At 39.9% G+C, this 66,398-nt stretch overlaps 3 protein-coding genes across 5 annotated transcripts; 1 reads left to right on the forward strand and 2 right to left on the reverse strand.

Annotated features, from left to right (window-relative positions):
* Nucleotides 1-12,497: 12,497 nt before the first annotated feature.
* Nucleotides 12,498-22,361, forward strand: chgb (chromogranin B). Its single transcript, XM_061901021.1, has 7 exons — nucleotides 12,498-12,691; nucleotides 12,792-12,838; nucleotides 17,353-17,443; nucleotides 17,512-18,916; nucleotides 19,000-19,057; nucleotides 19,138-19,239; nucleotides 22,024-22,361. Exons 1-7 carry the CDS (start codon nucleotides 12,634-12,636, stop codon nucleotides 22,102-22,104), a joined length of 1,842 nt encoding a protein of 613 aa, XP_061757005.1. The 5' UTR covers nucleotides 12,498-12,633; the 3' UTR covers nucleotides 22,105-22,361.
* Nucleotides 22,362-24,258: 1,897 nt separating this feature from the next.
* Nucleotides 24,259-37,929, reverse strand: trmt6 (tRNA methyltransferase 6 non-catalytic subunit). Of its 2 annotated transcripts, none has more exons than XM_061901023.1 (12): nucleotides 37,616-37,929; nucleotides 37,244-37,374; nucleotides 37,053-37,162; nucleotides 28,808-28,899; nucleotides 28,648-28,731; nucleotides 28,442-28,566; nucleotides 28,205-28,339; nucleotides 27,439-27,587; nucleotides 27,273-27,358; nucleotides 26,843-26,945; nucleotides 24,802-24,888; nucleotides 24,259-24,720 (listed from the first exon to the last, which is right to left on the reverse strand). In XM_061901023.1, exons 1-12 carry the CDS (start codon nucleotides 37,726-37,728, stop codon nucleotides 24,559-24,561), a joined length of 1,377 nt encoding a protein of 458 aa, XP_061757007.1. In that variant the 5' UTR covers nucleotides 37,729-37,929; the 3' UTR covers nucleotides 24,259-24,558. The 2 variants fall into 2 exon arrangements, with proteins under 2 accessions (XP_061757007.1, XP_061757006.1); XM_061901022.1 differs by having other exon boundaries at nucleotides 28,169-28,339; nucleotides 37,616-37,927.
* A 1,882-nt stretch (nucleotides 37,930-39,811) lies between these two features.
* On the reverse strand, nucleotides 39,812-60,288 carry fermt1 (FERM domain containing kindlin 1). 2 transcript variants are annotated; one of them, XM_061901025.1, is made up of 16 exons: nucleotides 60,192-60,288; nucleotides 57,641-57,795; nucleotides 57,194-57,291; nucleotides 54,660-54,795; nucleotides 54,451-54,588; nucleotides 52,010-52,193; nucleotides 51,790-51,892; nucleotides 51,611-51,718; nucleotides 46,837-46,968; nucleotides 46,592-46,641; nucleotides 45,454-45,578; nucleotides 45,246-45,352; nucleotides 43,068-43,292; nucleotides 42,873-42,997; nucleotides 42,659-42,800; nucleotides 39,812-40,110 (listed from the first exon to the last, which is right to left on the reverse strand). In XM_061901025.1, exons 2-16 carry the CDS (start codon nucleotides 57,789-57,791, stop codon nucleotides 39,937-39,939), a joined length of 1,998 nt encoding a protein of 665 aa, XP_061757009.1. In that variant the 5' UTR covers nucleotides 57,792-57,795; nucleotides 60,192-60,288; the 3' UTR covers nucleotides 39,812-39,936. The 2 variants fall into 2 exon arrangements, with proteins under 2 accessions (XP_061757009.1, XP_061757008.1); XM_061901024.1 differs by lacking the exon at nucleotides 60,192-60,288 and adding an exon at nucleotides 60,044-60,166.
* Nucleotides 60,289-66,398: the final 6,110 nt, after the last annotated feature.

A 66,398-nucleotide genomic window follows, 5' to 3' on the forward strand; every position in this document is an offset into this window, starting at 1 on the left:
AGCGTGGCTGAGGCTCCTCCCCCTCAACCCAAATCTGCCGTTTTACATCTTCTCTCTGAACATATCGTGCTTTGGCGCCTCCATTTTCCCAAAATGTCTTCATCAAAAAAGAAAAGTGTACGCAGAGTAAAACTCAACCTTTTAAAATAGGTTCTACCTCCGTTTGTATGGTTTGTTTAGTGAGCAGAGTATTAATATGTGGGAATGACAAATGAGGTATTAGATAACCAGAAGAATGTTATTCCATCCATCCATTTTCTACCGCTTGTCCCTTTTGGGGTCGCTGGATTCGGGCGGAAGGCGGTGTACACCCTGGACAAGTCACCAACTCATCGCAGGGCCAACACAGATAGACAGACAACCTTCACACTCACATTCACACACTAAGGACCATTTATTGTTGCCAATCAACCTATCCCCAGGTGCATGTCTTTGGAGGTGGGAGGAAGCCGGAGTACCTGGAGGGAACCCACGCAGTCATGGGGAGGACATGCAAACTCCACACAGAAAGATCCTGAGGAATCCGGAACTACTCAGGACCTTCGTATTGTGAGGCAGATGCACTAACCCCTCTTTCACCGTGCTGCCCAAGAGTGTTATTCATTTATATATTTAATATTTTGTTCAATCCCAGACAGGCTGTAAATTAAAGTTTAATGGCTTTGTAGATACCTTGGGACAACGTCTAAGTTCATTGAGTTCTTCATGGTGTTTTTGAAACTGTGCCAATGTTTCCTCAGAATTTTTATGTTTTGCCAAGAGGATTATTTTTAATATGTACATTTTCCAGAATGTGGTTGTTCTATGTTTGGCCAAAGTAAGACAAAGAAAACAATATGTAGTTGTCTTTATTAAGTTATTACGCCATGACTTTGCAAGTCTGGCCCACTTGGGTACAGATTTTTCTTCATGCGGCCCCTGAGCTAAAATGAATATGAACACCCAGATAGGAACAGTTTAGAACCCAACATAAACCACATCAAGTGCCATCTGTCTATCTGAACAGTTCATGATGCAAAACATACCACATCAGGTATCACTTAGCCATCTGTAGGAATCTTTAATGGTCTACAACTGGCATATTTTAACAGGTCAGCATCCAAAGCATACCACATCCTAGGAACGTTTTGTAATCAATGCATACCACAACGAATGGTACTGACCTCTCTGAACTGCTCACCGTCCAAAGCACACCACATAACATATCGTCAATCAATACAAACAATTTATGATCCAACATATACCACATCATGTTTGTTTTATTCATAAAAAAGTTCACCATCCAAACATACCACATCTTGTATCATTGAACCATCTAAAGAAGCATTTAATGATCTACACATCAAGTACTGTATATCTATCTGAACAGCTCATAATCCAAATTATTCCACATTACATATACAATATACACAAATAAAAATGTTGTAAAACAACAACAACAATAAAAACATTTATGGAAAAAGTAACTAATTTAAAGAATATATGTAAAGACAAACACGTATTTAAAGAATGAAAGACATATAGTTTGGAAAACGTAACAAAGTCAAAAATAAAAAAGTACATATTTTGGGAATAAGTAACTAATTAAAAAAGTAAGAAAAATATATTTTAAACTAAGAACTTTAAGTATGCTACTTCAGATCTTGTTATTGTCAATGGAGTGATTCTGTGTGTGTGTGTGTGTGTGTGTGTGCGTGTGTGTGTGTTTTAAGCTGGTGTAAAGCAATTTGTGTCGCCTGTGTATGAAAAGTGCTTTATAAAGTTGTATATAGTGTTGATTAAACATGTTTTCATATAAATTTAAAAACCAATAATAGTCACACATACTAGGTGTGGTGAAATTACTCTCTGCATTTGTTCCACACCCTGGGAGGTGAGGGGAGCAGGGAGCAGCATCAGTGGCCGCACTCAGAAATCATTTTCGTGATTTAACCCCCAATTCCAACCCTTGATGCTGAGGTAATGGGCCCCATTTTTATAGTCTTTGGTATTTATTTATTATTTATGTATATATATATATATATATATATATATATATATATATATTTTTTTTTAATCAATCCAACAAAACAATACACAACAACACCATAATAATCCAATTCCAAAAACAAACCCGATCCAGCAACATTCAAAATAGCAATAAACAAAGCAATTGAGAGGACACACAAACATGACACAAAACAATCTATTCAAACACAAATGAATATTATCAACAACAGTACCAAGAGTAGTAACAATTTCAACATAGCAGTGATTAAAAATCCCTCATTGACATTATCATTACAGACATTTGTAAAAAAAATTAAAAAAAATAAAATAAAATAACAGTGTCACCGTAGCTTACACTTGCATCACATCTCATAAATTTGACAACACACTGTGTCCAATATTTTCACAAAGATAAAATAGGTCATCTTTTTGGTTCATTTAATTGTTAAAACAAATCTAAATGATAATATATGACTCATTATTATCTAAAATAAATGCATTATTTTCTACTGATATCATTTCCTTGTGTATACCAGTCAGTAAGAGTTGGACTATGAACATCTATCCATCTACCAGTCGGGGTTTGAACTCACGACCTACCGATCTCAGGGCGGACACACCACAAGGCTACTGAGCAGGTTATTTACTGTATAAATATATATATATATATATATATATATATATATATATATATATATATATATACACACATCTATATATATATATATATATATATATATATATATATATATACAGTATATATATATATATATATATATAATGTGTTTTTCCTGCAGTGTGGTCTAGGGGGAGTGACCCCAGGATGCAGAGACGGGAGACAAGGTGGATTTACAAAAATTAAAAATTTTAATTTGACAAAAGGGATAACTATGAGCGATGGGGCAGAAATGGACACCATGTAACCTGGACAAAAAGAGGTTCCTCAGAGGTCGGCCGGAGAAAAGGCCAGGACGCACTGAGCAGGGCAAGAGTCCAACAAAAGAATCCCCTTTAACTCAGAGAGGCTGGGTAACAAACAGAGAAGAGGTTAGGGAATTCAGGACTAAATAGCGACAACACACCAGGTCTGGTGAGGTGAAGCAGGTTTATACACAAGAGTGGTTCAGGATACATTAACCGGCAAGGCCAAACTGTCAGTGACGAGCCTAAATACTGGCGGGCTAATTGCTAGCAGGTAGGCCACAAGGTTCTCCCCTCGCCGAGGACGAATCAATGATTACATAGGTGCAGAAAAAGGAGAATCCAGGATAAAACTAAAACACCACACAGGCCAAAGCCAAGGCCCGGGGGCTAGATTTGGCTTGGCATTGTTTAACGAGGCCCGTCAATAAAGCACTTATGTTTTCTATCTTTAAACTTTAATATCTGATCATACAATGGTATGTTACATATATTCCACCCTTGAGTCTGCCTTTACCAATACGCAGACATTTTTTGCATTTTTTATTTGGTCTATCTTTGACGAATTAGTTACATTTAAAGGTTAATGGGCTGAAATTTCGCCACATAGTTTTGAGCAAGTTTTTCTTTAAAATATCATCATGGCATTTTTTGCAAAGTTATTCCAAGTAGGAGATATTAATATACTCTTAGCCCGTCTGCCCCTTTGGACATGTTGTCATGCTTTCCCCACAAATACTGAATGGATTCAAGCATCTCCTTTCGAAATACAAGGACATTTGTTTTGGGTGTAATGACACTTCTCAAACACTAGTTAATACCAGAGACATAGCATTCACTCATAGACTATATCTTGCCAACAATCATTTTGGTGGGTTATTTTTTTGCTACAGAGAGGTGTGTAAATGGGGTTTTCAAGACATTTTGTGTCAAAGTCAATGTATAAATGTGCAATAGCACCATTAAACCATGCACAAGATTACAAATTGGGAGGTTATGTCATTTCAAATGCATTGTGTCCAACGTTATTGATGTTAAAACAAATATTCACTTACACCAAATATACTGATGCTATTATTTATTTGTTTATGCATTCATTTCTTATTTACTTTTGTGTGCAAAAGTGAATATATTTTGTGTGCGTGTATGTAATATTTACTAAAACTTTGAAAGAGCTGCAGGCTTTTAGCGGACTACATCAGAGAGAACACCCTGCAAGTGGGAACAAAGCACGCTTTCTCACAGCCAATGTCTGATTAGCCCATCTTTTCATACATTCGACCTTTATTGGACATTTCATCCAAGGTAATGTTTGAAGCAAGATACATTTCAGAGATGGATCTGCTCAATCATGGACTACAATAAGGGGCTGCAGAACACTGCATAAATAATTTGGTGTTTTATTTCATATTAGTAAAAATAGTAGTGTATAGTGTTTATTTACATTTTGGTTGATTGGGTGATGGGTGTTAATCCTTACATACAAGAGGAGAGGAAGCAGGAATCACTACTATATCACTGTATGGTGTATGATTATTTGACATAAAGCAGACTGTTTTTGCATCCAAGCAATGAAAGGATGTTTGTCATCTGATGTAATTTCATGTTTTTTGCAGGTCTGTGCCACTTACTCCTGCCCCCGTAGTTTACATAGGTGGCCCCTGTTCCCTTGTTACACATGCCATGCGACAATGCATACATGCTTCTCACGTCCGTGAATCTTGCATGGAACAGCACCAGGTGCTACACGCGCCATCTATTTATGGAGAATGTAGAAATAGCGCTTATTGCCACAGCAGTGGCAAGTAGACTATGTCTCCCAAGGGAACAATGTTTGTTCCAGTGCTTCTTGTGCACCCAAAGGAGTGGCAAAGCAATGCACCAAATAATAATAATGGATTGGATTTACATAGCGCTTTTCAATCAACCACATACTCAAAGCGCTCACATTCACTCAATGGTGGTGGTAAGCTACATTTGTAGCCCCGCCTGCCCTAGAGTAGACTGACGGATTTGCGCCTGCAGCCCCTCTGACAACCACTTATCATTCATTCACCAAAAAACCCTATAAATATTTACAACTTTATATCTATGGATATATACAAATATGGTTGAAAAATCTAAAACGTTAAAAATGTAAAATAAAATATATGACTTACTTATGATACTTTCTTGAGCCTATCTGTTTTTCCACTTAGCAAAAAACTGTCTTCGTTCCAAAATTAATAAGGCATCTAAATCAGCGTTGTTGTGAATTATTGTCCTTTTGGAGGCTTTAATTACCTCACCCAAAGTATTCCACTTTGCAGCTCCTTTTGGGGAATAATTGCATATTTTGCACTTTTGCAAAGGTAACCTAACACAAAAAAATCCGTTGCAGATATATAACAACTTCATATCTATGGATAGGTCTGAGGCTGTTGAAGAATTCAAAGCGTATACATTTATCGTCGCTTAGGAGGCTTGACATAGCTTTAAATGAAGTAGACTCAAGGAATATTGCAATCATTCTGTTTGAATGAAAATAAATGCTTAAATATCCGACTTGTGATTTCAAAGCAAGTTATCCTTCAATTTGTATGTAAACAAGTATACTAATCAAATGCATAGGAAATTGTGTAACAATATCATGTGATGATTATACATTAGTATCAAGAATTAGGAATCTTTGGCCACCTCCTGATTCGATTATGATTAAGGGGCTATGATTCCATTATAAATTGATTATTTGTACATTCATAAATAATATATTGCAAATTATTATCCATCCATCCCTTTTCTGCCGCTTGTCCCTTATGGGGTCGCGGTGGGTGTTGGAGCCTATCTCAGCTGCACACGGGCGGAAGGCGGGATACACCCTGGACAATTCACTCCCTCATCACAGAGCCAAAACAGATAGACAGACAACTCACATTCACACACTAGGGCCAATTTAGTGTTGCCAATCAACCTATCCCCAGGTGCATGTCTTTGGAGGTGGGAGGAAGGCGTAGTACCCGGAGGGAACCGACGCAGTCACGGGGAGAACATGTAAACTCCACACAGTCTACCTGTGTTGGCCCTGCGATGAGGTGGCGACTTGTCCAGCGTGTACGCCACCTTCCGCCAGATTGTAGCTGAGATAGGCACCAGCGCCCCCCGTGACCTCAAAGGGAATAAGCGGTAGAAAATGGATGGATGGATTAGATGTAGTGGGCACAGCATAAATACATACGGAAGACCAGATACATAAGAATGGTAGTAGCCTGCTCAGTGAAGAAAACAAATAAACGTAAGAACTTGATGAGCAGGCATCCTTGAACAATTTTTTTGTGGCTTTTAAAACCACAACATTTTCAGACACTTTGGCCCCAATTTCCATAAACATGCGGCTCATAGACGTGTATCGTCTATATATGGCTGCTGGCCGGACTGTACTGTTATTATTGTCTTTCCTGACTTATTAATCCACTTACTTATTTCCCCACCTATGCTGGTTACTCTCTGCTGTAACACAGTTCCTATTGGCCTTCTGCTGAAATGTACAATGAATTTATTCTTTTCTTGTTTCACTACTTCACATTCAAGCTAGCTTAGCATCGCTAAGAACAACACTTCTAAACCAGCAATTGCAAGGATTTAGGGATTTTATCATGCACGGTCCGTAATATTATCAAAAGTTTCAGGGAATCTGGAGAAATCACTGCATGTAAGCAGCAAGGCCTAAAAACCAAAGTGACCCTTGATCCCTCGACGGTACTGCATCAAAAAGCGACATCAGTGTGTAAAAAATATCACCACATGGGCTGAGGAATACTTCAGAAAAACACGGTCAGTAGCTACAGTTCGTCGCTACATTTGTAAGTGCAAGTTAAAACTGTACAATGCAAAGCAATAGCCATTTATCAACAACACCCAGAAACGCTGCCGGCTTTGTTGGGCCCAAGCTCATCTAACATGGACTAATGCAAAGTGTAAAAGTGTTCTGTGGTCTGACGAGCCCACATTTTAAATTGTTTTTAGAAACTGTGGATGTTGTGTCCTCCGGAACAAAAAGGAAAAGAACCATCCGGATTGTTATAGGCGCGAAGTTCAAAAGCCAGCATTTGTGATGGTATGGGGGTGTATTAGTGTCCAAGGCATGGGTAACTTACACATCTGTGAAGACACCATTAATGCTGAAAGGTACATTTAGGTTTTGGAGCAACAAATGTTGCCATCCAAGCAACGTAATCATGGATGCCCCTGCTTATTTCAGCAAGACAATGCCAAGCCACGTGTTACAACAGCAAAGTAAAAGAGTGCAGGTACTAGACTGACCTGCCTGTAGTGTAGACCTGTCTCCCATTGAAAATGTGTGGCACAATATGAAGCCTAAAATACCACAACTGAGACCCCAGACTATTGAACAACTGAAGCTGTACATCAAGCAAGAATGGGAAAGACTTTCACCTGAGAAGCTTCAAAAATTGGTCTCCTCAGTTCCCTAACGTTTACTGAGGGTTGTTAAAAGGAAAGGCCACTTAACACAGTGGTAAAAATACCCTTGTGCCAACTTTTGTGCAAAGTGTTGCTGCCATTAAATTGTAAGTTAATGATTATTTGCAAAAAAAAAACAGCTCAAACATTAAATATCTTGTCTTTGCTGTCTATTCAATTGAACATAAGTTGAAAAGGATTTGCAAATTGTATCCTGTTATTTTAAATTTACAAAACGTGCCAACTTCACTGGTTTTCGGTTTTTTATATTACATTACCCAGAATGCTTGGAGCACAGCAGACAGCATACAAGGCAGGTATCAAATTTAGATCTTGCTATTTCAGTAGCTGAAATACATGATGCTCTCAACAGATGCCAGACAATAAAGCCTGATGGGTTCCCTATGGAGTTCTACGAAACATTATGGTCATTGCTATCTTCAATATTTACCAAAATGGCTTTAGAGATTAAAGAAAACTCATTCCTTCCTCCGAATATGAACTCTGCTATAATCAGTCTCTTGCTAAAACCTGATAAAGACCCCACACTTCCCGGCCAATCTCCCTGATATACAGTATGTTAAACTTAAAATGATCTGCAAAGTATTAGCTCAAAGATTAGAACAAGACACTCCATATATAGTACATCCTAATCAAACAGGTTACATCAAAGGGAGACAATCGTCCAAAAATCTTATAGACTATTCTGTTAATTACAATCTAAAAACCGCTGTTGCTTCATTAGATGCTGAAAAAGCGTTTGATAGAGTGAATTGGAATTTTCTTCTGGCTACTCATTTACAGCATGGATCAAGGTTCTATTTAGTGTCCCTATAGCTTCAGTTACAACTAACAGCCAAATCTCTCCAAGGTGTCATCCTATGAGGGGCACTAGGCAATATTTTCTCCACATTGTCAGATCTGAATCACTTGAATTATTCCCAAATCTTGAAATCGATAGAGGATGATCTGGCGTGTTGGAAGACACTGCCCATCTCACTTATGCTAAGGGTTTCTACCGTGGAAATGATGGTCTTGCCTATGGTTAATTATTCATTTTCAATTATTCCAATCAAACCTTCTCAAATTTGGTTTAAATCACAAGACTCACATATCAACCAGTTTATTTGGAAAAGTAAACCAGCACAAATAAGCCTTAAAACATTACAAAAGCCCAAGGAATAAGGGGGTATACAACTCCCGAATGTTTTAATTTCTTTTTTGCAAATATACTACAATACATATTCAAATGGATCAATCCCAACTTATTAGATCATTTATGGTTGGATACTGAACAATCATCAGTCAGGAAATACAGTATAATAAATAAAAATAACTGGGTCTCCGCTCACTCCCCTGCTGATTGGAATAATCCTGATTTTCTGCTTAACAAGAAACCATTGAACTTTCCAGCATGGTATGATAAGGGAGTCAGATGCCTTGGAGATATCATCAATGGAAAAAGTTGTATCTCTTTTAACAGTTTTATAACACAGTATGCAATAAATCCTAACAAATTCCTAGAATATATACTTTACAAATAAAATCTGGGGGCGGTCGCCTTGGGTTAGGTGGTGGACTGTCCCTCTCGTGGTTGGGCAGGGGGCTTCCTGCTGCCCATGCCCCTCTGGCTTTGGGTTTCCCTGGGCTTCCTCCTTCCCCTGGGGGGTGGGGCGGGGTCCGTATTGGGCCGCCCTGGGCTGCGGCCGTGCAGGACCGTCCGGTGCCGGGATAGAAGGCTGCTTTCCCCCCTTGTTGGAGCCAGGATGGTGCAGCCCAACTGCCTTGGGATAGTCCTGATTCTGTATTGTTTTTAAATGTATATATTTATTATTTTATCTATTTATTTATGTGTTTAAAAAAATATATTTTATTTTGCACCCCATTTTTTCTCTCTTTAATATTTATTTTAAAAAAGTGAACATCAACAATATGATTTGCCTGAGTAGCAGGACAGGACAATAAATAAATAAAGCATTGTTTGTCCTCAACTTCCTCCTCTGTGCGTCCAGACTAACCCAGCTAACACATAACATATAATATTAGCTAATGATTCTCCCTTGGTTAATTAGAACCAAACCTATGGACCTAAAATTTAAAGAACATTAGCGTCATTGCCCTGCGATGAGGTGGCAACTTGTCCAGGGTGTACCCCGTCTTCAGCGCGATTGTAGCTGATAGACACCAGCGCCCTCTGCGACCCCAAAGGGAATAAGTGGTAGAAAATGGATGAATGGATAGCATTATTGCCACATTTTTAGAACCATCTATTACTTTATTTAACATAGGTAAAAAAAAATCGATGTTTGGACATTTGTCCATCAATTCATGATTCATGAATTTCCCACGTTGTAACCATGATGCATCGGATAATCCATCATTTTCCTATCTCTAGTTAGTATTCAACTATTCATGTAACCAAGTAGCCCTCTGGATGCAGCCATAACTGCATTAATGTGACCCTGAGTGAAATGAGTTTGACACTCGTGATCTAGGTGTTTTTTTTGCAGCAGCATGTTCTTCTATTAAAAGAAAGACAGAACATAATCACACAGCGTCACAAGTGAGTGCACACCAACTGGTGAGAGAGAGAGTGTGTGTGTGTGTGTGTGTGTGTGTGTGTGTGTGTGTGTGTGTGTGTGTGTGTGTGTGTGTGTGTGTGTGTGTGATTGAATGCCTCCGAACAGGAATTGACCCCCTCCCGCCACCCCAACCATTCTCCCACAACAATAAAATGCACCGAGGGTCAGCGGCGTGTAACAGTTGCACAATTGACTGCGTGGCGATGATGTGAGCTGCCTTGACAAAGACGGACGTCGGCGAGCGCTCATGCGGGCTGCCCGCCAAAAGAAGCACATTCATCTTGCACCCGGTGGCCATTTTCCTTGTGCCCTCGTTGATTTTCCAGAACGTGATTGAATGTGAATGCGCCGTAGATAAAAGGTCACGACGTGAAACTCGTTTGGCAACATCTTTACGGCTCCCATGAGGCTCGTTTGGACGTTAGGTCATATCGGTCTCTCGTTGCGTCGAAAGGGACCTAAACATTGAGAGTAGTCATTGTGTTGTGTAACACAAGAAAACCGGAGCGGAGAGAAGTTATTATTTAGTGTTCTCATTTAGGTGGACGAGACTATTGATTCCGGCTTTTACAAACCAATTTGTCCCAACGCGGTGCTGAAGAGACACCAGTCTCCCCATGAGGAGCAAACATGTGATGTAGTGAAAGATGGATGAATTATTGAGGAGGCAATAGGATGGAATTTTGCAGTAGAAAACAGTGACAAAATCTTATGGGATACAAAGTGTTTACAATGATAAGCATTTTCACTCTGATGCTTGTATTGTTTGAATAAAATTTTTTGATTTGCTTGTAGTTTGTTTCCCATGAAATCTTTCCAAAATTGTCACAAAACAAACAGATGTGTGGCGACATGTTTTTACAAAACGCAAAACAAGTGAAGTTGGCACGTTGCGTGAATCGTAAATAAAAATAGAATTCAATGATTTGCAAATCCTTTTCAACCTATATTCAATTGAAAAGACTGCAAATACAAGATACTTAATGTCTGAACAGGTAAACTTCGCTATTTTTTTTCAAAAATTAGCTCATTTGGAATTTGATGCCTGAAACATGTTTAAATAAAAGCTGGAACAAGTGGCAAAAAATACTGAGAAAGTTGAGGAATGCTCATCAAACACTTATTTGGAACATCCCACAGGTGATCAGGCTAATTGGTAACAGGTGGGTGCCATGATTGGGTATTAAAGCAGCATCCATTAAATGCTCAGTCATTCACAAACAAGGATGGGGCGAGGGTCACCACTTTATGAACAAATGCGTGAGCGAGTTTAAGAACAAGATTTCTCAACCAGCTTTTGCAAGGAATTTAAGGATTTCACCATGTACGGTCCGTAATATCATCAAAAGGTTCAGAGAATATGGAGAAATCACTGCATGTAAGCAGCAAGGCCTGAAAACCAAAGTGACCTTCGATCCCTCAACGGTACTGCATCAAACAAACGACATCAGTGTGTAAAGGATATCATCACATGGGCTGAGGAATACTTCAGAAAACCACTGTCAGTAACTACAGTTTGTCGCTACATCTGTAAGTGCAAGTAAAAACTCTACTATGTAAAGGAAAAGCCATTTATCAACAACACCCAGAAACGCTGCCGGCTTCGTGGAGCCTGAGCCCATCTAAGATGGGTTCTGTGGTCTGACGAGTCCACATTTCACATTGTTTTTGGAAATTGTGGACGTCATGTCCTCAAGAACAAAAAGGAAAATAATTATCCGGATTGTTATAATCGCAAAGTTCAAAAGCCAGCATCTGTGATGGTATGAGGGTATATTAGTGCCCAAGGCATGGGTAACTTACACATCTGTGAAGACACCATTAATGCTGAAAGGTAAATAAAAGTTTTGGAGAAACTTATGTTGCCATCCAAGCAACGTTATCATAGACGCCCCTGTTTACTTCAACAAGACAAAGCCAAGTAACGTGTTACAACTACGTGGCTTCAGAGTAAAAGAGTGCGGGTATTAGACTGGCCTGCCTGTAGTCCAGACCTGTCTCCCATTGAAAATGTGTGGCGCATTATGAAGCGTAAAATACCACAACAGAGACCCCGGACTGTTAAACAACTTAAGCTATACATCAGGCAAGAATGGGAAATAATTCCCATTCTCATGTTGCTGACATAAGATTTAACATTACCCTAATAATAAAAATGACGATAAATGCCATCAAACTAGGAGAAGGGGGCTGACAGCAGGGGGCTGATAATCAAGTTTGCAGGTCGTGCAGCAATTTGTGGGAATGCCTTCATTTGCCTTTAGGCTCCTAGTGGCATTAAACAGCAACTTGTCTAAAACATCACCTGTTTGAGTTAATTTGGCCCAGACAGTGACATGCAGAGAGAGAGAGAGAGAGAGAGAGAGAGAGAGAGAGAGAGAGAGAGAGAGAGAGAGAGAGAGAGAGAGAGAGAGAGAGAGAGAGACAGAGACAGAGAGAGAGAGAGAGAGAGAGAGAGAGAGAGAGAGAGAGAGAGAGAGAGCACAGCATCTTCCCCCAGGTCTAATGAGTCATGACACGAGCATCCCCTCCCACACTCCATCCCACCTCATCCTCCACTCCGAGCGCCTTTTTATTGGAGGCGCTTCTCCTCTTCCTCCTGCATCCACCACAGGATCGAGGAGAAGCAGGCCAGGAGCACTCCTCCCGCCGCATTTAATGGCAACTGAACTCTGAGAAGAAGATGACTTCGACTACTTTTCGTCTTCTGCTGCTGCTGCTGCTTGTGAGCGGGCTGACAGGTGAGTGATGACTTCAGCACCCCGGACAGAGACACTCACTTTTTGCGAAGGAACTTTTAGAAAGGAACATTACTCTTATGTCTACTCTACCCCAATGCAGGGAATCAAGCCTTTCCAACAGGGATTGATGGGCAGAGGGAGGATGTGGTAAGTCTTCTCTTTGCGTTGCAAGCAGAACTTACATGCATGAAAAACACACGCAAGCATTGATGCTCATTTAAATTAGTGATGACTGCCTGTGCCTGCAGGGCGTCTTACTGTATGCAATCCTCCACGCAGGACATCGACATGTGCAGCAAGCAACATGATACAAGCCTCTTCCCCTTCAGGGATTCAAACGAGTAATTGAAAAATAATGAAAACATGAATTCAGATCATTTAAATAGACAGCAAACCCCTCAAAAATCAAACAGCCCCGATTGAACGGCTGCTGATTCTTTCTGCTTTACAAACTACTTTCACAAATGAAATAACAGAACTAGAAATAAATCTCTTGCATCCTAACACATTTTTACTGAACAAACAATGTTTCAGTTTAAATTGCATGCCCTTCTTAATTGATTAATTGATTGAAACTTTCATTAGTAGATTGCACAGTACAGTACATATTTCGTACAATTGACCACTAAATGGTAGCACCCGAATAAGTTTAAGTCGGGGTCCACGTTAATCAATTCATGGTAACTGCCATACACGTGCCAAAAAAAGTAAACTATCACAATTTTGAGTTCAACTCTACGGAAGATTTTTGGGGGTTATTTTTGGAGCATATTCTACGTATTTTGCAGCCAAAAATAAGGGGTCTGTTTGCAACATGTTAACAGATGTCGAGGGAGCACTAGCTTTCTAGTGTATTTTACTCAGTACATCCCAAACTCTTTCAGCTTCTAAGATCTAATGACGTAACTATGTACGTTTGGGTGTTGTTAGCATATTAATTGCAATTCGGATAGCTAATAATAGTTGTCAAGGAATAATATATATATATATATATATATATATATATATATATATATATATATATATATATATATATATATATATACTATACAGGCAAAACATTTGAACACACCTTCTCATTCAATGTGTTTTCTTTATTTTCACGACTATTTCCATTGCAGGATGTCACTGAAAGCATCAAAACTATGAATGAACACGTGTGGTGTTATGTACTTAACAAAAAAAGCTGAAATAACTGAAAACTTGTTTTATTATTCTAGTTTCTTCAAAATAGCCACCCTTTGCTCTGATTACTCCTTTGCACACTCTTGGCATTCTCTCCATGAGCTTCAAGAGGTAAGGCACCTGAAATGGTTTCTACCTAACAGGTGTGCCTTATCAGGGTTGATTAGTGAAATGTATTGCTTTATCAATGATGTTAGGACCATAATTTGAGCTGTGAGTGACAAGGTGTGTTCAAATTTTTGGCCTCTACTGTGTGTGAATACATACAGTATATTCAGTCGTGGTAAAAGTTTACATACACTTGTAAAGAACATAATGTCATGGCTGTCTTGAGTTTCCAATAATTTCTATAACTCTTTTTTTTGTGATAGAGTGATTGGAGCACACACTTGTTGGTCACAAAAAACATTCATGAAGTTTTTGTTTAATGAATTTATTATGGGTCTACTGAAAATGTGACCAAAATCTGCTGTGTCAAAAGTATACATACAGCAATGTTAATATTTTGATACATGTCTCTTGGCAAGTTTCACTGCAATAAGGCGCTTTTGGTAGCCATCCACAAACTTCTGGAAAACTTCAGGTTAAATTTTTGACCACTCCTCTTGACAAAATTGCTGCAGTTCAGCTACATTTGTTGATTTTCTGACATGGACTTGTTTCTTCAGCATTCTCCACACCAGGGGTCACCAACACGGCCACTCTACCAACAGTATAGCTCGGTCGGTAGAGTGGCCGTGGCAGCAACTTGAGGGTTGCAGGTTCGATTCCCGCTTCTGCCATCCTAGTCACTGCCGTTGTGTCCTTGGGCAAGACACTTTACCCACGTGCTCACAGTGCCACCCACACTGGTTTAAATGTAACTTAGATATTGGGTTTCACTATGTAAAGCGCTTTGAGTCACTAGAGAAAAGCGCTATATAAATATAATTCACTTCACTTCAAGAGCTACTTCTTGGGTACTGATTAATGCAAAGGGCTACCAGTTTGATACACACTTAAATAAATTGCCAGAAGTAGCCAATTTGCTCAATTTACATTTAATAAATACATCTATACACACACATACATATATATATATATAAGAATGGGTATTTCTGTCTGTCATTCCATCGTACATTTTTTTTTCTTTTTACAGGTTTTTTGTAGAGAATGATGGAGAAAAACACTTAATTGAACGGTTTAAAAGAGAAAACAGGAAAAAAATGAAGATAATGTTTTGAAACATAGTTTATCTTCAATTTCGAATCCTTAAAAATCTAAATTCAACCTAAAAAAAAAGAAGAGAAAAACTAGCTAATTCGAATCTTTTCGAAAAAATAAAAAAAAATAATTTATGGAACATCATTAGTAATTTTTTCTGATTGAGATTAATTTTGGAATTTTGATGACATGTTTTAAATAGGTTAAAATCCAATCTGCATTTTGTTAGAATATATAACAAATTGGACCAAGCTATATTTCTAACAAAGACAAATCATTATCTCTTCTAGATTTTCCAGAACAAAAATTTTAAAAGAAATTCAAAAGACATTGAAATAAGATTTAAATTTGATTCTAAAGACTTTCTAGATTTGCCAGAATATTTTTTGGGAATTTTAATCATAAGTTTGAAGAAATATTTCACAAATATTCTTTGTCAAAAAAACAGAAGCTAAAATGAAGAATTAAATTAAAATGCATGTATTATTCTTTACAATAAAAAATAAAATACTTGAACATTGATTAAAATTGTCAGGAAAGAAGAGGAAGGAATTTAAAAGTAAAAAAGGTATATGTGTTTAAAAATCCTAAAATCATTTTTAAGGTTGTATTTTTCTCAAATTGTCTTTCTGAAATTTATAAGAAGCAAAGTAAAAAAATAAATGAATTTATTTAAACAAGTGAAGACCAAGTCTTTAAAATATTTTCTTGGATTTTCAAATTCTATTTGAGATTTGTCTCCCTTAGAATTAAAAATGTCAAGCAAAGCGAGACCAGCTTGCTAGTAAATAAATAACATTTAAAAAACAGAGGCAGCTCACTAGTAAAATAGCTCACTATTTGAGCTATTTTTAGAACAGGCCAGCGGGCTACTCATTTGGTCCTTACGGGCCACCTGGTGCCCACGGGCACCGCGTTGGTGACCCCTGCTCCACACGTTTAAGTCGGGAATTTGTGAAGGCCATTCTAAAACCTTAATTCTAACCTGGTTTAAACATTAATTTACCACTTTTCACGTGTGTTTGGGGTCATTGTGCTGTTGGAACACCCAACTGTGCCTAAGACCTAACTTCCGGGCTGAAGAATTTAGGTTGTCCTGAAGAATTTGGAGGTAATCTTCCTTTTTCATTGTCCCATTTACTCTCTGTAAATCACCAATTCCATTGGCAGCATAACAGGCCCAGATAATAATACTACCACCACCATGCTTCACAGTAGGAATTGTGCTTCTGGGATTAAAGATCTCACCTTTTCTCCTCCAAACATTTTGCTGGGTATTGTGGGCAAATAGCTAAATTTGTTACATCTGACATCACATGGACAAAGATAAAACCTTCTGAAAGAAAGTTCTGTGGTGAGATGGAACACAAATTGAGCTGTTTGGCCACATTACCAAGCAATATGTTTGGAGGAGAAAAAGTGAGGCCTTTAATACCACTATACCTACCGTCAAGCAAGGTGGTGGTAGTATTATGTTCCGGGGATGTTTTGTTACCAGTGGAACTGGTGCTTTACAGATAGTTAATGGGACAATGAAAAAGGAGGATTACCTCCAAATTCTTCAGAACAACCTAAAATCATCAGCCTGGAGGTTGGGTCTTGGGCGCAGTTGGGTGTTCCAACAGGACAATGACCCCAAACACACGTCAAAAATGGTAAAGGAATGTCTGAATCAGTCTAGAATTAAGGTTTTAGAATTACCTTCACAAAGTCCTGACTTAGATGTGTGATCAACGCTGAAGAAACCAGTCCATGTCAGAAAATCAACAAATTTCGCAATTTTGTCAAGAAAAATCAAGCGAAAGCTTGCAAGAAGCTGGTGGATGGCTACCAAAAGCGCCTTATTGCAGTGAAACTTGCCAAGGGACATGTAACCAATTATTAACAAGTATGTGCTCCAATTAAGCTATTTTACAAGTATGTAAACTTTTGACCAGGACTGTAATATATATGTATATATATATATATATATATATATATACAGTATATATATATATATATATGGAAAAACATGTGCATGTTTGTCTCACATAAGGATTGTGAACGATAGAATAGACTTATTCATCCCACAATGTGCAAATAATGTTGTTGCAGTGTAGGTTTTTACATACAGTAACAGAAGTAAAGCATAATGAAAATTAAAAAAATATGACTAAACACTAATTCTAAAATGTACAGATAGAAGATGAAATACAGCCCAAAAAACCAGTACTGCAAACCACGAAGAAGAAAAAGTGCAAGTTTTCCTTTAATTCTTCTATATTTCCAATCAGGTGACAAGATGTTTGATGGAAGTTCTTTCCAAAGCTCTCTCCAAACCGGACGCTCAGCTGGATGAGGAATGCAAGGATATCCTGCAAGCAGGTTAGTGGAAGGTTCTGGTTTGTTTGGTAACAAACTACAACTAAAAAAAATGTCCCATTTGTCCACAGGGGTTAAAAATGCTCCATTGGACAAGAAAAGCATTGAAGCCACCAATGAAGAAGAGATCAAAGATCACAGAGAGGAGCCTGAGGCAAAGGGCACAGCTATCCAAGCCCTCCTGAAGTCCGTGGAACCAAAAAGAGAGAACCTGGAGGACGAGCGCAGTCAGGAATCTTGGAGTCTAGAGAAGAGACACCAGGAAGGCAACGGAGAACATGAGGAGCAGCGGGAAAAAAGGAGCGACTGGAGGCCAGGAAGATATCACCAGAAGAAGCCCAAAAGAGATGAGGAGGCAGAAGAGGAGTTGGAGGAAGACGGGCAGCACAGCCAAGAGTCTTGGGATTTAATGAAACGGTCTGGCGATGAGGAAGAAGAGCGGTCCAAGCGCATCTGGAAGCCCAGGCATCGCTACCACCACAAGATTAAGTTCCACAAACGTGGCGACGAAGCTTCAGCTAAAGATGACTATGAAGAACGCAGCCAGGAATCGTGGGGTCTTGATGATGAGAGGGACAAGAGGAACTGGAGACCTGGAAGGTTCCACCAGAGGAGACACAAACGAGATGAGGAACTCTCAGAGGAAACCAGAGAGGAACCCAATGAGGAACGCAGCCAAGAATCCTGGGATTTTGACACCGATAGATACAAGAGAGACTGGAGACCTGGAAGGTACCACCAACGGAGACACAAACGGGATGAGGAACCTGATGAGGAACGAAGTCAAGAATCTTGGGATTTTGACAAGAGAGACTGGAGAGCTGGGCAGTACCGCCAGAGGAGACAAAAGCGAGATGAGGAACTCTCAGAGGATGCCAGAGAGGAACCCGATGAAGAACGCAGCCAAGAATCCTGGGATTTTGACACGGATCAATACAAGAGAGATTGGAGACCTGGGAGGTTCCATCAGAGAAGACACAAGCGGGATGAGGAGCTCTCAGAGGAAGCCAGAGAAGAACCTGATGAAGAACGCAGTCAGGAATCCTGGGATTTTGACACAGATCGATACAAGAGAGATTGGAGACCTGGGAGGTTCCACCAGAGAAGAAACAAGCGGGATGAGGAGCTCTCAGAGGACGCAAGAGAGGAACCCGATGAGGAACGCAGCCAGGAATCCTGGGATTTTAACAAGAGAGACTGGAAACCTGCGAGGTACCACCAGAAGAAGCACAAGCGTGACGAGGAACTTTCAGATGAGAAGAGGGAGGAGTCAGATGGAGAGCGGAGTCAAGAGTACTGGAATGTTGACCAGAGACCCGGAGACAACGAACAAGACATAGAGAAGAGAATATGGAAGCCCAGGCATCGGTACCACCACAAGATAAAATACCACAAGCGTGGAGGAGGGGCATCAGAGGAGGAGGCTCTGAGGAGTGATTCTGAAGATTCTGACGAAGACAGAAGCAGATTTCTGAGGTACGTCAGCGTCAAACACTCCAGATAAATAAAAGAGAACGTAGACTTTGATCCTGCTTGGTCTAATTGATGTTCTTTTTTAGTTATCTTCACCCCGCCTGGTTTGAAAGGGATCCAGAAGGTCACGCCACATCAAATAAGGTACACAAGATCTTCATGGAAATGATTGAAGATCCGGTATTGTCCGGCAGTGTCTGTTTCTTAAGTTTGAACGTGTGCAGATGGACGAGGTGGCCAGGCTGCTGAGCTACAAGATCAACCAGCTGACCAACCAGGAGGGACCGAAGGGCGTCGTGCAACCAAGGGCACTCACCCCGCATGAGGTAACACCATCCGTCACACACACGTGACGTCAGCATCACTGAACAAACTTTCAGGTTCTGTGTCTGTAGTGGACTGACTTGCTGGTCAGCAGAGCACCAGGCTGCATTCCAAGAAGTGTAGCGAAGCCTCTCTTTTTTCCATCTAGCTAAGGAAGAAAGTAGGTTTTTCCCTTCATGATGTCAACTAGCAAAGTTAAGGAGATTATACATTTGTCTCGTTTGGTGCTACTAAACATACTTCATGGCCATAACCGCCTGAGAACCGGCGTCCTTTGCAATTAACATTTGTTATTGGTCGATTTCAGAGTTAAAACACTTTGGAAAATAATAGCCCCGGTATGCAAAACATTCTCCTGTTTTTCAGAATATTTATTACTGTTGGAAAAAGAGATTCGCCAATCGATCGGCCATCAATTTGCCATCGGCTGATTTCCACAAAAAAGTACATGATCTGCCAGTGCTGATTATTGCCGATCCCCCCTGCCTGATACTTTACTTACTTTAGGCCCCACGGTTGCCAGGAGGCTAACAGTTACCTATATACTTACTGTATGTCAATACACAATGTGGCGCCACTGCTCCAAGTTGGTAAACATCACCTCCAGATATTGGGCCGATATTAGCAAAAGAACAAGTATCGGATAATATAAGCTTGCATCTTCAATCTTCGCTACAAGCAACAAAGGCAGCAGTGTATTAGAAGGTATCCAGTAACGAACGTGTCCGCATCGTTCAACGTACCGCGTAATGACCTTCATTTATTTATTGTAACCACCAAATGTTGCCAAAAAACAAAAGTTCCGCATCAAAAACATACACCTGCGCCACGGGCTGATGTAACAGTTGGTTGGGGGGCGCATAATAAATGAAAATAACATAACATCTGTCATGAGGTGAGTGTTGGTTACTTACCATTTTTCTGTAAGTGCTTTATAAAGTTTAAGAAATGTAGATTGAAGCGAGAGTGGCTGCTCTTAAAATAGAGGGCGGATCGAATCCACCCATATGTCAGTAGTATAAGTATATGATCAATATTAATGATTACATAGATATTTGTATTTTCTCAAAATATGTTTCTTTTTGTTTGAGTTCTTGTTTACAAATTCAGAGAATAATTCCCTGGCCAAAGAAGGAATTTGACTCAATGAACAGATAATAGTTTTGGATTTTGTTTAGTTATTGTGTAGTATTGACTTTGTTTTGATCAAATAAAAGAGAATAAGGAACAAGTTTAAATATTGTGTTGATTTTGTTAAACTGTTGATATCACTTACCATAAGGGATGAGTACCACTCCATGGTACCTGGGAAAACAATACCGGTACTTGACAGTACCAATTTTCAGTACTTTTGTGTGTAAACAAAACTATTTTTACTGACCTGATAATAACTGTGCTGTCCATTTGTTTTATCTTGCTTTCTTACACTTCTGTGTATCATTTGGAAATGTTAATTAATTTCAGTTTGTAATCGGTGTGTTGCTGTAGTCAGGAAGTACCCTTTGCCATTGACTTAAATGTTTCAGTCTTGTCTTTCGTCAATATACTGGAAGCATTGTACTTATTACACATCAGCTGCTTGATTATAACATGCATCTTAGTTGAAGTTGTCATTACCAAATATCGATTTTTGAAATTGTAATGCATAATCGCTAATCCTAATCAGCAGAATGCATATGGCAGATCCCATGTAAATTAGCATTGAGATTTTGAAATGTGGGGCCTTACTTCTGAGCACTTTCTATCAGGCAAGCTTGCTTCGTTGACATGGAAAATTGCAACATTACCTAGAGTAGTCCTTCTCCACTAGTGCGATTGCGGGGGGTTGGCGTCTCCGAATATGTAACCACAGCGGGAGACGAAGAATGACTGGTGTGTTTTACAGATAATATATATTATTCATAGTCACCATCGAGAGTGGGTGCGGAATATTTTCTTCTTCCTAGTGGGGGCGTAACTGAAAATATTTGAGAAGCACCGACCTAGAGGGTGTTTGCTAGGAATACGCCTATACGCAATTTGCCTGCCAAGTGCTTGAGCCGGTGGCGGGTCTATGATCAGACGAGACATCACATGCAACAAAGGTATGAAAATATGGTACAGTTTGATTATATTGGCCGATCTCACTCATGATCGGTATCGTAATTGGCAGCACACTTTTTTTCTTCAATAGGGGACCTTTAAAGACACTTTTAAGCAAGGTTGAAGCAACAGAAGCTAAGCAAAAACCGTTTCATAACATGTTGTTCTGAGGGCAGGCCTGTAAACTATGTTCCATCTCTTGCTCGCTGACCCGGGAAAGCCACAAAGCACATCCAGCGGCTTCACCGTGGATTCACTGGGGGAGAAAATGCAGCAGCTCATTATGGAAATGTCCAGTATACTACTACTAAATGTCAGGCCAAGTGCATCTGTGCGCATCATGACTTGGCCCCAGAACCTGCACAGGAACACTTGTATTATTTGTGTTTACGAGCACATTTTTGCATGGGAATGTTTTCTCGCTTCGCTTTGGGCACACCAGCTTTTTTTTTTTTTTCTTTTTATGTGTGCCGCAGCCTTTGCACACCAGGACCACCACATGCTTACGACCTCCCGGGGCCATCAAAGTCATAACGTGGCCATTAAAAGACAAACTGTGGCTCACTTTGAGGCGGCGTGGCAGACCTCGTTGATAGATGAACAATTAAAAAACAGGAGGCAACGGCTATTGTGACCATATGTAGAAGCCATCTGACAAATATAACACGCTTCATTTTTTAATTGCTGACTTGTATCTGTTGCAGGAGAAAGCGCTGGGAAACCTGGCGGCCATGGACGCAGAGTTTAAGAAAATCGCTGCCAAGTTGCACGACAACAGCAAATAATGAGCTTTAAAAGAAGAACAAAAGAAGAAACTGCTGTCTCACCGTCTTGTCTGCCGTGTTAAAAAGAGCCTTGCTTGTTTTGTCGTATTTGTGCTATTTCAACGTGACCTTCTGCATCGAGCATGGGAATGATTTTTGATGTTTATATATATATATATATGAAAATGTATTAGTTGACCTCATTGTGCTTTGAATAAGTCTGTCATGTTTGTGATTAATAAAGGTTATTCTGGGACCCAACACAAACTTTTTTAACATTCCCCACAACAAAAAACAGTAGGATATAGCCCTTCAACCAACTCAATTAAACGACATTCTAACAGGAAAGGTGAATGAATGTAAAACGTGTATAAAAAAGTCAGTTTCATTGTTTTTTTAGTCTCTTTTCCCAATTTTTACCAACAAAACGAGGACATTGAACTTCCAGACACTTCACAGTATTCGTTAGGGGTTTTCCACACTAAGGTGCGCCACAGGAGATCACGTGAATCTAGGCAGCGTCCGAAAAAAATAGCGATTTTGTTTTTATCGGCTTAAAAGCTAACAAATTGGGCTACATGTTGAATAAACCATGGAGAGTTCTCAGTGGAAAGAAGGGATGGAGACTAGAGTGAGGCTTCCTGTTAGCATATAAAATACATCTGTATGACATCCTTTGTAAATATTACTATAGTGTACCTAGCTTTAGACTCAGACAGACTATTGGAAATAAATTGATTTAGGTTTTGCTCATTTTTAAGGCCTACTAACTAAAGCCATTAACCTGAACACGTCAAAACAAACATGGAGTGAGTTGTAGTTTCCATAGATCAATAATTTTTTTTGTGCCGGTATGTCATCTTTAAATGCTACACTTTTAAGGAATGTCCTCCCTGTTTGTTTGCTGTTAATTGGTTCCAGACCAAAATTATTTTCATAGTATAAACAACGGTTTACGGGCTTCGAAACAAGGTTTTTAGAGCCCTCTGTAGACATGAAATGCCACCCCTATACTACAGTCAACTTTACACTTGTAACCAATATAGTGATAATAGAAAACCAGACAAGCACTCTTGAGAGCTCAGACCTCTGCCAGGCCCGATACCTCCCAATAGTATAAAAGTAATTAATCTAGACTTGAACTTTTTGAGCTATCTACAGTGGAATGAAAGAAACGGAGTGAACCTTCTTTGTCAATCAGATACTGTCTTTGTCTCTGCGGGTGGAGGCAGGCACTCAAAAATTCTCAGAATATGAGGCATGTGATGTAAATATTAGGTAATATAGTAAAAATGATGCGGAAAAACCACAAAATCTAATCACTTGTTCTGATTTGTGACATTTCCTGAAAAGTTTGATTAAAAAACCACCCATAACTTTTTGTGTTACATTGCTAGCTGACGAATGAACAAACATAACAATAACATAACGCCCTGGTAGAGGTAACAAGAGCATCTAGGATGCAGTAAAACTTATAAGACAGACATACTGTACAGAAATATAGTTTCTCACAGAGCTTTTAAAAGATAACCACTAACCTATGAAAATACTGCAACATGATTGATTATCTCTAGTGCAATAAAGTACAGCATCTAGAGATTTGTTCATTTGAGATAATTTAGCCATTTTTATGCTACAAAAATGCTTAATTTACAAAAAATGTGCTTTATCATACATACTTTTGACCAATCACAGGCCATAGCGAAGAACTATCACATGATTTTTTTAAACACATTTTCAAAAAACGTGATCAGGCGAAGCCGCAAAATATGTAGCGAGGGGGGGTCGAGAGATGACTGTAAGCCCCATTTTACGCATGAATGTAAAAAAATATGTGTTTTATCAATTGTTTTAAGTATGTGTGTGTGTAAGGTACAAGGTACATTTGTGGCAGTGTTTACAACAGCACTTTTTGCACTTAAACCTTGGAATTGCACATTTTAATATTTTTAATCTGTTTACTGTGTTTTGAATGAGTGTTTTTGTTGATTTTGACATTAATTTGCAGAGGGACTAGTGATGGAAATTAGCCATAATATCAAATTTTTAAATGTAAAATATTTAACAACAGGTATTGACCTTTTTAAATAAACTAAATCTACACAAAATAGGGCAACAGGTCGATCGCGATACTCAGCACTACATTGTCAATTAACTGCTGTTGAGTAAGCAAACTCTTATAAAGAATCTTTTTAATTGGTTTTAGTCAGGATGCAAAAACAAACAGATCACAGAAATAAAAATTACATAAAATTCCACCCTAGAAATAAAATACTAAGTAGCTGCATCTGTTTTTTTCGACATTTCTTACATAATATTACAAACTGAAAATAAACTGGTTTGCGGCAGACCAGCTCCGTGATAAATCTAAACAGACACTCTGCTTGCCTGCACTGCTTCACGCGTGTCCACCAGGCAGCTCCGCCGAGGCGATCACTAACGTGCCCTGACGAAAAGTCGGGTCCTTTAGGTCGTTCAACTTTCTGTAATTTTCTGTCTTTTTGGCGCCGGCTCCTCCAAGATCTTGGTGGAGCTTGCGGTAGGAGCCGACCTCTCCATGGCGACCGTGATGCCAGAGAGGAGGTAGCCCCCGCCACCACTCATCAGCAGCACCGGGTGTGTCCTGTTAGGCAGCACCTAGGGGAGAAAATAACTTTTTGTCACAAGTGTACCTAGTCTACCCGAGTAGCAAAGTTGGGAAGTGCTCCAAAGAATTACCTGATAGTGCCTTAACCACGTGTCAGTGAGTCGAAGGTTGACAGTTCCGCCTTGCTCCTTGAGTTTGGTGAAGCACTCCACAAGGGGCTGCAGAAACAACATCATGTTTATTAAAAGGGATAGTCATAAGCAAAGTAACAGTAATAGTATAAGTAATACTTAGCTAAAGAATGATGTCACAGTGAATTTGACGACTTTGCATCATCCAGCAGAGGGTGGTGGAGGAAGGAGTATATATATATATATATGTATATATATATATATATATATATATACACACACACATATACATATATACAAACCCCGTTTCCACATGAAATTGTGTTAGATGTAAATATAAACGGAATACAAGGATTTGCAAATCATTTTCAACCCATATTCAGTTGAATATGCTACAAAGACAACAGATTTGATGTTCAAACTGATAAAAAAAATTTTTTTGCTAATAATCATTGACTTTTGAATTTGATGCTAGCCACACGTGACAAAGAATTTGGGAAAAGTGGCAATAAATACTGATAAAGTTGAGAAATGCTCATCAAACAATTATTTGGAACATCCCACAGGTGTGCAGGCTAATTGGGAACAGGTGGGTGGCATGATTGGGTATAAAAACAGCTTTTCATGTTTGGTGGAAGAAGAATACTGAGTTGTATCCCAAGAACACCACACCTACTGTGACGCATGGGGGTGGAAACATCATGCTTTGGGGCTGTTTTTCGGCTAAGGGGACAGGACGATTGATCCGTGTTAAGGAATGAATGGGGCCATGTATCGTGAGACTTTGAGCCAAAACCTCCTATCAGTGAGAGCTTTGAACGGTTGACCAAATACTTATTTTCCACCATAATTTACAAATAAATTCTTTAAAATTCCTACAATGTGAATTCCTGGATTTTTTTTTCCACATTCTGTCTCTCACAGTTGAAGTGTACCTATGATGAAAATTACAGACCTCTGTCATCATTTTAAGTGGGAGAACTTGCATAATCGGTGGCTGACTAAATACTTTTTTGCCCAACTGTACATACACATATATATCCATCCATATATATACATATATACACACATATATATCCATCCATTTATATACATATATGTACACATATCCATCCATATATATCTGTAATTGAACATTTGTTGTATTAATTGTAATTATATTTATTTATTTATGTGCATCAGATGATTTCCCTCGGCATGGCACACCTTGACCGTGTCTGTTTTGGCTTGGAACGCCGGAGACGAATGTGGCGTACTTTATTACCTCAGCCTCAATGGTTATGTTTTCATCAGGGTTTGTTTATCTGTTTCTTAGCAACATTAACATTTATTATGATTTTCTTTATTTCTTTTTGTCTCTTCTATGCGAAACTGCACTGAGGATTCCGGGAGATGTAGTTTATTTTACACCCGCCAAAGCAAAAGTGCTGAATTCCAGGAAGATTAACCAACTAGGTACAGTGGATTTTATTTTGTATTCCTAATTTTGTAGCGACCTGGTTGCTAAAGTTAAAAAGTTTTGTGATTTCAAAAAGTAAGTACACCATAGGGCTATTCACAGTGTGTATGCGTGTATGGGCAGGGCGGTGACTAATGAGGACAGTTAAGCTTGTTGTTGTTGTTGTTTTGTCTTTGTTATTAAAAGGAAAGTTAATCCATCTACCTTGTTATATTTTTTTGATAGAAAGTATTGCATAGCGCTTTATATTGTGTTGAAAAATGAACAAACTTTTTAGAAAAACGGACCTTATTCATATACGTATTTTTATTTATTACAATTGGCTTGTGTATTTTAATGTAACCATGTGTAGCACTTAACTTCAGGGTTCAACACTGAATTGTTACAATTATTGTTTGCTTTTAATTTCCTTGTGGAATAAAGCCTGCAGTCTAAAAAAAACAACTTTTTTTTAGTGATTCCAGCTAAAGGAAGGTCATTTCCCACATGGCAAGCGGTGGTGGTAATAAGACCTACTCTAAACAATGACCCTCATTTGACAAGGAGACGGTGGTCGTTGTAAAACACTTATCCTGAGCTCACCTCTTTGTATTGGGAGTAGACCACAAAGGGCCTGGAGGGAGCCAAGAACCTGATCAAGCCCATCAGGGTGGGACACGGGTGGAAGCGAGAGGCGATGACCAACCTGCACATAAAACACATGATCACAGCAAATTTAGTCCAGGATGAAATACACCAACATTATTATTGGAAATGTGCACTTATGTTGTAATTCACCCTCAAGTCTTTACTATCTAAGCGAGGGATACGATTTAAGAAGGGATGTTATGATGAAGCTGCTATGATGGGGTAGAATCAATAAGCTCCATTAATCACAAAGAGCCTTTCGAGCAACACGTCTTCAAGTTGATGTTTGCAGATTTGTCCACCTGGCAGGACACTGACTGCATTCCTCAATCAATTCTTTATTTCTGCCGAACTAATTGAATGAACGGCAACTCATCAGACCAACCCGTCTGCGTTCCTGCCCTGAAGCTGGGCCGCCGCTGCCGCCAGTCGCTTGCGCTTCTCCTCTTGCCTCACCCTTTTCAGCTCAGCCTACAAACACAACATTTGACTTGTTTTGTTAAAAAATACATTAAAAAAATAAATACAATTTTGTAGTGACATCTCCTTACTTTGGCCTCTTTGGCTCGCTGAAGCTCATTTTGTAGACTTTGTTCACTGCTCTCGTTTGTCACCATTCTGGGGTCCTCTGGACTGTCCCTCTCTTGTGTCTCCAGCTGCGTTGTTGTCTTCTGTGCCGCCACATCGGGTTGCGTTGCATCTGTGGTGTTGCAGGAGGGAAGACATTTAAACTGCTTTAGTGGAAAAATTACACTACTTTACTACTTAAAAGTTCAAATAAAAGGTGTCAAAAGTGTTTGAACAACAGCTTGTTTTTTGTCGGCCCTCCGTGTATTTTCTAAAATAAAGATCTATTAATTTTGAATGAGATTTTACACTAATTTTGCCCAAGTGTTTCTTTTAGCCATTTTACTAAGTAATTCTAGGTTTGCTAGGTCAGTATGAGTTTAGAGAAAGCAATGGGTGGTTGCAACATTTAAGAAGTGGTCACAGCTTTGTACAACACTACATTCCCCACCACCCCTACCTCCTGCTGAACAACAAGAAAATCAACAGACAAGGTGAATTTGATTTTATTCTTAATTAATAATTATTGTAGCAACCGGCTGTTAAAGTTAAAGCGTTTGTGAGGGGTGACACCAAAACCATTACCGGCACCCAAAAGACTGGAGTGGAACAACAATTATAAGAATCAGACGCATCATTTGTATTCAATCTCATTAGATTTGACAAAAATGTATATCTTTTATGCATTATTATTTCATGTCCTCTGCAGCTTACCAGTGTTGGAATCCTTGGCACTGGTGTCGAGCGTACCTGCCAGCAAAGCGTTGACGTGGCAGATGGGGAAGTCATGCAGCGTGTCGTGGAAATGAGTGGGGAAGCCAAAGCTCTCCACTCCCGCCCTGACCGGGCCACCCCCCGGGTACATTTGGATCACTGAGCCGTAACCTGGATGGAATTAAATGTTAAATCAAAGGTTGTAAAAAGACAGCACATTCTGTATTATATAAAAATAATAGCCGCAATCTATTGAATGCACACTGCACTTGCCTCCCATTCTTTCCATAACAGCTCCAAGCACCAGGCCAGCACATGTTTCAAACACCAACACTTTGCTACCTGCGTGGATGTTGGCCAGGGTCAACATCTGGGCCAGTGTGTCATATCGCAGGTGACTACGTCGAACAAACGCATAACACACTATATGTCACACCACTGTATGTCAAGCAAACCTTGTCACAACAAGCTAAACTCACCAGATCTTTCCCGGCTCTCGTCCGTGATACATGAGTGCCAGTATGCGGCATGTTGGCTTCAGAATGGTCACAGTACTTTCATACCTGCGATAAGTACAAACCCGGTACATTACATCATATTGCATCATTATTACCACCATTTATAACATGTGAGCTTTACTTCTTCTTTTTCTTTTTAATGTACTTGTCCTGAGCGAATTCCGTCTTATCCCTGAAGGTGGAGCTGTTGTCTATAAGTTGTTGAATGATTTCCTGTGAAGCAAAATACACATACGAAAAAATTAAAAGGTACGATGATGATGCACATCAAAAAAGGAGAACAATTTAATAATATGAAATGAACACAGTCAAAACAGTTAATAGTCAATTATTGACTGTATGTGGAATAAATAACTGTCGTGTCCCCTAATTATAGTGAACAGGGTTAAAGTGTATCCAAAGTTTTGACTGGTTCTCATCAACTTCAATGTATTAAACATGTATTGATTTTTTTTTACGTGATGGGGTAATTTGGGCCACACTGCAATTTTTTTTTTCAAATCCTAAAATTAAAATTAAAACATACTAGAAATATATACAAATTGTAATACAATAGGAACAAACATGCAATATTACAAAAAATAAAGTATTCATTTCGAGAAAATTGTAGTGATTTTAGAAATAAAATTGTTGTAATTTTAGCAAGTAAATGTCAGAAACAATTTAAATATTTCTGGCTCTACGCCTAGCAGGGCGGCAGCTTTACACGCACAGGAAGCACAGACAGACACTGACTCTTGAGACTCACTAGTAAGAAGTGTCGCAAAGTATAAAAAATTAGGAGGAAGAAAATATGATTACAAAGCCAAATGTCCTGTTGAAGAAATATTTTAGCTTCAAATTGCACGGGTATTACATGCCCATCAACAGAGACGAACAAGCAGAGAAATAGAAGGTCATGATCACCTGATGGCAATAAACAGACAATCTCCAACCTAGATTTTCCAACTGGAAAATAAATGCACTAAGATGTTCAATGTTTAAGTACAATGTATGCTTACAGAAATTAGCGTCCATTTTATTTTTTTGTTTGTTTATTTATGATAAAGGTTTTCACCTTCCAATGGCAGTACAGTGGTACATACTACAGTAATGACAATTAAGTTTGTATATTTTTAAATGGTGACTTGCATTATTTATATATTAATTACATTACAATATTAACAACTATAGTTTTTAACAATTATTTATTCAGTTTCAGAGCATGATGTACACAAAAGCTCTAAGTCTGTCTGCAAAAAGCCAAATATTTTGAAAGTGAATTATTGCATTTTCTAATTTGTGGCACCTTGAGATGAGAATGTTGATTGACAGTTATTTTTTGCATTTTTATGTATAAAATATTTAAAAATCGCAAATCGGATCTCAATTGCAATTTTTTGGAAAGAAAGATCGCAATTACATTTTTTCTCAAAATCGTGCAGTTATTGTATAGTATCTGTATATAAACAATACTACAGTGATTAGATCAATAATTTGATGCAAAATAGTTTTTGTTTGTTGACAAAGTCTGGCAGTAAGTCTCTGGATACAGGAAGGCTTTGAGGGCAAAACCCAAATGATTTAAATGGGCTTTTGTTGATTTATTGCGCACTGGCCACTTTATTTTGTTTAAAAAATGTATGTAGAATTCAATACAAAATCTGATTTACAACAATCCTAGCAAATTCTGAATTAATAAGCTCAAACAATCAGTTAACACACAATTAATTACCAAAGGGTTTGTAGATACAGGTTTGTTTTTTTAACAACTTTAATATCCATGTTTTTTGTTATTGATTTTTACCCGATTCCTGTTAACTTGTTTGGCCTGTAAAGGAACCTTTGGCACCAATGTGTGTTGTAAGGTGTTGTAAAAATAAAACTTTATTCATAAGTGTTATAAAAATCATCCCTGGTAAAGAAATTCCTTTCACAACAGTTGTCCAGATTGAGAACAATCTTCAGGGAGTAAGTAGTGTGTATCAAAGTCAACAATCAAAAGAAGACACTTCACCAGAGTGAATAGAGAAGGTTCACCACAAGATGTAAAACACAAGTGAGCAAATAAAAAACATGGGAGGCCAGATTACAGTTTGCAAAACAAATTTTGGAACAACATCCTATGGACGGATGAAACACAAATCAATTTGTACCAGAGAACAGTATGAAGGGAAAACAATTATTCAAAACATTGCAGCTGCTCATGGGTGAAGCATGGTGGTAGTCGTGTCACGACGTGGGCATGTATGGCTGCCAATGGAACCAGTTCCTCTGTATTCATTGATGATGTGACTGCTAAAAAAGCAGCAGGATGGATTCTGAAGTGTTTTGGCCAATTTTATCTGCTCATACTCAGCCAAATGCTTAAAAACTAACAGTACTTCACAGTGCAGATGGATAATAACCCAAAGCATTCGGTAAAAGTAGAAAAATAGTTTGTTAAGAGAAAGAAGTGGGATGTTGTGCAATGGCCAAGTCAATCACATGAGCATGCATTTTACTTGCTGAAGACAAAACTGAAAGTAAAATGTCCACAGAACAAGGAGGAAGAAAAGACATTAGCAGTAAAGGCATGACAGAGTGTCAGCAGGGACTGCAAAGGATTTGCAACCACAGTGAACGTTTCGATTTATGATTTGTACTATTACTTTTGGTCCCTTAAAAACTTTCAGTCACATTTACAAACTTTCTACACAATGCAGCTGATTAGAATTACAATACTCGCAAATTAAAGCTAAAAGTCAGCAATTAAAGAACATCTAATCTAGTTTTACTTCAATTCAGATTTTGGTGGTAAGTAGAGCCAAAAAGGATGATATTGTGTTGATGTCTCAATATGTATGGACAATACACGAGACGCCTCCAATATTGCCCAAATCACACGTCAAGCTGTCTGCCATCTTTTCATTACTCATTTGTCAATACTTCAGCAACAAGACGGTAGCACTGCATGCCGCATAATTTATGTAAATTAACAGCTTTTCATATTTTTGATAGAACTACACCATGTAGCCGCTCCAAATAGAGTATAATGCTCTTGTCACTATTTAAGTAAAAAAAACATAAAAACTCTCCATATTTGCTACAATAAGTGTGCTACATTGATAACTATGAATTGAGGTCTAATAGGATTATTGACAGCCACGTAAATGTGTGATTTCTTCATAAAACACATTGTTGTCACATTAGCCACGCATACATGGACAACATTTATTTATTCCGATAACCATTCGAATCAGAATGTTACTGTGTACATGGACCCTAAAAGAAAAGGAGCTGATTATGACATGCATTTTCATGCATCCTTAAATCGGAATACTTTGACATGCGCAGAACCTAACAAACGGAAAGGTGTGTCATTGTTCGTGCTATGGCACAATCTTTTTGTAAGAATTGCCTCACTACAGGTGCTGTAGAAGCAGGAGACTTCCACTGTAAACAAACATGGATTTACCATTTTTCCTTCAGTTCACTACTTTTGTTTTACCCTTTCTGTTTTAAATGGAGCTGTTCTGTGCATTTTATGTTGCGAAATGTACGCGTTGGTCGCGCGTCATCATGTTACGACATTCTGTGTAGGGCTGGGCGATATATCGCAGGTTAGTCTCTATGCAAGGTTTCTCATAGTCAGCATTGTCACTGGCGTCCCACTGGATGTGAATTCTCCCTGCCCACTGGGTGTGAGTTTTCCTTGCCCTTTTGTGGGTTCTTCCGAGGATGTTGTAGTCGTAATGATTTGTGCAGTCCCTTGAGACATTTGTGATTTGGGGCTATATAAATAAACATTGATTGATTGATTGATACATTCTCACGCAGTTGCTTTTACCTGCGTGCATTACACTGCATGAGTTTCCCACTCTTTCTTGTCTCTCCTTCTCACAGAGACGTAAACCAAGCGCACCTTCTTACACACGTCATGTGTGCAACGTCACACGCTCCTGCGGAGCAGAGAGGTAGCGACATGGTAACGTTAGCTGTGATGCAAACGGTGAGGTGCGGGTGATAATACGAGAGAGAGAAGGTGTGAATCTGTTAACAAATGGTGGAAGAATTAATTCCCAAGAAAAACAGCCCGGGGTCCATCGTCCGGCGGTGGTTTGGCTTCAAGCAGGAATATATTCAACATATATGGGGCAAAAGCGTTGCTACAAAAAGTAGCAGCACTGCTAATGTAGCATAATTTGAAAAGTCACCCGCTAGAGAATGAGGAATGCTTGAAACTGTGCATATCAAACATCTCCGGCCGGTGCCACACTAACAAAATGCCGAAGCAACTATTTCCACATCAACACCATATGAAAATAAAAAGTCAACAACAGAAGGAGATAACGTCCGCAGGAACCTATTATGCAGCTCATTTTTATTTGACAGTGATTGAAATATCTTGTGTAACATAATGCACAAAAGTGCACTTTATTTAGTGTTGTTTTGATATGTCATCTTGGTGACATCATTCACAAAAGTGCACTTATAGCTTGTTTTAAAATGTTTCTGACAATCTTGCACTTTCTGTTTTGAAATTACATGAATGTTTGTGCCACTGCTTGATAACGGTTTAATAAATACAGTTTTGGTAAATAGACTTAGTTGTGATTTACCTGTCTACATGACAGTTTATAAAATTAGCATATATTAATGCAGTATGAAAAAAAAGGTTTTAATGTAGACACCTTGAATCATCATACTGCTGTGATTAAATGCATCAAGTATTCATTCAAGGCTGAGGGAAAATATCAGGATATATATCATGTATCGTGACATGGCCTAAAAATATCGAGATATTAAAAAAGGCCATAACGCCCAGCCCTAATTCTGTGTGTGTGTGTGTTTGAGACTAGCAATTAGCACTTGGAGTAGCTGTAATGTTGTGGATGAAAGAGCTCGTTAAGACGACACCTAGATAGATCCCTTCTTTTATTGTTACATCGACACATGACACTCTAGACTACCCTTTTGGTTTTGCTAGTCTCGTTTTGAAGAAACAACCTCAACAGCATATAATGCTACATTTGTATATGCTGAATGGGAGGGAATAGCAGCAAAACAAGTGCTTCATTTCGAGAATATTTAATTTAGTCCCCCCTCCACCAACAAAGTATAGCTGACATCAAAGACATGCGCAGTAAGGATAATTTTAACACGATTTTCGGAAGAAAGTATTTTAATGCGCAACAATTTAAATTACTGTTGGCATAAATCACCCATCTCATCCATTTCTACCGCTTATTCCCTTTGGGGTGGCTGGTGCCTATCTCAGCTACAACCAGGCGGAAGGCGGGGTACGTACCCTGGACAAGTCGCCACCTCATCACAGGGCCAAGACAGATAGACAGACAACATTCACAATCACACACTAGGGACCATTAAATGTTGCCAATCAACCTATATCCAGGTCACCCGTCTCAATCGGAATGAAATACTGACTGCAGGTGCAACCCTGACAGCCATAAGATGGCGGCCGTGGGGTCTACCAAAGCAAAGCAATGGGGGGACACAAGCGCCACTGGCTCTACAGATGTCTATCGTCCTGACACTACCGGCCACATTTCTTTTTGGTAGAGACATCATATTATGCCTTTCTTCCATCATGTTTTGAAAACTACAGCAGTTAGGGCCTGAAGTATTGGCTCCCTCTGCTGATCACCTCCAAGTAATGTCCATCACTCATTTACCGTTTGCTTCAAGACTACACAATGTAACATTTCATTGTGAGAGCAATGACATTTCATATGATGGGAAATAATGATTAATCACCTATACATCTCTAAACCGGGCAACCCGGTGGAAGAGGGGTTAGTGCGTCTGCCTCACAATACGAAGGTCCTGAGTAGTCCTGGGTTCAATCCCGGGCTCGGGATCTTACTGTGTGGAGTTTGCATGTTCTCCCCGTGACTGCGTGGGTTCCCTCCAGATCAGGGGTCACCAACGCGGTGCCCGCGGGCACCAGGTAGCCCGTAAGGACAGGATGAGTAGCCCGCTGGCCTGTTCTAAAAATAGCTCAAATAGCAGCACTTACCAGTGAGCTGCCTCTATTTTTTTAAATGTTATTTATTTACTAGCAAGCTGGTCTCACTTTACTCTACATTTTTAATTCTAAGAGAGACAAAACTCAAATAGAATTTGAAAATCCAAGAAAATATTTTAAAGACTTGGTCTTCACTTGTTTGGATAAACTAATTTGTTTTTTTTACTTTGCTTCTTATAACTTTGAGAAAGACAATTTTAGAGAAAAAATCCAACCTTGATTTTAGGATTTTTAAACACATATACCTTTTTACCTTTTAAATTCCTTCCTCTTCTTTCCTGACGATTTAAATTAATGTTCGAGTAATTATTTTTTTTATTATTAAATACATTTTAATTTAATTGTTCATTTTAGCTTCTGTTTTTTCGACGAAGAATATTTGTGAAATATTTCTTCAAACTTATGATTCAAATAAAAAAAAAATATTCTAGCAAATCTAGAAAATCTGTAGAATCAAATTTAAAACTTATTACAAAGTCTTTTGAATTTCTTAAAACATTTTTGTTCTGGAAAATCTAGAAGAAATAATGATTTGTCTTTGTTAGAAATATTTCTTGGTCCAATTTGTTATGTGTTATAACAAAGATTGGATTTTAACCTATTTAAAACATGTCATCAAAATTCTAAAATTAATCTTAATCAGGAAAAATTACTAATGATGTTCCATAAATTCTTTTTTAAATGTTTTCAAAAAGATTCAAATTAGCTAGTTTTTCTCTTCTTTTTTTCGGTTGAATTTTGAAATTTAAAGAGTCGAAATTGAAGATAAACCATGTTTCAAAATTTAATTTTCAATTTTTTCCTGTTTTCTCGTCTTTTAAACCGCTCAATTAAGTGTTTTTTTCCATTTTATTCTCTACAAAAAAACCTTCCGTGAAAGGAAAAGAAATGTACAACGGAATGACGGACAGAAATACCCATTTTTTTTTATACATGTATGGATTTATTTATCAAAGGTAAATAGAGCAAATTGGTTATTTCTGGCAATTTTTTAAAGTGTGTATCAAACTGGTAGCCCTTCGCATTAATCAGTACCCAAGAAGTAGCTCTTGGTTTCAAAAAGGTTGATGACCCCTGCTCCAGATACTCCGGCTTCCAAAGACATGCACCTGGGGATAGGTTGATTGGCAACACTAAATTGACCCTAGTGTGTGAATCTGAGTGTGAATGTGGTCTGTCTATCTGTGTTGGCCCTGTGATGAGGTGGAGACTTGTCCAGGGTGTACCTTGCCTTCCGCCCATATGCAGCTGAGATAGGCTCCAGCAACTCCCGCGACCCCGAACGGGACAAGCGGTAGGAAATGGATGGATGGGTGGATGGATGTAGGGCTGGGCGATACATCGATATATACGACATATCGCAAGTTTGTCTCTGTGCGATATAGAAAATGACTATATCGTAATATTCAATTATATGTTCTCACACTGTTGCTTTAAGCTGCGTTCATTACAATACTGGCGTGTCTCACTCCTTCTCGTCTGTCCTTCTTACATGAGTCACATACTCTCGCAAGTCTAGCGCCGTATGCACTCGCCGAGAGCTAACGTTAGCATGGCTAACGTTAGCTGAGGCAGGTCGAGTTGCATTTAGCCGCGGGCATCACACAACAGGCGTTTCTCTCTCACTCCTCGTCTCTCAATCTGACAGAGACGGAAAACAAGCCCGCCTTCTTACATACTCTCGCGAGTCTAGCGTCAGAGCGCTCACCGATCAGAGAGGTAGCAGCATGGCTAACGTTAGCTGAGCCAGGTCGAGCGGAGCTTGTAACAATACAAGAGAGAGATGGTGCGAAACTTAGCACAAATGGAGGAAGAACAATAAATGCCCAATATAAAGAGCAGGGGGTCCATCATCTGGCGGTGGTTTGGCTCCAAGTGGGAAAATATTCAGCAGACAACAGCAATATGCTGTTCAATGTATATACTATGATGATTAACCTGTGTGATGACTGTATTATGCTGATAGTATATATTTGTACCATGAATTGATTAACATGGACCCCGACTTAAACAGGTTGAAAAACGTATTCGGGTGTTACCATTTAGTGGTCAATTGTACGGAATATGTACTGTACTGTGCAATCTACCAATAAAAGTTTCAATCGATCAATGCAAAGTATGCAGCAGAAGTGTTACTACAAAAAGGTAGCAACACTAAATGGTCCCTAGTGTGTAAATGTGAGTGTGAATGTTGTCTGTCTATTTGTGTTGGCCTTGCGATGAGGTGGCGACTTGTCCAGGGTGTACACCGCCTTCCGCCTGATTGTAGCTGAGATAGGCGCCAGCGCCCCCCGCCACCCCAAAAGGGAATAAGCGGTTGAAATGAATAGATGGGGGCTATCAACAGTCCCATCCGTACCTGACCCTTGAGACCTTGCTCCTTCAGCGTCTCAATGTCGTCCCTCGTCAGTTTTTGGGATTTACCATCATCTACTATGTTCCTGTTGTCTGTGCCCGCCTCCTTTGCATCTGAAGGGGAACAAAATAAAAACGTTGGTTTCATAAATAAAACAAAACATACTGGGGTTTTCTGGCCGGATCCAAACACACCATTAGAACTTTGAGTGTCCTTTTTTGTTGGAAGCTGAAGATTTCCTCCAGGCAAGATTTCAAAAGAGGTGTTGTACAAATGTCCCACAGCATTGTCCAGAAAGAACCACTGCTTCTCAAACACTACCTTCCTTTGTTTGAAAGACATGCACAGATTTAGTTGTCTATGTTGATTTGCAGTCATTACCATTTAAGATCATTTTAGACATAAACTGGTAAAAACGTATTCGCAGGTCTACAGCACATAACGTTCTCATTCATAAACCCCTACTATACTCAGAATGTTTTATCCTACGTAGCGAATACTAACGCCGATCGTGTTGTCTTTTCCAGCGGACAAAAACGGCATACAGTAGATAACTTTGGACTTACTTTCTGGACTGTATTTGCACAGCTTTGAAAATATCTCTACGCTTCAGCACAACATGGTCGCCCTCGTTAATCGTATGCATGGCATCATCATCATCATCCTGCTTGTCCGTCATTATTGAGACAACTAGGCAGCTAAATGAACAGCTGGACGGTCAGTGTTGAAAATGGGTAGATAAAGGAGTGAAATATGTCTCAAGGAAGAGCACAGACTTATAAACTAGTACCACCACGTGTTTTAGCTCATTCTGTACTTCCTTAGCTGTCCAGAAAGGCGACCGTTCGAAAGAAAACGCGTGATACTTCCGCGTTTCAGTATTACCAGCTGTGATTGGTCCATTTTGACAAATTTTCGGTTGGCCAGCCAATAGCAGCCAAATGCGATGGTCCGCCTTGGAAAATGTAGATTTCAGAATATTTAACGGATTTGGGCGTCGTTTCAAGCAAAGTACAGCTAAAAAATATATTTTGGTGAACTTAATGTATGGTTAAATAATACTTGTTTAAAATGTATATGTAACATTTTGCTTTCCTCTTTTTTGTTTATTTTTTAAATTATTTTCACTACTGTAGCCGAGTGTCCTGGGTTCGCATATTCTGGGTACTGATAAAATAGAATAATAAAAAAGGAGTCATGTGAGCAGGTCCGGTCTTCACCACTTCTTTATTGTTCCCTTCTTTACACCTCTCCATATACCTCACCTTCTTCAACATCCATTCCTACCGCTTATTCCCTTTCAGGGTCGCGGGGGGTGCTGGTGCCTATCTCAGCTACAACCGGGCGGAAGGCGGGCTACACCCTGGACAAGTCGCCACCTCATCGCAGGGCCAACACAGATAGACAGACAACATTCACACTCACATTCAAACACTAGGGCCAATTTTAGTGTTGCCAATCAATCTATCCCCAGGTGCATGTCTTTGGAGGTGGGAGGAAGCCGGAGTACCTGGAGGGAACCCACGCAGTCAGGGGGAGGACATGCAAACTCCACACAGAAAGATCCAGAGCCTGGGATTGAACCCAGGACTGCAGGACCTTCGTATTGTGAGGCAGACACCACCGTGAAGCCTTGGTTAAATAATAATTGTTTAAAATGTATATGTAACATTTTGCTTTCCTCTTTTTTGTTTATTCCTTGAATTATTTTCACTACTATATACATGTATCCCGAATACTTCCATCCATCCATCCATCCATTTCTACCGCTTATTCCCTTTCGGGGTCGCAGGGGGTTTTGGTGCCTATCTCAGCTACAACCGGGCGGAAGGCGGCGTACACCCTGGACAAGTCGCCACCTCATCGCAGGGCCAACACAGATAGACAGACAACATTCACACTCACATTCACACACTAGACCCAATTTTAGTGCTGCCAATCAACCTATCCCCAGGTGCATGTCTTTGGAAGTCGGAGGAAGCCGGAGTACCCGGAGGGAACCCACGCATTCACGGGGAGAACATGCAAACTCCACACAGAAAGATCCCAAGCCCGGGATTGAACCCTGACTACTCAGGACCTTTATATTGTGAGGCAGACGCACTAACCCCTCTATGCCACCGTGAAGCCCTCCTGAATACTTATTCTGAAATCAATTAAAATTAAAGAACAAAAGGTACAACACTTTAAAATGCATATCTGTATATATGCAGAAAACTATAAGATCCTGCATGTATAAAGATATGCATTTTAAAGTGTTGTACCTTTTGTATATGTTGTACCTTTTATATATGCAGAAAACTATTAGATCCTGGGGCTTCACGGTGGCAGAGGGTTCTTGCATCTGCCTCACAATACGAAGGCCCTGCAGTCCTGGGTTCAATCACAGGCTCGGGATCTTTCTGTGTGGAGTTTGGATGTTCTCCCCGGGAATGTGTTGGTTCCCTCCGGGTACTCCGGCTTCCTCCCACTTCCAAAGACATGCACCTGGGGATAGGTTGATTGGCAACACTAAATTGGCCCTAGTGTGTGAATGTGAGTGTGAATGTTGTAAGTCTATCTGTGTTGGCCTTGCGATTAGGTGGCGACTTGTCCAGGGTGTACGCCGCCTTCCGTCCGGTTGTAGCTGAGATAGGCGCCAGCGACCCCCCCCCAAAAAAAGGGAGTAAGCGGTAGAAATGGATGGATGGATGGATGGATGGAACAATGGCTTTTGAGTGTACATTAAATTCTTGAATTAGATAAATAACAATTCATGACACTGCTGTTTTGTTGACTTTATCCCTATGTGCGATACAAAAATACTTCAATATCATACATCGTGTTGTTTCCTGGTCCATATTTGGATGATTAAAAAACTACATAAAAGAACAGAATGTTGTCTTTCTTATTCTTGGCCTCCAGTCAGTTTGTGGAACAGTTCTTCATCTAGCGTCTCGTTCTGGTCTTTGGAGCGTGTCGATAGGAAGATGTAGCCTCCGATGAACTCGTGCACCACTTTGCAGTCGCAACTTAGACAACAGAACGCTATCGTAACGTTCTGGTCAAACTCTATGGTCACCTGCAATCACACACAACCTCAGAGGTCCATACATACTGAAATCCAAAGTTCCCTCTAATGTAAGATCCTGCACATGCTAACGGGTCCTCTGCTTACAGATGTTCAAAATAAAATCTAATAACAATAAACACATTATTTATCCTGTACAATTTTGCAATGAAACAATGCTAGTGACATGTGACAATAAGTGGCCATAAAAGATAAAATAATGTTTGCCAACACTCTTCAATTATTCTAACGTCCGTCGAGGCGCTTCAAAGAGGACAGGCAGTCCACCATCACTTTATTGAGCAAAACTGAAACAGAAACTTACAGGAACATGCACTATTTTCCTTGCTAGTACTTCAGCAAACATTTCATTGCAGAACATGTAAATGTTTTACAGAAACCTAAGGCACAATCCAAATAAACCCTCCACCACCCTTGTTTTTGAGCTCCCTCCTTGGTTTTGCACGTTTACGTCAATCAAGAGGTGTTCCAGCCATCCACCAGGTAAGGGGGAAGGGCAAAGTACCTACCTCACAGTGAAGTGAGCTTGCAGCCCTCCTTACACTATCCAGTGTGAGGAAAATGAAGGCAGACCAGAAACCCAAAGAAGTGTACAAATGAAAGTAATAAGCACAATTAATTAATTTTTATAATAATGACACTGTTGGTTTAGTCCGACTTCAAACCTTTGCCACTGCACAAAAATATTGGCGTTAGACACAAATACACGATGAAACACCTATTACATACCGCAAGCTGATCAACCAGCACTTGCATATTAAGCCAAAAACGTTGTCTTCAAAACGGTCTTCTTCTTAAAAAAAACAGGCAAAATAAATTAAAAAGAGCACAAACAGAGCCGAACATCGCGAGTGACAACCTCTAGAAAGTAAACAAAGATTTGTCGCATCTGCCTTATGTCACTGCTGGCAAACGGCGAGGGTTGATGACGTAACAAGACTCGATTGACGTCCGTACGCCCCTACTTTGCCATGGTACTACATGCAAGAGCCAAGGGGCAGTGTGATGTAGAAGAGGGTAGGGAGAGGAGGGAGGATTTTAATTGAGCCTAAATGTGATCTTTGAAAGGGGTACTGATTATTTCCAAAGCAGGACTCCCACCCACACACACAATACTAGTAAATAGCTCTTGAAATCTAAATTATTTTGTTGTTTTCATTGTTAATAGGCAAAATCACCTATAGCAGAAAAAATATCTAATGGAAATGACTGCTGTCAATTGATTATAATAATAAGACATTTACCGTATTTTTCGGACAATAAGTCACAGTTTTTTTCATAGTTTGGCCGGGGGCGCGACATATACTCCGGAGCGATTTATGTGTGAAATTATTAACACATTACCGTAAAATATCAAATAATATTATTTATCTCATTCGCGGAAGAGACGAAGAAAATGTCAGCAATCGTCACACGCACGTCAGCAAATGTCACACACACGTCGACCAATAAGAAATCAGCGGGGGAGGGTCATGGCAGAAGTGCATTGTGGGTCATGGAATGCAAACTGCTATATGCTATATGCTACTGCCGTAGCTATTAAAATGGATTATTTCATCGTTGGGGGTAACTTATAACAACTGAGAAGGGCTGAACAAAAATGGTACCGAAAAGGAAATCATGTACTGCAGATTACAAGCTGGATGTAGTGAAATATGCAGCAGAAAACGACAAGAAGAAGCTGCGCATACCTTTGGAGTTGACAGAGTTGTTTAGAAGCGACATCGAGAAAGAAGATTTCATCGGATTTATCGATTAGGAGTGACGGATTGTTTGGTAAACGTGTAGCATGTTCTATATGTTATAGTTATTTGAATGGCTCTTACCATAATATGTTATGTTAACATACCAGGCACCTTCTCAGATGGTTATTAATAATGCGTCATATAACGTACACTCAGCCTGTTGTTCACTATTCTTTATTTATTTTAAATTGCTTTTCAAAGGTCTATTCCTGGTGTTGGATTTTATCAAATAAATGTACCCCAAAAATGCGACTTATACTCCAGTGCGACGTAGGTATGTTTTTTTCCTTCTTTAGTTATGCATTTTCGGCCGGTGCGACGTATACTCCGGAGCGCCTTATTATCCGAAAAATACGGTAACTTGTAATTATTCAGGTTTGGGACGAGTGTGCTGCTTTTGTGGCCACATTGTGCACCTCTGATGTTGCTCACACGTGGTTTGCTGAATGCTCACCCGCACAAAAAAATTAAAGGGAACATCGCAGATGTGGGACGCACTTTGATGAATTTTGTACGTGAAAGATGCTGAAACTAATCCCATGTGGGTCAACGCAGCTAAGATATTTGAACAAAGCATTCACATTGCTGTTTTATAACTGTAAAGCACATTACTGTAAGATCTAATAACTATTCAATCAATAATCACTGTTAATGAATTACATATACGCTAAATACATTCAATATAACATGTTGCAAAGGGACAATAAAAAAAAAAAAGACCTCCGAGCAGAAAATGGCCCATAAGCGACACTTATGGCTTCATTGTTGTTTACTGTGAACATTTCATCACTCACTTGTTTTATCTCCCAGTTGACGTTCCACTGCTTCATGTTGGCGAACCTCCACGTGGTGATGGGCAGGCCAGTGGACATGTCAAAACGGATCAGGCGATTGTATGAGATGCCGAGGATCTCATCCTTCTTGCTCCCCTTGAACCTGGCACATATTTCAGAAAGTACATCCTGAAGTGATGTCATGTTCAGTAAAGCGTGTTGTGTCGCAACCTACCTGACAATGTAGTAGTTGATGCCAAACTCTGGCAGCGACTGCCAGGCCTGGATAAAACGCATCTTGGCCTCCATGAGAGAGAGCCGCTCTATGTTCTGATGGGCCTCCAGGATACGCGCGGTTAGCTTGACATAACAGTTACACGTGGGTGTTACAATGACAATAATGACATGACATTGAGTGGCTTTTGCCAACCTGTTTGGTCTTGTGCTTCTTGGCGTAGCGCGGCGAGACAAAGCACTCTGCGTTCATCTTCATGGCGTCAAGGTCAGGGGCTGCCTGGCCAGGAGGCGGCGCCAGGCTCTTCATTTGCAGAAAAGACTGGATGTTCCTTACCTCTGACTTGTACGAACTGTAGGCCATTGTCTTGCCTTTGGAGGCCAGGATGCATGCCGCTTTCCACTTGGCGTACTGCGTCTCCTGCAATGCCACACATTCATTTTAAAGGTTAAAATTGTTCTGGAAATTACATGTTTTGACTAAGGGTGTACAAATCCAATAACGGTTTCTGATAAAATCAGGTATCAGATTATAGCGGCCTTCATCTAAAATGTCCAATACAAAAACTACGATACAAAAAGTCTGTTCTGACCCTCCGAACGTTTCTTCTTGCTAATTGAGCAGACAGGTAACATGTTGTCATGAGAGCTTCTAAGAGACTTCAAAACACTGAAAAATAGAACATACAGAAATAAAGTATGTCAATGTACCTTACATGAGCTATCTAAGAACTTTCATGTGACCTTCCACCATTAAAACATTTATTTATAACCAATACACTACCTCTATGCTAATTTACATTGGATATACCATATAAATGCTACTAACCAGTAGAAGTGTCCCGACATGATATTAATATCGGATATTGGTTGGATATCTGCAAAAAAACGGATTATATTGGCTTGCAGTGTGCTCACTTGTGCAAAGCTGGACAACCACTTTCCTTCAATAACACACAAGTTTGGTCTTTTCTTGTTAATCACCATAGATGATTCCCGGGCGCAGCACCGCTGCTGCCCACTGCTCCCCTCACCTCCCAGGGGGTCATCAAGGGGATGGGTCAAATGCAGAGGACAAATTTCACCAAACCTAGTGCGTGTGTGACAATCATTTGTACTTTACTTTAACTTTATATTAGTCAAGTCATTTACAAAAGGTAAACATGGTAGGCTTTGGCTACTAGGAGCTAGCAGCTACACACAAGCTAAACATACATAATAAGTGATCTTAATTGAACAATATTGCTGCCTAAAATAATGACATTTGTCAATATAAAAAAGTTAAAATAATTATAGTTGCATATTACTTACACATACAGTCTCCAAGGCAGAAGCGTAGTGGAAAGTATCCAGTAATAAACGTGTCTGCATTATTTGTGCTGATATTGTATTGGACCAATATTGGTATCAGACAATAAACAGGGATGCAATATTAGTATCATACACCTCTAGTTTGAACTCAAAGACAACATCTGCAGGTGGCCCAAATGCTTGAACACAAGTATTTAACACATCCATTTGCTTAACTGCAGAGAGTACCAAGCTTTTCTTTAGGACTACCACGATCCACCTTTTTCCAGGTCGCTTTTCCATATACAGGACTCTGACACAGAAAAAGTCGCACTGCGCATATTCAGCCTTCTGAGGCAGCATTTGAGCCTTAACAGAGGCTGGATGCTGCTTGTATGCAAGTGAAGGCCGGAACAGGGTCGTTTTAATAAATTTTCTAGATTGGAGTTCCGTAAAAGCAGCATCAACAAGGAATGACAGAACACATTTTATAGATATAACAAATATTCTGTCTTTAGAGGTAGTATCAAAGTCATAACTGACACGCAGTGGTGCGTACACGTATCTTAGGGCACAGACAAAAAAATGCCTAAATTCACTGTATGAAGTTAATTTTGAATATGATATACATGCAGCATTTTTCCACAAATAATACGGAATTTAAGTAATAATTAAAACAATTATAACATTAAATTCCCTTTTTATACTGTCATGTTCCATGCTGCACTTTTATTTCAACTTGAGCTTTATATGCCATTTTGCCTGTGCAGGTGGTGTGTGTTGTTGTCTACTGTAAAACACATAACACAATTGTAGTAAGAAGTAAAAAAAACATCTATTCAGAGTGAGGCAATTATACAAGTGGATGACACCCCCCAAGATTAATAGGGGAACGACATCTATCAGAGCAGATAATAATACATTACAGAAAACCCTTGTTTAACGTTGTTAGATTTGAATGAAAGTATAAATTATTAATCATAAATTGGATATTTTTATAGATACAGCATAAAAAAATGTTTTTATTGACAACTAGTTTCTGAAATATGATTTAATCTCAAATTTTACGCCCCAAAGGACTTACGGTGTCACAGCGGATGTACACCTCGTTCATGCCGTCGGCCACTGGGAGGAGCAGCTTGATACCGAACTTTTTGTCTGTGACATTGACGTCAGGCACGATCTCGCAGCCTGTCAGACAAAAACCAGGATAATATACAGACTTACATATACTGCACTGTACATACACACAGATGCATTATTTCCTTTACTGATAATTTCTTGTCTCTAACCTCGAAGATGAAACTGCTCAATGGGTTCTCCACTGGCGGCCTCCTTGTTCTTGTAGTAGGAGATGGTGGTGTCCTTGAATACAAACCAGTACTCTTTATAAGGCCGGAGCGTCAGTCTTCTTGGTCTGAGATAAGAGACACACAATAACTAAAATGCAAAAAATGTTACATTCAGGCATTAGCAATTAAATCCTGTGAATTGTTTGCACTACTACTTTTAAAAAAAGGTTTCGACGCCTTTCCACCAAAACGCTGCCATTTGCTTGCCCTGTAACATTCTCAAAATAATGATAATATTAATATAATATAATATTAATAATCTGTCCTTTTTTAATTTTCCTTAGGGAACTCTACTGAAGGAATCAATAAAGTACTACCTATTTATCTATCTTTTTCAACTCTAAATCTAAACAAAACACATTTTAAACTACTTAAGAATAATTACTTTATTTCCTTTTCTTACAAAGTTCTGAGGATGAAGATGATTTATTTAATTAGCAAAAGTAAATTTTAGCATACAATTACAAACTATATATGAAATATGGCTACATGGCATTTATGCTAATAGAATGTTGACAATAAGCACATTGAAGTGACCAACAAAATACTATACTTAAAAATAAAAATCATTAACACAAATTATTTTGACACAGTAACAGGACTTTGCTGCAACTTTAAATACTTTAGGCCTTCCTATAGCCTCCTGGGGATTTAAATAATCCATCATCCTGTGTACCATGTGACCCTTGGGATATTTCAAATTTTTCAGAGGGATTGAATGGCTCCCATAGGCTCCATTGTAAGCAGACTTTTGATCGCATTTATTTAATATTCAGAATGCATTAAAAAAATTACATCCATTTTCATGTCTTCTATAATGATTGTGAATGATAGCCAACATTCCCCAAAAAAAGTGCAGTTCCCCTTAAAACATGTGATCACATCAATGTGCCTAACACTTTTCTTCATAAAAATTTATTTTAAAAAGTACACTTTTATCAAGCATTTATACATTTTATTTCCTACGGATGCAAATGTCACCGATTCTGTGGAATGGCTCTTGAATTGTAAAGTAGTTTGATCAGTGGTAAACGACTAACAGCAACAGGCGCAGCATACAGAATCCAGGTGGATTTACCTAAAAAGCCGCAAAGAATCTGCCAGTTCTGGAATGTCTGTAATGTCTTCCTGGAGGTGGAACAAACAACTGTGAATTATGCTATATCCTCTTGAAGCAAAGCCATGTCAAGACATGCAATCAATAAACGTGTACCAATAACCTCTTGGGCAAAACCAGCTGTTTTTTCCTACACTCAAAGCGCCAATGAGAACAACTAAAAATATTTGAAAGGATAGTCACTGTGTGTGGTGAAATATGTCTACCAGGATTCTGTCCGTGTGTCCGCCTTCCAGCGTCACCTCCAGGTTGGAGAGGGCGGCTTCTACTTCGTCTATTTCTGGCTCGTTGGAGTGGTCCAGCGGTTCACTGGTCATGGTTAGTTTACAGATGTGATACTGGAAAGATGAGAGAAAGCAAATTTTAAAAATGCTGCTTGTACAGTCCATACAGGTGTTATGATGGCTGCAGTTGACCCTGGAACTGATTATTCCTGCAGTGGTACCTCGGTTTTTGTTTGTCCTACTTTTCTAATTTATTATGATATTTTTCATACAGTCTTGGTTATCATACGGACAAATTTTGCACGTAACAAATTAGCCTATTTACCTGTGTATGACTCTGCAGTATAAAATGCCCAAATAAAAAAAGAATCCAATGGTGACTCAGTCTCTGTGAAATTTTTATGTAGTGCGACTGTAAAATATTGATTCGTTGTGGCGAAGAAGGAGCTGAGCCGGAAGGAAAAGCTCTCAAATTACCGGTCGATCTACGTTCCCTTTGTTACCTATGGTCATGAGCTTTGGGTTATGACCGAAAGGACGAGATCACGGGTACAAGAGACCAAAATTAGTTTCCTCCGCCGGGTGGCGGGGCTCTCCCTTAGAGATAGGGTGAGAAGCTCTGTCATTACAGGAGGAGCTCAAACTAAAGCCACTGCCCCTCCACAGGAGTCAGATGAGGTGGTTCAAGCATCTTGTCAGGATGCTACCCAAACGCCTCCCTAGGGAGGTGTTTTGGGCACGGCCAACCAGTAGGAGGCCATGAGGAAGACCGAGGACACGTTGGGAAGACTATGTCTCCCGGCTGGCCTATGAACACCTCGGGATCCCCCTGGATGAGCTGGACGGATTGTGGTTAGGGAGAGGGAAGTCTGGGGTTCCCTGCTTAGACTGCTGCCCCCACGACCTGACATTGGATAAGCGGAAGAAGATGGATGGATGGTCTGTAAAATAAGTGACAGCACTTCGATAAAGAAAGTGAGAACAAGTATTGTATTCAAGGAAAAAGGGTATGTGGGTTTTGTAATGGGTACGAAATTGGTACAAACTGAATTTGGGGTACCAATTCGCGTAAAATCAAACTGGTGCAATATTTTGATACCTTTGTTATTCATAACCTCACTTCTGGTTGCAGACTGGTCACCTGCTCAAGCACTCGGTGGGCTAACAGGGATATTCGTTGCAGACTTCCTCTTGGTAATGTTACGATTTTCCATGTCAACAAAGCACGCATTCCAGATAGAAAGTGCTCAAAAGCAGGGCCCCATCCACTTTTCAAAATGTGCGAGCTTGATGTTAATTTACATTAAATATGCCATAAACATGCTACTGATTAGCATTCGTTTTTTTTACAAGGTGATTTCAACACCTCCAATTTTGTACTACGATGCACGTTACAATCAAACAGCTTGTGTCTAATAAGTTCAGTACTGACAGTTTAATACTTTGTAAGACTCAACAAAAGAGTCAGCAACACACATAGGACAAACTGAAACAAATGCATACAATTGCGAATCAAGTGTGACGAAACATGATAAAACAACTGGAAAGTACAGATCTCAGCTCACTATTAAATGTTAAATTAAAAAGATAAATACAAATTATATATATATATATATATATATATATATATATATATATATATATATATATATATATATATATATATATATATATATATATATTTAGAACCATATGAAGTTAATGAACACACACCAAAACAGTAAAATTAGTACCTGTATCAGGGATTTACATTATTTCTTATGAGAAAAAAATGTGTTTGTAGGATTCTGTCTTTGTCTGACCTTTTGGAACGGATTACTAACATACACTAACGTACCTTTTGCTTTTCCTTTACTTTTAAAATCTCAAATAATTCCAGAATGTATTAATTCTTCAACCTTCCACTGCCTGCTATCAACTCCTTTTTCTTCTTTTATTTACCTGAGGGATTTTACTCAAGCCCTAACTGATCTTCACGTGAATGTCCTGTTCGCCAGCATGAAACATATTATCAAGGATAAACATACTGCATACCGATCCGCAGTCAGCATTTTTCTAATCGATCCACTCTCTTTCAGAACAATGAGAAATGTTAGTGTGTACTACAGTACTGTACAGTCGTTGAGAAAGTCTGATTTTTATAGTGTCATCAATTTTACAGTGCTGAGGATGCAGTATGTGGCGGTCTCCAGGTAAACCCTTTTAGTAGCAATTGACCTTTCTGCTGTTACAGCCAAATGCTATAAAGTAAGTCTCAAGGAACCGTAGTTGTCGTCAAGAACTGCTGTCTAAGCTAGACATGAACACACACTGACGCTAGTGAATGACAAAACTGTCATTTGTCTTGAAGTCTGATGGTCACCATGCCGCTAAATTTAAGTAATAATTATATAACAGAAAAAATACATTACAAAGAAGACGTAAAACTAATTTGATTACTTATTTGTACTATTCTACATTACTACCAGTGAAACACAAGACTAGGAATGGGTACCTTTCACATTCGAACCAATACAGTACCAATTACCGATACCTGAGAATCGATACTCAATGGTACCAATTTTCTGTACTTTTTATGTGAATTCTCAAGGGTGGAGCAGCCCCATGCTGCACAACAGGGCATTTTCACACATCGAAAAACTGACGGGGAAGTGCCGCAAACACATTGCATCAGCTGAAAGTTGGTAGCAATGATGGCGCCTTGTAGTCCCGTGAGTGCCTTTTGACCAATCACTGAGATCGCCTGAAACAGGTTGGCTATACCCTCACTATACATGATTCTGGACTACTTCATAGACATATACACGAGACGCCTCACGGATTGGCTAAATCAGGGGTGCCTCTCCCTCTATACGCAAATCACGCGCTATGTCAATCAATCAATCAATCAATGTTTACTTATATAGCCCTAAATCACTGGTGTCTCAAAGGGCTGCACAAACCACTACGACATCCTCGGTAGGCCCACATAAGGGCAAGGAAAACTCACACCCAGTGGGACATCGGTGACAATAATGACCCAGTGGGACGTCGGTGACAATGATGACTATGAGAACCTTGGAGAGGAGGAAAGCAATGGATGTCGAGCGGGTCTAACATGATACTATGAAAGTTCGATCCATAATGGATCCAACACAGTCGAGGGTGTAGAGGTGGGGGCCCCGTTAGATGCAAAAAAGCGAATGCAAAATGATTGCAAAATTAATGAATGACAGGGCTTTTCATATGACATTTTACCGTAAAGTAATTTTTAACCCCTACCAGCGCAGAATGTAATGTACCTTTTTTCCGCATAGTTTGGTTCTAAAGATACATCAAATTAAATTCAAGTTTGATTAAAAAAAGTTTAGAAATAGTTTTTCTCAAAATACAAGAGCTGAACTGGATTATACGTGACGCTGCCTGCCATCTTGCGGGAGGCATTTGTCAGGACTTCAACAGCAATACCATATCACTGTACGTCATATAAATCATGTAAATGAATGGCATTTCATATGACATGACATGCACTACATAATTTAACTACTGCACTCCAAAAATAGTTCAGTTTAATTATTATTAAAATATTATTTTCTATTTCCTCTCCACTATGACTACAATAACTGTGCTACATTGATAACTATAAATCTATTTTTATTATAAATATTGACCGCCATCTAAATATGAATGTTAATGCGATTTATTCATAAAACACAATGCTGTCCGGTTGACAGGGCGGTGTTGACTCTCGCAAAATTACAAGAAGCAGTGGACGGATCCAGGTGCTGTTGTCGTGGTCAGGAAGTAGTGTTTGTCCTTAAGTTAAATGTGTCAGTCTTGCATTTTAGATTAGAATTCTACTAGTATTTGTATTGTAATTATTACACACCAGCTAGTTGATTTTAACATGCATCTTACGTAGATAACGGGATGGCGTGGCAAAGTAGGGAGAGTGGCCGTGCCAGCAATATGAGGGTTACTGGTTCTATCCCCCCTTCTACCATCCTAGTCACGTCCGTTGTGTCCTTGAGCAAGACACTTCACCGTTGTTCCTGATGGGTCCTGGTTAGCGCCTTGCATGGCAGTTCCCACTATCAGTGTGTGAATGTGTGTGTGAATGGGTGAATGTGGAAATACTGTCAAAGCGCTTCGGGCTCCTTAAAAAAGGGGTAGAAGAGCGCAATACAAGTCCAACCATTTACCTTTTTACCATTTTAGATGCTTTGATTACCAAATTTGGGAGTTTTGAAACTGCCATGTAAAATCGCTCATGCTAATTCGTAGCATATATATGGCAAATCCAATGGCACATCAAGCTAGGTCATTTTGAAAAGTGGAGCCTTATATTTGAGTGCTTTATATCAGACATGCTTGTTTTGTTAGCATGGGAAATTGCAACATTACCAATCAGCTAAGATTATGCCTGAGCCGGTGCAGATTCTGCAACCGGATAATTTCTAAAAAATATATTATATGTATGTGAGGTTAAGGGCCACTGATCCTCCATACCCACCTCATTCAAGCATGCCATGCAGAGCCTACTAGAAAGCATATAATTGTCCAAATGCTAAGATGAGGAAATAATGACTTCTGATTAATTAATTTGCTGATTAAAGGCAAGACGTGTTTCCATTTGTGCCCAGCATATTCCTCTCATATACACTTCATTCCAATTGAAGATATGCAAACACTGTGCCACCTCGCGGTGATGACACATGCATCTCAAAACGGACAAAAACACAGACACACCTGACTAATTACTCTGATTCATACTCACCTGCAGGGAAGCAAACATCAGCATCTCCTCCTCAGTGCACTCTATCTCTTCCAGCAGGATGGACCAGCGACCCTGCTCGTACAGCTGCGTTATCCTAACAGCATCGTACTGGAAGACGCATCAAACACGGAATAAGGCGAGACACTGGGTGTATTACATCACATTGAGACCTTTCTTACTTTAGGGTTGAGGTCAAAGAAGATGTTGTATTTGAAGCGCAGCAGCAGCTTGTCATTTTCTTGAACGTCTTGCTCCATGAGGGAGCGAGACGAGTCCAGCCAGCTGTCAAACAAAATCACATGCTCAGACTTAACATACAACAATTTCCCTTGTGGATCTATAAAGTTTGTCTCAGTCTAAGTCAACTCTGCCTGCAGAAAGAACATGTGACATATTTACCCGGCGTTGTTGATGGCTTTGTCCACCAAAGACAGAGACTGGTAGAGTTTGGCCAGCTCAGCAGGAGGCAAGTTGGGTTGGGAGTCGGCGAGAGGGTTCTCTCCGAACCAAAGGCTTGTGGCGGACACTGGCATGCCGTTTTCGGGGTCGTATGTGGCCGTCATGGTCTTGCTGTACATAGGGCCTACATTGAAGATGACAGAAGTTGACATTGAAATGGCAAGTTACTGGTTTTCTGCGAAGAGGTGGCGACTTTTTCAGGGTGTACCCTGCCTTCCTTCTGCAGCTGAGATAGGCTCCAGCACCCCCAGCCCCCGCATCCCCAAAAGGGACAAGCAGTAGAAAATGGATGGATGGATGGAAGATAGTGGTTGTCTCAGCTTGAATGTATGCCTAGAGGGTTCCTGATGTGCATTAGTGACCTGTTGATGCTAAAACAGCCAAATAACGCTTTTTATGAGAAAATGTATATTTGTTTGTTTGCTCCGAATTTGTGAAAAGAGGCACTCAAATGCTTGACATAAAAAATCCTTTCTTGGGCTTTGCTACACGTCTTCAATTGAAGTCCAGAGCTCTACAACTAGTCAGTAGCTGAGTGATGGATGTGGTAGCAGTAAATGTTTTTATTCAGGGAAGAGGCTAACCTAGCATGATGTTGCTGTTAAAATGTGAGTGTCGGTGCGTGGCTGACATAGCTATGCTAGCGTCACCAACGTTGGCATCTTCCTGTCCCAGTCTTTTATGTTACGTTGTTGTATGTGATAGATTGCATTTGTTATGTTAAAGAAATGCAGAATTAAAGTGTTAAAAGTGGATGAAGTAAACAGCCATTGACAAACACAGCTCATTAGCAATAAAGTTACAGACACACAAAGCAAGGGTTTACTACAAGCACTTTTAAACTGTCTGAATTCCCACATTAAAGCTAACACTTCCAATACACTATTGTAGGACAGTCATTTTAAACTGCTAAATACTTTAACTGTATATCATTGGATCAGTGATTCTCAATCTGTGGTAAACGTACCACTAGTGGTACGCCAAAGAATCACTTGATACAAATGTTTAAACACAGTGTTGCTGTTCAATGTGTGTGTAATGTTACAGTGACCAAAAATATTAAATATACTTGTTAAATAAAACCTCTGCCTTGTTTTAATGCATATTTAGGTCTGCTATGCTACTGTTTATTAAAGGCCTACTGAAATGAGATTTTCTTATTTAAACGGGGATAGCAGGTCCATTCTATGTGTCATACTTGATCATTTTGCGATATTGCCATATTTTTGCTGAAAGGATTTAGTAGAGAACATCCACGATAAAGTTCGCAACTTTTGGTCGCTAACAAAAAAGCCCTGCCTTTACCGGAAGTCGCAGACGATGACGTCACCTGTCGATGGCTCCTTACATATTCACATTGTTTTTAATGGGAGCCTCCAACAAAAAGAGCTATTCGGACCGAGAAAACTAAAATTTCCCCATTAATTTGAGCGAGGATGAAAGATTTGTGTTTGAGGATATTGTTAGCGACGGACTAGAAAAAAAAAAAAATCTAGTTAAAAAAAAAAAACCTGATTGCATTGGGACAGATTCAGATGTTTTTAGACTCATTTACTAGGATTATTCTGGGAAATCCCTTATCTTTCTATTGTGTTGCTAGTGTTTTAGTGAGTTTAATAGTACCTGATAGTCAGAAGGGTGTATCCACGGGTGTCTCGAGGCCAGTGTCTGATGGAAGTCGAAGGCAGCTGTACGGACGGCACAAGCTCACCTGATCTCCGGTAAGTGGCGACTTTTTACCATAATTTTCTCACCGAAAACTGCTGGCTGACATGTGGTCGGGATCCATGTTCGCTTGACCGCTCTGATTCATGGTAAAGTTTCACCTCCGGGAATTTTAAACAAAGAATCACTGTGTGTTTGTGTGGCTAAAGGCTAGAGCTTCCCAACTCCATATTTCTACTTTGACTTCTCCATTATTAATTGAACAAATTGCAAAAGATTCAGCAACACAGATGTCCAAAATACTGTGTAATTATGCCGTTAAAGCAGACGACTTTTAGCTGTGTGTGTGCGCAAAGCTAATATTTCCTAACAGTCCGTGACGTCCCACGTACACGTCAGTATTCCGCGACATTTTCAATGGGACACTTTGCGGGAAATTTAAAATTGCAATTTATTAAACTAAAAAGGCCATATTGGCATGTGTTGCAATGTTAATATTTCATCATTGATATATAAACCATCAGACTGCGTGGTCGGTAGTAGTCGGTTTCAGTAGGCCTTTAATGTTGGTCATTATCTTTGAGCATCTCCTTGGGGAGCCAAGTGTTTTCCGAGGTGGTACATGGTGACAAAAGTTTGAGAAACACTGCATTAAATTATGCAGGTGTACCTAATTATGAGGAGAAGAGTGTATGTTGATGTATTTTTGACAGCACCTGAGCCCCCTGGTCCCCCGCTGACTAAATCAATGTCCCAGATGTCCTCTAATGGAGAATTCTTGTCTTTCTTCTTCTTCTTTTTAGAATGATCGTCTGGGGGCTTGAGGAGGGACAGTTCCTCTGACCGTCTGATGTCTGACATGGAGATAGGAGTGCTTTATTAATTTATTCTTAACCACATGTAGTGAATTTAGGATGTGACTTACTGAGTGTCTGACAGATGTCCGCAACTGCCTTGAAGACGACGCAGGAGAAGCCGACTATCATTTTGATGGTTTTCATGTTGGGCAGTTGCAGCAGAACGCATTTGTGTTGGGGGGTGTAGCGCAGGTCTGCATCAGCCTGCAGGGAAAGCCTGCTTTATTACCATGACAGATGTGTTGTTTTGCATTAATGATCATGAGGTGGCGACTCGTCCAGGGTGTACCCCGCCTTCCGCCCGATTGTAGCTGAGATAGGCAACAGCGCCCCCCGCGACCCCAAAGGGCATAAGCGGTAGGAAATGGATGGATGGATGGATCATACAGAACAAGAATATCACTCAAACTAGCTGATATGTCAAAACTTGGGGTGTCCTGAGAAAAATTTTGGGGATTATTTTTCATTGATATTAGAGCCATTTTTTCTGCTTGACATACACTTCATATTTTTTTCCTAATAAATGCACATCATCAAAATTGAAATTGTACTTTTAACATTTGTGCATTGATAAAAATGAAAAAGATCATGGCATCCACACACCACCACTGATGTTCACTCTATTGCAGTGGCTGTGTGGAAACTATGTCTACATATATAAAGTTCTAGACACTTTATTGTATTAATTCAAACATTTAATCAAAACAACAGAATATAAATCAAAGCTTTTTTCTAATCAAATTATTATTCAGATTATTAATTGTTGAAGCACTAGCCTTGAGTATTGGCCGATATACTGTATCTACTCAAATCGGGCTTCACGGTGGTAGAGGGGTTAGTGCGTCTGCCTCACAATACGAAGGTCCTGCAGTCCTGGGTTCACTCCCAGGCTTGAGATCTTTCTGTGTGGAGTTTGTACGTTCTCCCCGTGAATGCGTGAGTTCTCTCCGGGTACTCCGGCTTCCTCCCACTTCCAAAGACATGCACCTGGGGATAGGTTGATTGGCAACACTAAATTTGCCCTAGTGTGTGAATGTGAGTGTGAATGTTGTCTGTCTATCTGTGTTGGCCCTGCGATGAAGTGGCGACTTGTCCAGGGTGTAAACCACCTTCCGCCAGATTGTAGCTGAGATGGGCGCCAGCGCCCCCCGCCACCCCAAAAAAAGGGAATAAGCGGTAGAAAATGGATGGATGGATGGATCTACACAAATCTTTGTTTTGAAATTAGTGAAACAGAGAACAACAGTAGGTGTGAAAACACTAACCTATTATAATCAACTGTCTGGAACTGACTTATGCTGTCTTGAAGTTAAAGTGGAGTGGGATTTTTTATGACTCTTAGTGGCCTCAATTACTCAGTAAATTAAGCTCATGGTGATATGCATATTGACCAAGTATTAGCGATTTTGTTATCATAATCCCTAATGTTAAGGGACTACTTTAAGCGGCACCGTGATCACAGAGAGGTAAGTAGCTACTGCAGCTACTAATTTACTAAGTTAGTAAGCTGCGGCCTTGCATCTGAGTTGATAAAACTTCATTATAAATCATGCATCTCACTTGTATTATAGAAGGTTTAGGCCAATAACCGAGAAGTTGGTCAACTTTGACATTGGCCAACTTTTTATCGTGACAAAAAGACAGACATTTGCGCCCACCTTAAAAAAAAAAAAATGTATCTGCGCGACAATTATAAATAATTCTTCATCTAAACGGGAAGATATGAACATACCATCAGTCTGCCTCCAAGTGAGAGCAGACATTGTTCAGTAAGTGATTGTATTATTATGTTCGTACTTTGTATTTCTTGTTTAGCGCTTAGCAATACTGCTACTTGCTGGTTCTGCTTATCACTAAGCTTCTAAATCTTGTAGCTCTTTCTCTTTGTATTATGGCTCAAAAATATAAAGTTCTGATCTTACATGAAGTCTGCAATGATTACTTATAGTTCAAGTTGCAGGAAAAAGCGAACGTTGTGATGTGTTGGTGAAATTAATGAGTCGACAAATGCTTAAAATGACCAAAATACGGTAAATATGTGTTATTATAAATGTGCCTGTTACTACATTACATGTATAACCCTACCGCATGTATAAAAAATTTTGATAGATTTTTTTAAGTTGTATTTTACAGCGCTTTATTGGCGGAATAGAAATAATATTACTGGCTCTGTTGTTAGCTAAATTTTGCTAGCATTTATTTATGAGTTAGAATGCATAAAAAAAAGAAAAACATATGTGCTTGTTTCACATAAGGATTGTGGATGATAGACAAGATTCCCCCTTAAGAGAACAGAAGATCAGCACAAAAAATACCAGCATGTTATAAAAAGGAACATACAATTGGATTTTTTTCTGCATGTGGATGAAACATCTTTTTAAGCTATATTTCAACCATCTGACATCATGCGGAGAATGTTGGTTATTGATTTTACAGGAAACTAATGTTCAGACCTTGCGGGTTCATTTTATGTTAGTTGATGAATTCCAAAGTTATGTTCGAGGTATTGTGAGTAATAAAAACAAAGTTTCAGTTGTTATATTTCAAAGTACCTTCAGAGCGGAAAAATAGTCCATTTGGCATTCATGATGCAGCAAACTACCTGAATTCCATATTTGTCCAAGGTCCAGTGGGTTCTCAGCAGCCAGCAGTTCCTCTGCTCCCACCACAATGCATGATCTGACCAGTCCTGAGGAGCCTCTGAACAAAACATCAGATCAAGTATGTACAATCACTGCATATACTACTTATTTAATACATATATAAGTCTCCTTTATGAATGTTCTTGAAATTATTATGCATTGTGTGAGGACTACAAGTCATTTTCAACTCTTCAAACAAGCCTGCTCATGTGTACTTGCGCCTCCATGTTGACATATCAAATTTGAACCTGGCTGAACTTTTTCCCCTGGGGCAACACGGGCCATTGTGGTGAAACAATGGCACTCCAGTGTGTAGCAATTCAGGGCAAACAAGGGTGTGGCCTCCTGACAAACAGCGCTGAAGTTTAAATGAGTGGCTCATAAAGTGGTTTTCAGATAACACGTACTGATCTTCTCCACCAGTTTGAGCATGAGGCCGCCAATGTGCAGGTCACCCTTCACCCGCAGTTTAAACCTCATGGACTCGTCGCCCTCTTTTTGGTCCACGTGCACCGTCAGCTCCCATGAGGTTTCCCCGTACTCAGCGGCCGTGATCATGGCTCTGATTGGCACAGTGAATACAAAGACAGTAGAACAGCGTGAAGATAAAAATATATTCTAAAATAAGAATAACAAGTAAACACTAACTACAAATAAATAAAAATGAAATCAAACTATCAAAAAATAAATACACAGCATAATACTGTGTGTGTACAAAAATCCTAAATGTAAATTCCATTTAACTACGTGTTATTTCTTCTTTCATTGATAAATGTTAGGCAACAGCTGGGAAGTTCAGTGTTGCCTGAACATCCATATTAGAAATAAACAGCATTAAAAAATGGGCTGTAATTTTACAAGTAAAAAAGCACCACTTTACAACATATTTTAAATACTATGAGTAATAACGCTTTTGACAATACAAAAATAATTGCATTAATAAAGAAGAATATGAAAGTAGCGATCAAAAATTATATTTATTCCTTCCCAATGTTTAAGAATGTCTTAAGAATCAACTTGTTTCTATGTTATTTTTTCATCTTATATTTTTTGATGTATTCTTTAACATGTGCTGTTAGACTTAGACCATGGTTGTCAAATGTAAGGCCCGCAGGCCGGGTCAGGCACACGGACAGGTTTTAAGCGGCCCGTGGGATGAGTTTGCTAAGAATAAAAATGACCGAAATAAATGTAATATACTAGACGTCACAATAGCAATTATTTGTATCTTTGTAGATTATGCCACACATGTAAAAAAAAATAAACCACATGATGTTAGTGCACCAGTCAAAAAAAATGAGCAAACTACATCAATAACATCCTGTAATTAGATTTTGTTATTCTTTTTTTTATTTTGATAGATTGAAAATTAACACCAAGGAGTTGACTGATGAACATTATCACATAATTAATTTAGAAAATATAAATAACGGCAAATAAAGGTGGAATGCTATTAACCGCAACAATTTAAGTGTAAAAAAAAAAACCCAACAACATTACAATTTGAACATTTTCAGAATGTGCTTGTTCTATTTTTAAACAAAGAAAACAATCTGAAGTTATCCTTATTTTTAAGTGATCGTTTTTACCAGTCCGGCCCACTTGGCAATAGATTTTTCTCCACGTGAACCCCGGTCTAAAATTAGTTTAACACCCCTGACTTAGACAAAAAAAGACTTAGACTTAGACTAACTTTATTGATCCACAAGGGAAATTGTTCCCACAAGGGAAATTGTTATAAAGTTTTCACAGGTTAAAGGGGAACTACACTTTTTTTTAAATTTAGCCTGTTGTTCACAATCATATAGACGACATGAAAATGGATTGATTCTATTTAATTCATTCTACATATTTAATACATTCGATCAAAAGTCAGCTTACAAATTCCCACAAATCCATCCATCGTCAAGTCTTTCATAATGATTGTGAATGATAGGCAAAATTTCCCCCAAAAGTGCAGTTCCCCTTTAAGTAAAATGCATTGTGATGTGATATCTAAACTTGACATTTGCTCTTTAAAATTGGCAATGTAAAATAATTGTGTCAATATGAACTTTCTTGTCCTGTAGATATACCAATTTATACTTATGACGGTTACATTTTCCACATATTACATCATTCTTGCACAACTACTGTTTTTCCCATCATCAGGACTAATTTGTATCACTTTGTACTCAAAATAGGATCCTTCTTTCCTCGTCCGTGTGGCCCTGACTTAAATTCTGCACCCATGCAACACGACTCAGCAGTGCAGATGTCTTTCATATTATTCAATGATACACTGGGGGATGGATGAGCTGCGTGGGGGGAGGCAGGTAGTGAGGGAGCAAAGAAGAGGAGGATCATGAAGGGTTGAGCTGTGGAATGCATGACGAGCATGGACATGAATGGGCGCACAGGAGCACCAATCTCTCCTTTTATTTTGCTTTGGCTTGAAAGCTTGAAAATTAAAATCACACCAATGTAGGAGTCATCTGTCATCACTGAGGATGTCTAAATGAATACATTTCATTTTATTCTAACTAAAAAAAGCATGTCATTTGAATTAAAATATAATATTCCATACAATAAATACAATATCCTTTATCGTTACAGACAGGTAAAATTAGAACTACATAATAAGGCTGTAAGACAACCATGTTACAGATAAACATGTCCTGCTTTGAATTAATTAGCCTGGGCATTGTTATTCTTCCCAGACACATAAGAGAATGAAAAAAACAATTTTAAACCAGCCACTCTGAAATTATTTTAATCCACTTAAGTAGCACAATTTTGTACATTTGTGGCACATATGACGAAGAACAAACCTAATAGACGCATAGTCTGGTGGGCAGGTAGACCCCCTCCCCCCCAAAGAGTTACTGACGTCACTTTTACAGAAGTTAAAAGTCTTCCCCCACATTACCACACGGAAACCAACGCCTAACTCCAAAGATTAAGTTTATAAATTCTTACCTTGTTTGAATGCGTCTTCTCGCTAACGGAGGAGGTCTTGTGAGAAGGGGCGAGCTCCTATCAGGTGATGCAACGCCCCTCCTTGACACCCAGGTGTCTGACGTGCGTAGCGGAAGTGGTCATTCGTGACGTACAATACAGCTGACTTTCTTCCCAATCCGATACCGAGTGAAATTCAGGCTGGTATAAGCAATATCGATACGTGTTGCTTTATTAATATATATATATATATATATATATATATATATATATATATATATATATATATATATATATATATATATATATATATATATATATACATATATATATATATATATATATATATGTATATATATATATATAAATAATGTATATACGTGTATATATATACACACATATATAGATATATATATCCATATATATATGGATATATATATACATATATAAACATGGATGTATATATATCTATATATGGATATATATATGTATATATACACCGCATATTCATATATATATATATCCATATTTACACACACATACACACACACACACACACACAGACACACATATATATATCAATCAATCAATCAATGTTTACTTATATAGCCCTAAATCACTAGTGTCTCAAAGGGCTGCACAAACCACCACGACATCCTCGGTAGGCCCATATAAGGGCAAGGAAAACTCACACCCAGTGGGACATTGGTGACAATTATGACCCAGTGGGACGTCGGTGACAATGATGACTATGAGAACCTTAGAGAGGAGGAAAGCAATGGATGTCGAGCGGATCTAACAGGATACTGTGAAAGTTCAATCCACAATGGATACAAATATATATATATATATATATATATATATATCCATCCATCCATCAGCTCTCTGAGCTGCAACCTTATCATGGTAGAGGAGTTTGCGTGTCCCAATGATCCTAGGAGCTATGTTGTCCGGGGGCATAAATCCCCCTGGTAGGGTCTCCCAAGGCAAACAGGTTCTAGGTGAGGGATCAGACAAAGAGCAGCTCGAAGACCTTTATGAAGAAGAAAAAGCATAGACCCAGATTTCCCTCACCCGGACGCGGGTCACCGGGGCCCCCCTCTGGAGCCAGGCCCGGAGGTGGGGCACGATGGCGAGCGCCTGGTGACCGGGCCTGTTCCCATGGGGCCCGGCCGGGCACAGCCCAAAGAGGCAACATGGGTCACCCCTCCAATGCGCTCACACCCATAGCAGAGGCCATAGAGGTCGGGTGCGATGTGAGCTGGGCGGCAGCCGAAGGCAGGGCACTTGGCGGTCCGATCCTCAGCTACAGAAGCTAGCTCTTGGGACGTGGAACGTCACGTCACTGGGGGAGAAAGAGCCTGAGCTAGTGCGCGAAGTCGAGAAATTCCGGCTGGATATAGTCGGACTCATTTCGACGCACAGCAAGGGCTCTGGAACCAGTTCTCTCGAGAGGGATTGGACCCTCTTCCACTCTACCGGCAGTGAGAGGCGACGGGCTGGGGTGGCAATTCTTGTTTCCCCCCGGCTCAAAGCCTGTACGTTGGAGTTCAACCCGGTGGACGAAAGGGTAGCCTCCCTCCGTCTTCGGGTGGGGGGACGTGTCCTGACTGTTGTTTGTGCTTACGCACCAAACGGCAGTTCAGAGTACCCACCCTTTTTGGGGAAAATTGGGGGAGTACTGGAAAGTGCTCTCCCGGGTGATTCCCTTGTCCTACTGGGAGACTTCAATGCTCACGTTGGCAACGACAGTGAAACCTGGAGAGGCGTGATTGGGAAGAATGGCCGCCCGGATCTGAACCCGAGTAGTGTTTTGTTATTGGACTTTTGTGCTCGTCACAGTTTGTCCATAAAAAACACCATGTTCAAACATAAGGGTGTCCATATGTGCACTTGGCACCAGGACACCCTAGGCCGCAGTTCCATGATCGACTTTGTAGTTGTGTCATCGGATTTGCGGCTTTATGTTTTTTGGCACTCGGGTGAAGAAAGGCGCGGAGCTTTCTACCGATCACCACCTGGTGGTGAGTTGGCTGCGATGGTGGGGGTGGATGCCGGACAGACCTGGGAAGCCCAAACGCATTGTGAGGGTCTGCTGGGAACGTCTGGCAGAGTCTCCTGTCAGACAAAGTTTCAATTCCCACCTCCGGAAGAACTTTGAACATGTCACGAGGGAGGTGCTGGACATTGAGTCCGAGTGGACCATGTTCCGCACCTTTATTGTCGAGGCGGCAGATCGGAGCTGTGGCCGCAAGGTGGTTGGTGCCTGTCGGGGCGGCAATCCTAAAACCCCTTGGTGGACACCAGCGGTGAGGGATGCCGTCAAGCTGAAGAAGGAGTCCTATCGGGTCCTTTTGGCTCATAGGACTCCGGAGGCAGTGGACAGGTACCGACAGGCCAAGCGGTGTGCAGCTTCAGCGGTCGCGGAGGCAAAAACTCGGACATGGTAGGAGTTCGGGGAAGCCATGGAAAACGACTTCCGGACGGCTTCGAAGCGATTCTGGACCACCGTCCGCCGCCTCAGGAAGGGGAAGCAGTGCACTATCAACACTGTGTATGGTGCGGATGGTGTTCTGCTGACCTCAACTGCGGATGTTGTGGATAGGTGGAAGGAATACTTCGGAGACCTCCTAAATCCCACCAACACGTCTTCCTATGAGGAAGCAGTGCCTGGGGAGTCTGTGGTGGACTCTCCTATTCCTGGGGCTGAGGTCGCTGAGGTAGTTAAAAAGCTCCTCGGTGGCAAGGCCCCAGGGGTGGACGAGATCCGCCCGGAGTTCCTTAAGGCTCTGGATGCTGTGGTGCTGTCTTGATTGACAAGACTTTGCAGCATCGCGTGGACATCGGGGGCGGTACCTCTGGATTGGCAGACCGGGTGGTGGTTCCTCTCTTTAAGAAGGGGGACCGGAGGGTGTGTTCCAACAATCGTGGGATCACACTCCTCAGCCTTCCCGGTAAGGTTTATTCAGGTGTACTGGAGAGGAGGCTACGCCGGATAGTCAAACCTCGGATTCAGGAGGAACAGTGTGGTTTTCGTCCTGGTCTTGGAACTGTGGACCAGCTTTATACTCTCGGCAGGGTTCTTGAGGGTGCATGGGAGTTTGCCCAACCAGTCTACATGTGCTTTGTGGACTTGGAGAAGGCATTCGACTGTGTCCCTCGGGAAGTGCTGTGGGGAGTGCTCAGAGAGTATGGGGTATCGGGCTGTCTTATTGTGGCGGTCCGCTCCCTGTATGATCAGTGCCAGAGCTTGGTCCGCATTGCCGGCAGTAAGTCGAACACATTTCCAGTGAGGGTTGGACTCCGCCAAGGCTGTCCTTTGTCACCGATTCTGTTCATAACTTTTATGGACAGAATTTCTAGGCTCAGTCAAGGCGTTGAGGGGTTCCGGTTTGGTAACCGCAGGATTAGGTCTCTGCTTTTTGCAGATGATGTGGTCCTGATGGCTTCATCTGACCGGGATCTTCAGCTCTCGCTGGATCGGTTCGCAGCCGAGTGTGAAGCGACCGGAATGAGAATCAGCACCTCCAAGTCCGAGTCCATGGTTCTCGCCCGGAAAAGGGTGATGCCATCTCCGGGTTGGGGAGGAGACCCAGCCCCAAGTGGAGGAGTTCAAGTACCTAGGAGTCTTGTTCACGAGTGAGGGAAGAGTGGATCGTGAGATCAACAGGCGGATCTGTGCGGCGTCTTCAGTAATGCGGACGTTGTACCGATCCGTTGTGGTGAAGAAGGAGCTGAGCCGGAAGGCAAAGCTCTCAATTTACCGGTCGATCTACGTTCCCATCCTCACCTATGGTCATGAGCTTTGGGTCATGACCGAAAGGATAAGATCACAGGTACAAGCGGCCAAAATGAGTTTCCTCCGCCGTGTGGCGGGGCTCTCCCTTAGAGATAGGGTGAGAAGCTCTGGTTATATATATATATATATATATATATATATATATATATATATATATATATATATATATATATATATATACACAAAAGGGAATAAGCGGTAGGAAAAAGGATGTATGGATATTACACTTTGGTATCGGAAGCAAGAATATTTCAGTATCGATCCGCACGTCTCTCGTCGTGGTCATCTCTGAAGCGTCGCCTCCAGCGAGGAGTATTCAAACTAAATTAAGGTTAGTCAACAACAGTCACATTGTTTTGTCTTATAAACCACAAAACAACATTTTATATTGTAACTTACATCGCCAGGAGTTAGCACCGTTATATATATGGTTAGCAGCGCTTGGATGCTACCAACAAACATTTGCATTTAAACTTTTCATTCACGTCACGTCAGTGCCAATAAGTCCACAGTCGGTGGGACAGTGGCACTAAAAGGTTGCAAGAGTCACGATATAAAAATTAATCCAACGAACCAGCACAATTGTTAATTATTGTGTTAGGATTCAAATTTAGAATCATTTCAGCAGGGCTCCAATCAAATTCAATTTATCGTTTGTCACAAAACTAATTTTATTGAGACCTAGAAACGCACTCTGACTGCACATACCTCCGCCAGGCCGCATCTAGTAAAGAATCATTTTTTAAAAATCCGAAATTAAGATGCTGATCATATCACCCGGCCCCAAATCTAATAATTTCCTCAAAGTTAAGTCAAAATCTGTCCAGAACTATTTAAGCTTTGTTGCTTAGTAACAGACAGCCAAACACACCCCAGTTATTACATTAACCTCCTGATGGAGGTAATTAATGGAAGGATAAATAAAATTACAGAGCAGGCACAAGACATTAAAAAAAAGTTGAGAACTTGTTGAATTAGGTCCTGACGTTGAGCAACTCAAACCTAATGCTAGAACAACCTGCTTTTTGACTACGTTTAATCAATGTTGAGTTCTGACGTTGATTTGACCATTAAATTGTGGTCATTTTCCAACAATATTTTACAACACAAATACAATGTTGAAATAAAATGCTTTTTGACAATGTTTATGCAATTTCAGGTTGTCACATTGATTTGACCATTTAAATTTGGTAATTTCCCAACCAACAACATGGATCCAACGTTAGACATCGTTGTCTCAATTTACGAATACAGCTACTTTGCAACGTTGTTTCAAAGTTAGTTTAGAGGAAGTGTACAAACCCAGTTTCCATAAGTGTTAGGAATTTATGTTGGATGTAAATATAAACGGAATACAAGGATTTGCAAATCATTTTCAACCCATATTCCGTTGAATATTTTACAAAGGTATCATATTTGATGTTCAAACTGATAAACAATTTTTTTTTGCAAATATTCATTAACTTTAGAATTTGATGCCAGCATCACGTGACAAAGAAGTTGGGAAAGATGGCAATAAATACTGATAAAGTTGAGGAATGCTCATCAAACACTTATTTGGAACATCCCACAGGTGTGCAGGCTAATCGGGAATGATTGGGTTTAAAAACAGCTTCCCAAAAAAGTGCCCAGTCTTTCACAAGAAAGGATGGGGCGAGGTACATCCCTTTGTCCACAACTGCGTGAGCAAATAGATAAACAGTTTAAGAACAACGTTTCTCAAAGTGCAATTGCAAGAAATTTAGGTATTTCAACATCTAAGGTCCAAAATATCATCAAAAAGTTCAGAGAATCTGGAGAGATCACTCCCCGTGGGCAGCCTGGCCGGAAACCAACATTGATTGACCGTGACCTTCGATCCCTCAGACGGCACTGTATCAAAAACCGACATCAATCTTTCAAGGATATCACCACATGGGCTCAGGAACACTTCAGAAAACCACTGTCGCTAAATACAGTTCGTCGCTACATCTGTAAGTGCAAGTTAAAGCGATACTATGCAAAGTGAAAGCCTTTTATCAACAACATTCAGAAACGCAGCCGGCTTCTCTGGGCCCAAGATAATCTAAGATGGACTGATGCAAAGTGGAAAAGTGTTCTGTGGTGTGACGAGTCCACATTTCAAATTGTTTTTGGAAATATTCGACATTGTGATCAAAGAAAGGGGAAGTGAACCCTCCAGACTGTTATCGACGCAAAGTTCAAAAGCCAGCATCTGTGATGGTGCGGGGGTGCATTAGTGCCCAAGGCATGGGTAACTTACACATCTGTGAATGCCCCATTATTGCTGTAAGGTACATACAGGTTTTGGAACAACATATGCTGCCATCTAAGCGCCGTCTTTTTCATGGACGCCCCTGCTTATTTCATCAAGACAATGCCAAGCAACATTCAGCACGCGTTACAACAGCGTGGCTTCGTAAAAAAAG

Source organism: Nerophis ophidion, linkage group LG05 (assembly GCF_033978795.1).
Source record: "Nerophis ophidion isolate RoL-2023_Sa linkage group LG05, RoL_Noph_v1.0, whole genome shotgun sequence".
In the NCBI taxonomy this organism is placed as follows: domain Eukaryota; kingdom Metazoa; phylum Chordata; class Actinopteri; order Syngnathiformes; family Syngnathidae; genus Nerophis; species Nerophis ophidion.

Bases quoted from the DNA above. Each gene is read 5' to 3' on its own strand.
- chgb (XM_061901021.1), top strand. From the start codon at position 12,634: ATGACTTCGACTACTTTTCGTCTTCTGCTGCTGCTGCTGCTTGTGAGC. The intron at 12,839-17,352 runs GTAAGTCTTCTC...ATTTCCAATCAG, and splicing joins ATGGGCAGAGGGAGGATGTG to GTGACAAGATGTTTGATGGA. The intron at 18,917-18,999 runs GTACGTCAGCGT...GTTCTTTTTTAG, and splicing joins GACAGAAGCAGATTTCTGAG to TTATCTTCACCCCGCCTGGT.
- trmt6 (XM_061901022.1), bottom strand. From the start codon at position 37,728: ATGACGGACAAGCAGGATGATGATGATGATGCCATGCATACGATTAAC. The intron at 28,732-28,807 runs GTAAAGCTCACA...TACTTATCGCAG, and splicing joins ATTAAAAAGAAAAAGAAGAA to GTATGAAAGTACTGTGACCA. The intron at 27,359-27,438 runs GTAAGGAGATGT...TTGTGTTTGTAG, and splicing joins AGCGAGCCAAAGAGGCCAAA to GCTGAGCTGAAAAGGGTGAG.
- fermt1 (XM_061901024.1), bottom strand. From the start codon at position 60,138: ATGTGGGGGAAGACTTTTAACTTCTGTAAAAGTGACGTCAGTAACTCT. The intron at 52,194-54,450 runs GTGCTGTCAAAA...TCTTCAATGTAG, and splicing joins CGGGGGACCAGGGGGCTCAG to GCCCTATGTACAGCAAGACC. The intron at 46,642-46,836 runs GTAGACATATTT...TTCCACCTCCAG, and splicing joins GACACACGGACAGAATCCTG to GAAGACATTACAGACATTCC.